We start from the raw sequence: 72,089 nt of genomic DNA, 5'->3' as shown, positions 1-72,089 counted from the left end.
TATAGCACTCAACAGGGTCTGAACTCGGTCTACGAGTGCCTCGGATAATGAGTCAGCCGAGTTGAGCTCTACTGATATAGTGTCTAAGTAACCCATGCTGAGATCTGATAACTGGAGACAATCCTCGAATGCTCCAGCTTCCACGTGGCTCATCGAGGAGCGTTGATTATCGGAAAGAAACTTGTTGAAGAGGTGGGATGTTTTCCTGGCTTGTTTCTTACACTCTTTGACGGAAAATCTGCCGTAATCGTACGGATCAGACGGTGAGGAACGAAACGTTGAGAGGATGGAACGGCAGAGTTTTGGGTAGAGAGTAGATTTGCATGCTTCGGATGGTGAAAGTGACGGAGGTGTAACGGCATTTAACGGAGCTGTTAGGAGGAACAGAAGAGAAACAAAGAAAGATAACGGCATTGTTGTGGGTTGTTTGGTAAGAGATGAGAAGGATAGGTTTTACATTGGAGTGAGTGAATATATGATGAGAGGGTCAGGAAAACAAAAACGCGTGTGTGTCAGATAATTATAATTAAATTACCAAAATGCCCTCTTTTCCAAAATGAAGGTGGGAAGCAAGGTCACATTCTACAAGAAAGTTCAATATTAACTCTTACATTATCCCACTTCGTTTTGTATAAATATTGTGTAGGGAAAGTCTTGCATGTTGCGTGAAAATAAATAAAGAATTTTGTTAATTTGTGCCCTTAGGGCACACCTTAAACTGCAAATAAATACATTTTAAAATTTTGAATGTAAAGGGTATTTTAGTAAAAAATAATTTTTTTAAAATTCATTTTTGTTACAAAATCCTATTTCCATGTATTTATTGCACCTTAGGACATATGGCATCAAAACCCATAAATAAATAAGTAGAGACAAAAATTATATACAAGGATTTACATGTTTTGACAATATGTCCACAAAACAAAACAAAATAAAAATAATCATTATTTTTTTTTTTCTTTGAATTTTACAATCTTAGAGATTTCTATTATTTTTTAAAAAGAAAAATTTAAAAATTATATGATTACCATTTTTGTAATCCTAAAAAATTTGGGTCGGAGCAATGTGTGTAACTGTCATGGTAGCGATAAAACACTATTTTTGTGATGGAGATTTCTTGAAAGTGGAATATGTAAAAGGCATTTCTACTCGAACATATGTAATGTTGCTCGTTAGAGGGATTTGGTTGTTAAGGATACAAATAATAATAATAATTCTATCTATCTAACATTTAATTACCAACACAACTATTTCTACTGCTCTTGGTATTAAGATTAAGGTGGTTGTTGGTGCTGTACTGTCCTGTCGTATTTATTGCTTCTTTAATTAATAATAATAGCTGCAATAATGATGTTGTACTTAATGATTTATAGGAATTTTAAAATTTGACTACAGTTGAATCAAGACTTTTCAATTTATTAGGCTTGGGTTATATTTAGGGAGAATTTTTTTTTGTAATATTTGTCTTATAGGGATAACTTCATTTTTGTAGGACATGTACGTTTGGAAAACTTGTTCTAGGGTTTTTACAAGGGATTAATTTTAATTATAATTTTTTATTTTTTAAGAGAGAGAGAGAGAGAAAGAAAGAAAATGATTGGAACTATAATATTTTAATCGATAAATCTATTTTTAATGAGTTCAATAAGTCGGTGCTGACGAGATTTGAATCCAAGTCTCTAGTATTATCACCCTAAGACTTTTCTAACTAAGTTAGTTGGAACTTGCATTGGAACCCTAATTTTTTATAAAATCAATATTTTTATTGTACATTGAAAATATTAATACAAATATTTTAAACGTTTTAATGTTTATTGATTTTTTATCTTCTAAAGAGAAAAAAATAGATATAACATATGTAACTTGACTGGGTATCCGATTTTACTCAACTGCTTTTGTGAATCTGATTATGAAAATGTTCATCTCTTTCGAGTTTTAGACTGAGTCATCTCGTACTTCTATGGAGTTGAATTGACTTGGAAAGATGACTCATCTGCATTTTATAACTATACGATGGTTGGACTCCTTTTTAGTTTTGTTAGTTAAGATCGACGGTGGCATTAAGATTGCAAGGTGGAAATATGAAGTGATAGTGACATAGGTGCAACGTGCAGCTGAGTCAATCTGAGGCCAAACTGATTCAACTCAATTTTATTTCAAGGTAACTCAAGTCTTGATCATACCAAGCTAACTCATCAACTCTACAGTTCAGCTCAAAAATACATTGAGTCAGATCATAAACTCGTTCTAGTTTCCAATTATATACAATATTTTGTTGAGAACAAAAAAATATACGTTTTCATTTATTTAAAAATTATCAAATATTTTTGAACTTAATATATTTTTTTTTAACTTGTGAGAGTCAACTTGCATCTTTTCGACTTGACACATTTGAGATCCGAGTTGAGTCAAGTCAAGTTTTAAAAGAGAGTTGTTATTGGCAACCCCAACTTTTACTTATTACACCCCAATTAAAAATAGAGAAAGTAAATGAATGGTTAAAAATAAGTAAAAGTTGGGATTCCAAGAGAAGTTCTCTCATTTTATTTATTTTTTTAGATTTCTAATTTTTAGATTTATAATTGTAAACATCTACTCAAATTATTTGAACCGAGTATTATAATGTTGAGATTATAATATAAATCAAACCTAAATAAAGTTGGAAGAGTGTGTTTTAATCTTTAATGAATAATGATTTCTCTGGCACCTCCTTCTAACGTACTCCATCGTAGAATTGTAAATTATTTTTCTCGAAATACATATAATTATAAATATTTTCTTGTGTATCCCGAGACAAATGATCTACAGTTATGTGATGTGATGAGGGTGTATGGCATTAGGGAGGGGGGTTGGTATGGCATTATCAAGAGTCATCTTTAATTGAGGTGTGATAAATAATTTAAGAAATTAGAGTGCCACCATCGACTCTCTTTTAAAATTGTGGTATGGGCGCATGGCTTGCGTTATGGGATTTCCGTTGCATGTTGACGTATAACGTAGAAAAGTCAACTAATAGTTGTCTCAAACCGTGTTAGCAGCTGTCACATTTGACCAAACGTAAAAAGGGCATTTTCGAAATTTTAGAGGGTGGTGGTTATAAGAGAGTCTGAAACTCTAATGGTCAATCTCAATCCAACTAAGGCTCATTTAATAGGAACTCTTGGAGCTAGAGCTTCACTTCGAAGTCAAATTATGGGAAGTGGTGATGGGTTTTTTGAGGATCTAAATGCTAATTATGTTAGAGCATCTCCGATAATACCTTTTGAAGTAAAGAGTATATTTTAGGAAAATGCTGAAATGACAAAAAGTATTTCCTACAATTTTCACGAGTCTTTAACGTGGGATGTGCACATAATCATAATGTATCTCCTCGTGATACGAGTAAAAATCATCTACGGTTATCTATACATGTCCATGTTAGAATTACGAAAATCATAGTAAATCCTGTGTCACCTCAGCACGACTCTATATTTTATCAAAATCTGATAAATTTGAGTCATCTTGGAGTGACTCAAAGTATAGAGTCATGCTGGGGTAACACATGATTTACTGTGATTCTCATAATTTTGATGTGAACATGTATACATAATCGTAGATGGTTTTTACTCATATCGCAAGGAAACACATCTATGATTATGTGCACATCCCACGTCAGACTTGTGAGAATATAATTTGTGTCATTTCAGCATTTTTCATATTATTTTAAGTTAGTCTAAAATTTCTTGTGTATTCCAACATGCTCAATAAATCTTTCAGTTATTGAAAATTGACTCAAATCTTAACCTCACATTTTAGAATTCAAAAACATGATCCGATACCATAAACTTTTAGAGAACAAAATTATAATAACTTTGAAAAAAACAATTATTTTTATTTTTTACCATTGAATTTTAATTTTAAGTTTTGGTAATTCAGTAGCCGTTAATTTCAACAAGTTGGATTGAGTTCAAAATATATTTTCTTTTTAAAATTGTTTTTGTGAATATGAGTTTTTCCATAAAATCTAAAAGAATCTTGTGTTCGATTGTCAATGTGATAATTCATATAGGCCCAACGACCCTTAGCAATTTTTGAAGTCTTACTAAGGTAGTAAGGAAAGGATTTTTATTTATAACAAACCAAAGGACTTCGCTACATGTAATGAGTCTTCTCTTCTCCTCGATTTTAAGCTCGCTACTTTAATTCAGACATCTAGCAAGTCTGTTGGACGTGCTAACGAGTCTCTTGGAGTTGCTCTTAGAGAGTTGTTATTGCCACACCAACGGCTTGCAAATCTTTGGGGGTAAGTCTCCATTTTGTAAGCTAAATATGATGGAATTTCGAGTTTAATACACTGTTCATTTTAATTTTCAAAACATGTTTTTTTGAGTGAATTTGTTACTTTTATTATCAACGAATTCACTGATAAAAAATAAGTGATTTTGTCATATCAACAATGTCATTGGTAATTTATCAACAAATTCGTTGATTATGAAAGTAACAAATTCACTGGAAAAAAATGTTTTGGGAATTAAAATGAACAATGTACCAAAATCGGAATTTTGACATTAGTTGCACACAAATCCCATTCCTTGGTGATGTACACAAGAATTGATGAGGCATTAGAAAAAAAATTGGTGTGGCAATGACTACACTCTTGTATAGGGCTATCAACGGATAGATATCCGATTGGATAGTGCTATATCCAAATTTGAATCCAAAAAAATTTAGTGATATCCAAATTCGAATTCAAATCCGAACGGATATCACTAATCAATATTCGAATTCGTATCCGAATAAATTATCGGATATATATGTGATATTATCCGATTGAAAATAGAATTCGAAAACTATCCAAAATTTATTTGAAACTTATTTACTATTAAAAAATTAATCCGAATTTTATTTAGAGAAATTCTATCGCCACACCAACTTTTTCTAACCCCCCCCCCCCCCCCCCCCCCCCAATTCCATTATGTAATTCTACTTATAAAATTAAATAATATGGCAAGATTCATTTAATAGTTTAAAAAGATATTTGAGATAATATTGGATATTCGATAATTTATTTAGATACAAATACGAGCTCTTATTTGGCTTTATTTTTATACAAATTTATTACATTTAACTTCCACATGTAAGCTTTAACTCCAGAGCATCTTCGCTATCTATGATTAACCTCTTACTTTTGGAACTAATGTTACGGCTTCTTTTCTTTTCTGGAACCAGCAATGGCTGCATTAAGCTCTCGTTTGGCCTTCTTCCAGGCTTCTCAGTTTTACGCCAACCTACATCCCCATAAGAGTGGGCAACGTAGTGTGTCTAAGACACTATTGAGTGTGTACTAGGTCTAGTTCAACGTGAACCGAGTCATTAACCTGCAGAAATCAAAGTAGCAAACGATATAAAACAAGAAGAGGAATTAATTAAAGGTTAATAATCCGATGTGCTTTGGCCATTAGACCTGTGAATTTCTAATTAACTGTAATAATAACAATAATAATGACAATGTGAACATGCAATTTTGGTGTAATACATGTATTTACATTACTTGTAAAAAGGATTGGTGATGTTATGGTGTGGTTATATAATTCCAACAATATAGCACATAATAGTTCTACCACTAAAATTCAATATTTGTAGTTTTACATAAATTCAAATCTTTTGGAAAAAAAATACAAGATGAATCAAACTTTTAAGAAATGGATTAGAAAATGTAGGAAATGCCTCACCCCAAAAACTAAATCAAATCAATGTCTTAACTAAATCACATCAATTTCTGAACTTTGCATTAGTTACACATTATATCTCTCATGTAGCCCAATGTCCCTATTTCAAAGGGCTAACTTCAAGACATAATAAATTATAAACAAATATATAATACTGATTAAGTTAAAATATCAAACATCTATTCAGATCAAGTGCACTACTCACTAGTTCATTTTAAACAGGTATGCCAAGATAAGGCTATGCATTTGCAATAGAGAGAACTACATTTTCACGCTGATTCCTGATATTGTCCTTCTGCAAGCAGAGAAGTTGAATGCATCACTATGTCATTAACCAAGAACCCAGTAAAGAAAATACAAATTACAGAACCACCGTACTGTAAATATATGTACTAATAATTGAATGACCTATTAGAATCCACAACATTATTGAATTTTGCACCTTTTTCGTTGTTTGGAGTGACAAGCATTTTTTTTTTAAATTGAGATGCACTTCAATGGAAAGGCATAGTCAGGCAACACATAAAATAAAATAAGAATAAGTATCATAGCTTTATTCTTTTTCACTCATTATTCTCATACAATTAACAATTCCCACTATTTCTAATAATGCAATATTGAAAATTTTCCATTCAAAAAGGAACAAAATTTCATTTGGATGCATAAAAAAGCTAAATTTCCTAAAATGTAGAGAATCTTCTTTCAACTCGTGTTTCATCCTTGGGAGTGTCCAAGCTAAAGTTGCATTGAATCATGTTTGGGCCCTAGTTACTTCTAAAACCTGTGTTTTGAACTACCCCTGCAAAGCTATAATTTTCCCTTAAAAGTCTCATTGATCAACACAACATATGCAAATAATACACACCATCAATTAGATATGCTATAGCTAAACGGATACACTGTGTCTATGCGCACTTATTTTTATATACAAAAGTTTATGTGTACAAAAGAGTACATATGTTATGCAGGTACAAAATTGTTCTATGTTCTATATCAATATATCATAATAGCATTTTCCACCACATGAAAGACCAATAAGCACCCAATATTTGGAACCTAGGCATGCATGAATTGATAAGCAAAGATCAAAAGGTACAATATACAAATTTACAAACTTGGAAACCAAACTCACACTCCAACATATCAAATATATCCAAATTTCATAGCCTAGGCCCCTCAAAATCAGCAGGCAACCTCAGAAAGTGCTCAGTGTATCTTATGGCAAATGTTGCAGCTCTAACCTACACAGATAAAGAAAGTCAGCAAATTTTTTTTTTTTTTATAAGTCAGAAATATCATATAAAGACTATTGTTATAAAGGAAAAAAAAATACTACTTAAAGCAACAGTATAAATTGTCACAGATAGGAAATGATTTCCAAATAGTTAAGAGAGAACCTCATGCATAGATAAAATTATTGCACCACTTCTTGCAAGCGAATATACTAAGTCATTGAAATTGTGAATAAAGACATCAAATACGTCCTGAATTGATCATATTTAGGACGTCGAGTGAATAATATGTAAACAAGATCTTGGATGAATCCAGCTAAAAGAACACCCTCAAGCCATTAACTACAAATCTTGTATAAAATGAGGTTGACATTGAGCTCTAGGAAAGTTCCAATAGCATTGGTTAAGGATGGTGCATCCAAGGGTATAATGTTGCATGGTATAAGTTCTCTTGTCAATATCCCATCTGATTTCTTGATCTTTCTTAGCTGAAATAAATCATGAAAAGCAAATGTGATTATCAGTCAAGAATAAATTCATAACAGACTCCAGCTAACAACTACAAAAGGAGCCTGGCAATTTGAATAGAGACATGATATAATGATAGCGATAACCTTCAAAATATTTGAATTCCCCTACACACGCATATCGTGCGTGGCACAGGCCCATACCCCCCCCCCCCACACACACACACACATACTATGACATTCAGATTATATGAGCTAATAAGCCGAGAACGGCTCACAACAACCAGGACCAGAAAAAAGCATTTTGAACACATGATTTGGAAATACATCAGCCTGGTAAGAAATAATAAGCTATTTTTAAGGAATCAATGACTACTTCAAACCTAAACAGAAGCATATATATGAAACTCATAAATATTAGCCTATATGCCAAAAATCCTTAAATTGATGATTTAGAATTATAAAAAAAAAAAATTATGATATAGAAAACTAAACAACAATTCGTCAACCACCATCAAAAGTATGTTATTTAAATGTTACAACTATATTGAAACATCCTTAAATAAAAAACACATATAATGTTCAAACTTTAAAAATATTAAAACTAAAAGTTCATATGGATCCATATCGATGTAAACTCAATCAACCAAATTGATAGCACTTGCAAAAAAAAATTAGTAGGAAGGATATGCACAATAAAATATAATAATTGTATTATTTACCCTTAAGGAATGACAACTAATCTTTTATGCAAACCAAAGCATCCATAATTTCAAGACTCAACAAATAACAAGATTCAGTGATTATTCTAGCCTCACTAATAAATGTTGATTCCGATTGCTATAATAGATATTAAAGTTGCCAAAATGTCACGAGCCATCCTTACAAGTGTAGGAAACTTTTGACCATTACTTTTTCACTAAAGTAATATATCAAAGCTCTTTTCATCTTCATCTAGTGGAAACAAGCCTTCATCTAAGTATTTATCCAACTCTGTCTTTTGAACTTGTAGTAAATTTTAAGAACGTTTTTGGATAAATTTCTTGAATTTTTCTTGCATCCTTAAGTTTCTAATATTATAACTTCCATCACCAATTGTACCCAAACTACCTCCAATCGAACCATTAACTAAATCAGTATAAGAAAAATCTAAAATGACATCCTTGGAGTATAATTCATTCATTGATTTCTTAATTTTATTGATATGCATGTCAGCATCTTCCCTATAAATCATAGAAAACACAAACTCAATGAACTCCATTTTACAACATAGATCAAGGACTACACCAATGTGTAGACACCCCATTTTTGCACTCGCCTGATTAATCAACTCGTCAATCCGATTGCAATGATTCCCAATTATGGATGTGTATTTCATTGCTTTATTTTGTTACCAGATGTGTTTTAGAAATCCGGATGAGGTATCTCGAATTGACAAAACCTTAGAAACCACGCTACGCTAGGAAAATATGACCCTAGAAACATATAAATCATCATCTTGCAGACCAAAAAGAAACTTCACGATAAAAATCACTAAAAAATTACCAAATTATCAAAATACCCCTAACCTCAAAACAACCCTAGAGCCTACGTTACGCTTAGGAAAACTCTCTCGAACACATAAAATAACAAATCGGAATCAAATAAATCATTTCACCAATTTTAACAGAATTTGACAAAATTACGAAAATGCCCCTCATAAAGTTCACAATCATTTCACATAAAAATTTTCATAAATGATACAAACCAACATTCTCATTGAATTCCTTACGAAAAACTGATTCTAAAACATCCTAGAACATTAAAAACTGACTTGAAACGTGAAAAGTCCTCTCCGGGGGCAAAACGGTAATTTCACAATTTTCATAATTAAAAAATTCGAAATTAATAAATAAAATATTAAATAATTAAAGTGAAACATTAATGAAATTAATTTAAAATTTTGAACCTAAAAAATCGATTAATCAGACTCTCAGGCAAAATTGTTGAGGGTTCGTGGGATATTTCTTTAAGGACTGAAGTCAAGGTATTAAAGTCAATCAAGTGAAACTGAAGTCAAAATTAGAGTCAATTAAGCAAGACTGAAGTCAAGATATTAAAAGTCAATCAATTAAGACTAAAGTCAAAACATTAAAAGTCAATCAAATAAGACCAAAAGTCATAATAGAGTTCTAATTAAATAATAACTCAATCAAATAGAGTTCTAACTTAAAAACAATTCTACCTAAAACAATTCTAATTAAAACACAATTCTACCTAAAACAAGTCTAACTAAAACAGAACTCTAATTAAAAGAACTCTAATTAAATACTAACTCTATCCAAATCAACCCCTAAAAAAATCTATAAATAGAGGTGCCCACACCCTATTTTCGTATCAAATCATAAACCCTAATAGAAGTAGGTCTAGAACCTCCCCTAGCCCCCCATAAACCCTAGTTTTGGAGCCCCAACTCCTTACCTAACATCCCTCCTTCAATTTTAGTCTGGAAAACACCTAAAATCCCTCCAAAAACACTCCCAAATCCACAACAAACTTGAAGAGTTCAGATCCAAAAATAAGGAGATACATTGATCTAGGAGATTCGAAGTCAAATCCGGAGACAGAAGGAAGCAATGGAGTACAATACAAGGAGTTCTTTTTGTCAGATCTGAGGGAACAAAATCCTTGCTATCGGAAAGGTATGTAATTTTTTTATTTTTATCTAGGTTTTTAGCAATGTGATATATTTGGAAAGTTAGTAGAGACCGGCTTTGGCTGGACGGGGTTGGTGCCTAACACCTTCCAACCCCGTAACATGATCCCCGAATTCAGATTTTTTGTGGTAGATTAGTTCTTTTTATCCATGTTAGAGTCAATTTGGTTCCTAGACCACAATAACTAGGTGGCGACTCCCAAACCTCAAGAGTCAAAAGCGGATCCGCGCACCCCGCGGATCGAGGGCGCTTTCACAATGCTCATCAATAAGTTATTACTCTAATATTTGTAAAAAATTTCAATCATTTTGAAAGTCATTTGACATGCATAATCTTGCTCAGAGACAATGCTCATCAAGGACTACACTAATGTTCATCAATAAGGTATTACTCAAATATTTGTAAAAATTTTCAATCATTTTGAAAGTCATTTGACGCATATAATCATGCTCAGAGAAAAGCCACTGACTGATGTTATCATAAACATCACATACACTTTTAAAATATAAGTTAACCGCTAGATATTTCACTCTTGAGAAGTAAAGAGTAGTATCATAAAATGCTCTCAAACATTCACAAATAACTCTTCCTACTTCTCATTCTTTTGAAGATGACAAATATTTGTAATCAGAAGTCAACTTCGTTAATCATTCATATGCTAACACATACGGCCAAAATATTATCAAGCATCAAATAGGTGAAATTTCGTCTATTTGGCACATCCCTAAACACCTATTTTTCAATCAACCTAGTATGAGCCAATACACTTGTAAATTTTTGACCTCTAGATGCGGAAGATTTTACGAATTTTATACTTTCTCGAATCTTATTCAAAATTTCGTCGATCTCTTTTAGCCCATCTTAAACAATTAAATTTAGAATGTAAACACTACATCTTATATGAAACAAGTCACCATGAAATGCTAACATCCCTTTGGAACATAATTAATCTTTAAAATCTCCTGCCATTACATCATTATTAGATGCATTATCGAATATGATTGAAAATATCTTTTTATCAAGATTGCAATCTAATACTTTTGATTTGATAAATTCATTCAAAATTTTCCCAAAATGTGAACCTTGAATTAATTTAAAAGATATGATTTTCTTATTCAATCTCCAATAATTATCTATATAATGACAAATCAGACAAGAATAATTGAGTTCTTGATAATCAGATGTTTATAAATTTGTTGTGAGACTACATCGAGAATGTAGATAATCAAGCAAATCTTGTAACCTAATTTTCAACTCATTATAAACTTTTATTAAATCAACCCGTCTTATATTTCTAGAATAAAATTTAACCATGGGATTAATGTCATTGACGAATAACTGAAAATACTCGTGCTCATGACCATACTGAAGGAGTAATCATGCTTCGTAAAATACATTCTACTTTTTTTAGGATCATATTTCCAATTTGTCAATTTTGTGGGTTCTTTACTAGATTTTGTAACAGACAATAATTATTATTTGACATTTTTATTTGATCTTCTCATAAATGTCTTTGTATGATTCATTAAACGTATAGCTTCTTTTGAAGTAAAACGGTCAAATGCCTTCTTACAATGTATATAAATTATTTGAATGCTCCAATCCCCCAATTTCTTTTCATCAAATTCTAACCATACTTTTGACCTCCTTTTCTTATTTTTAATTTCTAAAGATACTTCATCAATAGTATCGGTTAATGGAACCATATTATATGTATGTTCATTATCATTACAATCATCACCAATCACAAGAGAAAGGGTATATGCAACACTAGGAGTTGTATTAATTAATGGATCAGATTTTTTTTATAACATATAAAATACCAACAACATGTATATCCTACTTAGCTATTTGGATTACTAATTAAATTATCAAACAAAAGATAATAATATTCAACAAAGTGGACAAAAACTCAAAAATAAAATACTTTCACCCAAAATTGGAATTTACTTAGTCTTGGCATATTATCAAACACCATCTTCAAATTACAACCCCAATATTAATACTTCAAATCATCCATAATTACTCAATTAAAATAGAATTTAAAAAATTATAAAACAACACAAAATTATAGAATCTTAAACCAATAAAATAGTTTCCAAAACTGGTTTTTACACCATTAAAATAATCTGAAAGTTAGAACTTGATTTCTAACAATAATTGGGATATGACATTTTACATAAATGTGGTTGTTAATCATCTTCATAGAAAACTCAATTTTCGAATAAAAAATATAATGTAATATGGATTTAATCGAAACATCTTTAAAACTCACAAACAAATTAGAAAATATGAAATTCAAAGCTTCAATCCTAATAAAAAAAACTATGAAATCCATGAATTTCAGTGAAGAGCAGGTTTTTATGGATCATCAATTAAACGAAAAACGACAGATTTAACAAAAACATAATCAGAAAGTATGAAATTTGAATAAACGAAGCTTCAATCCTCTTTTAACTTGGAATGCAACAAAACACAAAAGATATAAACTATCGATTGTTCATGGCTTATGCCCATTCACAAAAGATTTGGAATTTATTGAAGAAATTGACTTTTCTTACCTTTGGAAATCAAACAGAACTTTGATCGGAGCTTGATCGAATATTTACTAATTTCAGTCGTGCCCTAAATCCCTTTTGGTTTTCCCTATCTATGGTTCAGTCAAATATGAGAATAGTAAAGCTAGAATTTTACTAAAAAAAACAAACAGAAGCAAAGAAATCGATTTGGAGAAAGAAAAGAAAAAAAAATAAGAAGTCTAACCTGGGCGATGTCATTAAGGGTTTTCAGAGAGAAAGAGAGATTACAATGCCGATATCGAAGGTGAGGCCATGATAGCGAGGGGTTGAGATCATGAGGACGAGGTGAGGTCGTGAAGCGATGAGGGACTGAGCTGCTAAAGTCGTTAATAGAGAATAAATCGACTTGGAAAGAAATAAAAAGTCTCTAAGAGCTTTTAGAGAGAGAGAGATTCCGACATCGATGCCGAAAGTGAGGTCGTCACTGCTAGGGGTTGAAGTCATGAGGCAATGCCACAATGAGGAGTTGAGCCGTTGAATTCGTTGAAGACGATAAAGGGCTGAGGTTTGTAATCTGTTCGACAACACTTCCAAGTTCTAACCCTAAAAATAAAAACTTCATTTATTTTAAAATTAAAATAAAATAATATTTATTTATTATCAATTTTGGATTTGATATTATCGAATCGAATTCATCGATATCCGAATTCGTATCTGAAATGCTATTGGATTTTCAAAACTATCTGAATCCGAATTCGAATTCGGATTTCGACTATCCATTGACATGCCTACTCTTGTATTAGGAGATAATGTTGTCACACATTTGGGCCCACTAAAGAGTCAAAAATCTCGCATCTCAATTCTCAACATTCCAATAAGTGTGTGATTAGTGATTGTTAGTTATGAGCTCCAGGACATTCTCTATGGGATTAAGTTAGCAATCTCTAAAGGATGCTCTAAGATTTAGATCCAATCTAATTCCTTGCTCGCTATCCAAGTCTTGAAGGGTAGGTGGAGCCCCCCGTGGAGTGTTCTTCATGTGGTCCTTGCTATAAGGAACTTGCTTGACAGATTCAACAAAGTGTCCTTCTCCCACGTCTTTAGAGAGGCCAACAAGGCTGCCGACATGGTTGCTTCCTATCAGAATAGTATAGATTGTATTGAATTAGACTGTGAGTCTTTCTTTAGCGACCTTGTCTCTGTTATTTATCAGGATGCTTGTGGTGTCCCGGTTCTTTGGTTGTAGTTGACCTGGGTTTGCCTTGACCCTGTTGACCTTTAAAAAAAAAAGGTTAGCTATGAAGTTGGAGTATTTATTTAATGGGCTCAAGCCCATAGTTGTCAAATCCAAAAGAAGTTCATGGATCAAATCCAAAAGAAGTTCATGAGTCGAATATCAACCAATCCGTGGTATAATGCAATCTGGGTTCGTGGAATTCGATGAATCATGAATAGATTTATGAGCCCAATAGTTGCAATTTGCTGATTTTTTTCATTGGATTTGACAATTTCAATATAATAATTTCTTCTTGTACTTGTTCTCCTTTGGTTCTCATAGTGAAGAAGATTGGATCAAGTCCACGGGAAGTAAACTTCAAAGCCAAACCATGTAAATCTTTATATTCTTTTGTATGTTCTTTTAGTAGATATCGCACATCATATTGAATAACACGACGTGAAAACTAAAAATTTTGACAAAAAAATTCGACGGATCAAAGCCTACAAATTTTAGAAATCGAATTTCAACAGCCCATGGCCATTGAAATATTTTATGTTCCCCAATTTGGCAGCTTACAGCCATCAAATTTCTCCCCATCCTCCATTAATTTGAAAGTTTTCAATCTGTTGAAAAAAAAATTGACAATTAAAAATTCAACGGCTTTGGGCCGTCAAATATAGGTTTTTTTCACGTTGTGTAAGTATCTCCAAATCACAATACAAATTATATGAAGAAAAAAAAATGAAGGCTACGAGGCTCCCAATTCCTACAATCCCGATGAGATTGTGGGCTGGATAACCAAGAACGGCCCAAAAAAAGAAGGGTAAGAAACTTGATCTTTATAGCCCACAAAGATCAGGTTAGACAGATAAATTTCAACCCATTAATTCCGGGTTGGGCCAGGACCTAAAATGTCCAACCTACACTTGCCCTATCGCATATTTTATATGTATATAGATTATGTAAAGATTGGTGTTTAATTTTCTAGGAGAGATAACTAAAACATATTCTAATTATGAAAAAGTCATGTCTCATCTGGGCTCGTAAGGATCAGATTTGGGCATAACCAATTTAGATCCGATAGGAATATCGGGTTGGTGTAAGTACAGGTCATCTCCTTAGGGTTGGATTTTGGCTCAAAAAGCCCAAGCCCACCATTGTCAGACCTATGTACAAAGGCTAATTATTAAACCTTAATAACTGATTTCGTATTGAGTTTTTGATTCTCATGTTCTAGAAAGCCCATGCTCTAGTTTCTAGTTAGCTTATCCAAAAGACATCTATTACTGTACATTTAGAATTTATGAGCTTTAATGAGGTTATGGATTGCTATTTTTGTATCAGTTTATTCCTTTGTTGATTAAGAATTATTTGTAATTTATGTAAGTCATCCTTAGAATCTATACTATTGTTTTTACATGAAGAAATCTGAATTATATTGAAAATTCTTGGATTTCTTCATGGTATTAGAGCGGGTCTTTCTCTCCTCCACGTCACTCAGTTCATATCTCCATGTGCTTTGGCCCAGTCCGGCCTACACGTGCGAGACGTGTTGAGTTTAGTCCCACATTAGGCACTCATTGCCAATTGGTTTTTAGGTAGACCCCCAAATTTATCATTACATGTATGTTTTTTATTATCATTCTACATGAACATAACCTTACAAAGAGGTGTCAATGGAATGGGCGACACTTTCTTTAGTTTGAAGTTGGAATAACCTTTTTCTTTAAGAAAAATAAAAGGTACAAAGTCGGAAAATTCATTTTGGTATAAAAATATGTTTTAAACCTGATTGGCATGGTAAATTTCTCTAAAATACATTATTTGGAAGAATTGAAACCTATGGCCATAAAAAGGGAGGAACAAACAACTGAAAATCTTCACCAATTGTATATCCAAATGATTTTATGGGGATGATCGAGTCAAAGATCTTCACCAATTGTAAACCCAGATAGTTAGTTTAATAAGTAAAACAACTCCAAATCCTAACTTTAAAAACAAATTGATCAAAGAACCAGACATTCAAAACATACAACAAGAGACTACTACCAGTACTCCTACTACTGCAACAAATTACTAATAAAATTGATCACAGGCCAAGAGAGAAGGGAAACCCCGTCGATCCTAACCAACTACTAGCTTCAATGAACCTTCCAGCCGTAAACGATTGAACCTCAGTTGCATTTGTAATAATCTTGAATCCCCTCCACTTGACTCTCCCCGAAGTTTCTGCACCAGCCCCAGTGTTCAGATACTCTCGATAAAACAATGTGTTTAGTGCAAAATCACCCGTCCACTCATGCCACCCCGCAGGATTAACCACATTGCTTATTGCGGTTTGCATCACAATTGTCCTCGAATACTCTTTCCACGGTCTCCCAAGATACGTGGGGAAACTACTTTGAACCGGTTGTAAATCAGATGTTGCATCAATCCTACAATTCTGAATTACAATGCCCGTGTTTTGGTTTGGGTCATCTCGACCCTGCGCAGTGATCATGTTCTTTTGTCCTGAATTCGGGCGGCGAGCATGTATGTCACAATCTTGGAATATGACAGCGGCGTTTCCAAAGATGAAGTCGACGGTGCCAGAGATGAGACAATTTGTGTAGAATTGACGAAGGGAGTGTACGTAGAGAGTGTCTTGGTACGCTAACATGTCACAACGATAAAATGCAGCTAGGTCGGCTTTTACTCGGAGTGCAACGGCTTGATGCTTTGAGGGCCCGGCTGTGTTTTGAAAGGTTATGTCCCGAGCTAAGAATCCTTTCCCTGCCACAGCTGCATTAGAGAGGACATATGGTTAGGTATGGACAACCTCATTGGTAGTGATGTATTAATTGATGAATCAAAACTTCTACGTATGTTACCATAGTTTTAAGATTCATGATAATCTTGACTCCCCCACATGGCATACTCAATCGACCCCCTAACGTGGGGGATGCCAGAACCCTAGAATTTTCTTTCATCGGGATTCTCAACTGCACAGATTTACGGAGATGTGCAGTTGTGTATCCCGAGGCTTAAAGTCTATTGTTCTGGCACACCCCACGTCCAAGTACTTTCAGGTTTGAAATCTCCGTGTACCTGTACATATCCTGATTAATGGGGACTGTCCTGGCCTGCTTGAAAGGGAAAGGGTTAGGGCCTTAATCTTAAATCCGCATGGGTAGGGCTGGACTCAAAATACTTCAACCTGTTAGCTCGAGATAGGCCTAACAATATCTAACCTGGCCTGGCCTAATCCACCTAGTATAATTTATGTGTGCATCATGTATAGGTTGATGTATGATTTGTACAAAAGACAAACTAAAACATATTACCAATGATAAGTTCAATTTTATCTCTAATCATTTTTCAATCAGGAGATGAATCCCTATTTTTATGAAAACAATATCAAACAATTTCGAGTGATTTAAAAAATCATTTAATTTTTTTATAGAATCTGATAATCGATTCAAACCCAACCCAAATACACGTGGACCAATAGAAGTGAGGTTTCTGCAAGAACTCTGAATCATTCTCTTGAAGCTCATCCTCTGTTTCGTCTCTTTCATGGACGAGATCCAGTTGTTTCTTACGAATCAACTCGCCTCGAAGGACATGAACCATTTAACTCGTTTACAGCCATTTATTCATATATATAATTTTTTTTTTTTTTAATGTAAAATAAGGTATGCAAGAAGATGTTTAATCATAAAATAATATTTTATTTCGATAATAAATATTTAAATTCTAAAAAATTACTTATTTTAATTATAATATGTAAAATCATAGTTGACTTGGCTGATGAGTTTTATTGACACATCCGACCTTTTCAAAATATCGAGTCATTTCATTTATCTCATAAGATGGCTTGAAGTCTGAGACGCCATGTAATTCCATCTTATTGGGAACAATACTTGAGGAGAGTCACCTCGGTCTCGGACGAGATTTGAAAACATGCAATCAAGCCCAAGCACCCCAAACCGCACATTGAGAGCTCCATTATGGATTGTAATTACGTGTTCAATTTTGCGATTTTGATTCTATTAAAGAATTAAATTAAAATAAAGGTGAGAAAATACTTATCCAACCTTCAAATGCATAAGATTGAAGGGATATTTCTGAAGATTTAATTTCCTAAAGAAATGGATCTTGGGGACATAAACATACACTAATCTAAGAATTTATCATCCTACCCAACTAAATATCAGGGCGTGCTATTAACACCCACTTTTCTATTAGTTCAACCCATTTTCCTATAAATCGTGAAATTATTCGTCACACCCACTTAAAAAAAATTATTTTTTGTTTGGTAGGAGAATTTTGTTCGATAGGAAATTTCTTAGAATTTACATTGCAACTTGTTGAGATCCTACCAAATTCATCTGAAAGGGCTCATTAGGAACTTATCAAATGAAGTTTCATTTGATTTTTTTTTTTTTTTTTCACTTTCGAAATTTCTAATAATTATTACATTAGGAGTTAAGTTTTTCACAATCGTTACTAACTTATTTTGCAAACTCTAAGGGTATTGTTTCTTTTATCATGAATCTACTTGAAATTTATGGAAAAAAAAAAAAAAAGAATGAAAAAGAGGGAGATGCTAATGAGAGAAGGAGGAGCCCAAATCAAATTTGGAAAGGGACGGTGGGGGTGAAAGCAATAAAGTGGGTGGCAATAGCACGCCCCTCAATATCATGTTACGTTATTCGAGGTAAGAGGAATCCTAAAAAGAAAGGTTTGCCCCATCCATGAGCAAATTTGTATTACACTTTCACATGAGAAACATCTACCAAGATAAGATTGGACAATGCGTGCAGGTGTGGACCCACTCAATTTCAGATATGATGGACAATGTGTGCAGGTGTGGACCCACTCAATTTCAAATAAGACGAGCGTACACCCTACTTAGTTGCCTAGCACTCACGATGGGGAAGAAAAAAAAAAAAAACCAGTCATGTTCAGCTGTGATACACCATCTCCATTGTCAAGTTGAGGGAAAAAAACAAAAACCAAAACCGTAACACACCAAATTATACTTATAACACACTAATCTTTTGAAAATTCATGAATGGTCCAGGGTGGCCCCCCCCACCCCCACCCCCACCAAATTATACTTATAACACACTAATCTTTTGGAAATTGACGGATGGTTAGGGGCGGATTCAGAGTAGAGGTTGCACTTGCCCCCACCCCCACAAGAATTTTCAAAATCTATATATTAATGAGCCATTAATATATTTTAACGATAGATAAAAAATGGGCCACCATTGCCTCCATGATTTTTTTTTCTCAATCTTAGTTGCCCTCACAATTATTTATTTTCACTCTTAATTGTCCCCACAAAAAAATTTATATTCTTGATTGTCTTCACATAGGCAAAATCTTAGCTTCGCCCCTGCTGATGGTTTATGATTTAAAATTAATTTTAATGCCTTGTCTCTTCCTTGAACAAGACCGAATTGTTTCGAACGAGTTTTGTAATTCGTTTGGATTGTCTCTTTCAACAATGAGATAAAGAAACCATGATTTTAAATCTCGTCCAATACGTTTGATTTGTCTATCCATCTCGATGGTGGACAATACTAAAATGTAATAACGAATCATCTCTATCTTGGATAAGATTTAAAATACTAGGAAGGTTATATTACATATAGATCATATGTTTTAGATAAAATTTGGTGCACTAATGCTAAGGATGACATTAAATATGCTATGATTCTCACATTTTTGATGTGAAAGTACACGCATAATCGTAAATTTTTTACTCGTATCTCGAGGACATACATCTATGATTATGTATGTGCACACTACCCCCACATTAGAAATGTGAGAATTGCAATAAATCCCAATGTCACCCCCTACACGACTCAATTTGATGTTAATAGAACTGTCTAATTAAAGTACCTAAGTTTGTATTGTAATAGCATATCAATTTAATATCTATTATTATTATTATTATTATAATAAAGAGGTGTGTGAAAAATGAGTGATGAAATAAAACACAATCCCCACCATTAAAAACTAAATCCTTTCCTGCTCGGGATAAAGTTGGCAACATGTACATGCCCTGTGTAAATTATTGTTCTTTGGACCATTGATTGGCCTTTCTCTTTGGATCACTGATTGTCCTTTCTCTCAGTGCTTCAGAAGTCAGAAAGGATCTGATATCTTCTAAATATCTTTTTTTGGGGGGAAGAATAATGATTTTCTAATTAGAATGCCTTCACTCAGTTTACAATTGCGTATCTCGAGGAAAAATCTCTATGATTTCATATTCATATTACGTCAGTCGAGTATTTGACTGAGTAAAAACTTTCTACTTAGGAAATCAGTGCTCATCTTTGAAATAGACTCATCAACAAACGCACAAATGACAAAACTCCAACCAAACGATTTAAAATTTTAAAAAGAAAAAAAAAAAAAAAATCTCTAAAGTTGGCTTCCATTTTTGTTTTTAAGGTATCGTTCAGGAGCGGAGTCAAGATTTTGCCCTTGTGGGGATGGGGGGATCAAGCATAGAAAAATTTTTGTAAGGACAACTAAGAGTAAAAAAAAAAAAGAAATTTGTGGGCAACTAAGAGTGTAAATGTTTTTTTGGAAAGGGTAATGGAGGCAGATTTTTTTTATTTGCCACTAAATCTACAATCCCACTGTAAATCCGCCCCCATATCACTTAAGCTTTTTCAAACATAAATTTTCTCTATGTCACTACATATAAATTTTTTGATCAAATTAAATTATCAAATAATTGAAAATAGTTATCTAGAAAATTTTTATCATTTGTATAAAAAAAATTATAGTAAATTTATTTTATACATTTTTAAAATTACTTAATCAATATTTAAAAGAAGTTATTTTTCAAAATCCTATTTAATTAAATTATTTGACCAAAAGTTTTTTATTTTTCTACATTTTATAGAGTTGTGATAATATGAAGACCCCCCAACACACACACCAATCATAGAATCGTAGATCATTTTCTTCCAGATATGCAAGAAAAAGATTTAAGATTGTACGTATCCAGAGACAAATAATCTATGGGCATGTGATAGGGTCGTTTATAAAAGTTATAGAGATCATGTTGGACTCTTTTCAAAACCGTACTAAATCTACTTTATAACCCACCAATATTAGTTAGATAAAAAAAAAAAAAAAAAAAGAAATAAAAGGGAAGTAAGAATACTCACCAACTGTAGCAGAGTGGAAGGTAGTGCTCCCATCCTTGACATTTCTACTCCCAGTGATGATGGTGTTCTTCCTCCCATCTCCCATAAACATTATATTAATCTTCTTCTTCCCTACCTCCACATTTTCTCTATAAACACCCGCTTTGATCCTTATTACATATCTCCTACTACTCTTCTCCGGTGCCGCCACCACTGCTTCCCCCACCGTCGTATAATTACCACTCCCATCGGCTGCTACCGTCACATCAGACCCCACCGATGGAGCTTGTAACAACCGTCGATCTCCAACTGATAACCATGATGGGAATGACAACCCATGATCATGATCATCCTCCATAAGTCTCCTCTCCTCCTTGTAACTCTCATTAACCATATCAGTATCTGTCATGTTTTTTATCATAGCCAATGCGTTACTACACATATGGTACACGTGCAACTGACTCGCTAACAATACTTTACGTACTTTCTTATCGGCGCCATCTACCGAGAATCCATCAATGCAAGTGTCTTGGTTCGTCATTGCAGCACTAAGTAATGTTTTGAGATCTTCCGCGTATTGTGTTATCGACTTCGATTTCTTGTTTGGGTACTCTTTTACTTCTTCTTCGGTATCGTGGAGTTCATCAAACGTTTCATCGATAACCTCGAGGCAGTCGTGGAGAGCAGTTGTTTGTCTCTCTGTAAGACCCTTGAGTGTTGTTAACTTCTCTATGGTGAAGTAATTGTGTTGTACTGCTGTGAGGGTGAGATTGAGTGACATAAGTATTACATCCTTTTTGGTCAATAAGTTATCGGTGGCGCCCGGGACGGTTGCAATGGCTGAGTAGCACAAGTCTGGGTATCTGGTGATACTACATGAGGATTTAAGTATGGTGTGTTCTGGGGAATTTTTGCGTGAGGAAACACCGGCAACGATGCCAATTATGGCCGCGACGACTAAGAAGGAGGCAAAGAAGATGAAGAAGAGTTTCTTCTTCTTCTTGGAAATGGAAATGTGGTTGCCAGGATCTGACATTCCGGACAAGAATTTCTTAATGTGGGTCATTTTTTTTTTGGTAGGGAGAAGGGGAAGCTAGGAGGGAGTGAGAACATGATGATGATATATTAGTGTGTATATAAAGAAATTATGGATGATATTGTATATGTTTTTCATTTTTAATTAATGGCATGGAATCCTATAGGCCCCATGTGAAATAATGTCTCTGTTCTGCTTTTATTAGTATGTAATTTTCTTGATTTATTTTTGGAAAAATTACTTAAAGGTCCCTGGTAGAGGGACTTTTTTTTTAAATAGTCCCGAACTTTTAGGACTTCTCTTAATTAATGGTTAATTTAGTAAAACTTTCTTTCTAATCGAATCCCATTCTTCACATTTCTCACAATTGAAACACCAAATGTGTCTTAACCATTCTAACTCATCATTTTCATAAAAAAAAAAAATTGGATTTTAGGCTTTTCAATCGAATTTAGGAGATTCTATTCTGACGTTAAGGATTTGAGAAAAAAGAATAAGTCATTTTTCAAGTATTTTAAAGATATATATAGAAAATTAGGATTTTTTCAAATTTTTTTTACTTTTGTTTTTGGATGAAAATCGATTAAAGATGATTCTTTTAATTTGAAATTATCATAAGTCGTTATGTCAAGTTTTTAGTCGAAAATCTCAAAAAACAACAACGAATGGGTTTTTACTATGTCGAACTCGACAATTTAAAAAAAAAAATCGAGTTGAACAATAAAAAATGTTGAGTTCAATAATAAAAATGTTGACCTTAATTGACAATAAATAAATAGTGATGAGCTCGATAATAACAATGGATCATTAAGGAAAAAAAAATTTACTAAATGAATAACCAAACTATCGCCCAGAATTCAAAGACTAATAAGAAAGAAACCCCTTCGCTAGGGACCTTTAAGTAATTTTTTCAATAGTATTCCACATTATCACAAGTTTCATTTCTCTCTCTCTCCCCCCACCGTAAAAACTATTTATTCAATAGAGAAATTTTATTGTGAAATCCTGGATGACCAATGGCACAAAACCTAACGAGGATACTTTTGTAAATTCAGGCTGCCCTTGATACACATAGCTCATGTGTGATTGTTTGATCTGTGATTTGTGAAAAGTGGGATTGACTTTCTCTGAACAATTTTTTTTTCTTCTATTTACTAATAGTAATAGTTTCAAATGAAAATGAATCCCAAGAACTACACTAATCATTCTATGAATTGAAATCAATATTTATATCTTGAAAAATTGTGTTTTTCCTTCATCTAGAGTGCAATGGATTATTATTAGTTTGTTGAGAGTGTCCATTAGGAGATTGGGTGATGTGTTTGTTGTTCTGTTTTTTCTCGTTTTAATGGGAATGCAATCCTATATGCCCATGTGAAGTAATTATATCTACTCTGCTTTAATTTCTGCTTTTAGTTTTATATTTTACTAATAACTTTTAGCCTTTTTTACTAATCAATCAGAACTAAAATTACTTATTAGAGGGTTGCTATTGCCACACCAAATTTTACTAACACCATACCAACTGTGTGCAATTTTTTTTAGATGATTGATATAACAATTGGTGTGAAATTAATAAAAGTTGGTATGACAATAATAACTCTCTTTTATTATCATTTCAGGAGACGACAACATCTAAAAATTGGACAAATTTTCTCACTAACTTGAGCATTTTACGAAGAATGGTGATAATATGACTCCCCCATGTGACACACTCAATCGACTCCTTTGACGTGGGGTGTGTCAGAATCATAAACTTTATGCCTTGGGATACAAAACAGCACATCCCCATAAATCTGTGCAGTTGTGTACCCCGATGAAAGGAAATCTATGATTCTGACACACCTCATGTCAAAGAAGTCGATTGAGTATGTCACATGGGGTTGTATGAATCAATAAAGCACCTAATGACTTTAGTAAATATCCCCAAATTAAAGCTCTAGAAATTCTCTTCTAGGTTCAGCTAACAACTCAACAATTGCATTAAATTATTGAGCTCCTTAGTCAATTATCTAATTATTATTTTAAATTCCTAAGAAAATTTGCATTTTTCTTTCCAGACATATATGGTACTTAACTTTCTTTCTTTTCGTTTTTTTTCAAATGTTAACAAAGTTGTGAGCTGTACAACGGTGAAAGTTGCTTTTTATATTGGTTCCTGTTGTCTCGTCTTTCATGTGTAGTCTCTCTCAGTGAATAAAGATGGGAAAGTGAGGTGAAAGAAGGACCCCACCCCACCCTTCAATTATCAAGTAAAAGAAACACATATTATTGCCTAAATTGAAAAAAAGAACTCAAATTGTTTAATAAACTATATTTAGTGTTGATTCATGTCTTTTAATGTTAAAAACAAGATACCGCTCATCAAAATTTTGAGCAAACAAAAAGGAAACCTTATATGTTAACAAAGATGGGAACAAAATTCGAACCGATGAAAAAATTCACAAAAAACAGTGGTGATCAAGAAATCCAAAAATCAAAAAAGTTATAACGATGTGGTGTTGACGATAAGAAAGGGAAAAGTTTCCAAAACATCATGAGTTAGTCTATGTATCGTGTTTTCCGCCTCGAATTTGGATGATATTATTAAGAAATTTGACTTAAACATTGAAATCTTTTTACTAAACACCACACTGGTAATTTAGAACAAAGAATCCATAACTCATGAGGGCTTGGTGTTGCAATGTATCTTGAGGTGTGGGAAAGGTAGTATACCCTGGCTAAAGTGATTTGGTTTTTGTAAGTCTATTTATAAAAGAATAATGATGAATGTATGCAATTTTTTAGTACGTGGATAGGTACACAGCTGATGTGACAAGGGTATAGTACCGCACATCTTTTTCCTATGTATCCCGAAGAAAAACATCTATGATTCTATGCCCTTGACACATCAACCATGTATCTATCCTTATACCAAAACTGCGTGCAATCATCACGACTCTTTATAAAATCCCATTTGTCAAAAGTGGTCAGTAAATAAGTTTTAGATTGATGCAGAAGAAGATGTCTAGTTAGTAAACTATCACAAAATAGATATAATTAGTTTATGTTTTCAACCCCATAAAACATTTGCAAGAAGTGAAAAATATTTGGTCAAACATTATCAATTTTTATTGGATGGGAACAAATTATTTAACACGTTTTTATTGTTACACAAATTATACAAGGTTGGCTTTTAAACCGTATTATATTTTAACTTAACAGTCTAGAAATTAAAGGGAATTTTTTTCCTCTTCATATGAGTTCTTTTTGCGGCCGGGCATTATGATTTTATTTTATAAAATCTCTGAAAACTACCCCACAAAGATAAGTATTTTGCAAATAACTCAAAAGCAAAAGAATTTTTCTAAGAACGTCTCATCATTTGTTTGTATTTCAAATACTTATAAGTGAACCTGTCCTTGAAAATTTGGAGTGATACCTGCCAAAGAGATCTTTAATGTAGAACTAAGATTACTTATAGGTCCAATACACCTTCCACTTTAGTTATGGGACATGTCCCCTGTTGTATCCATAACATCTTTTCCCATTATTTTCGACATCAATTGTGAACTTCAATCAATTATAAAACTCTATTTAACATGATTCTTTAGATCTCATGATGTCTCTCTTGAATAGATTATGATGTTTTAGAATAAATCATCCCAAACTCCCAACTGGGATAATCAGTTGTGATGAACTCAAATTCCTAGGAATCAAATCTAACAAACCCTTATCTCCCCGAAATAGCTCATACATCATCTAAGGAATATATAACAAGACATTTAATTAATTGAAACTTTTTTTTTTCTTATGTATTTTGAAATTTTTTCTCAATCTTCAAGTATTTTCTTTAAACAAATGCAATTATGTAGTAAATCAGAATTTAAATAAATATTTTGAAGTAGCTTTAGGGACCACACCTCAACAGCTGTTTCTTATAGACTACGGGCCCAACAACCACGTCCTTTTAGAATTGAGAAAGAAAAAAAAGGTCTTGTGGACCATACCACTGACTCTTGCTTCACATGTGCCTCCGTGGGCCCTAACCGACAACTCTATTTTAACTTTGAATTTATACATATAGATATTCACACTAGGTTAAAAAGACCCATTTTTCCTTGACTTTCCCCCACAATTCTACTGGAATCCTCAGCCCTCCCAATCGACCATCCATAAGCCAATATTTACTCATTCATATTGATGTCCTTGCCAAGTAATGGGGGGTCAATGGGAATTTAAAAGCATACAGTCGTGTACTATTGTAATAAATATTTGAAGCTTCCTCATAATATTTAAACTCATCAAATGGATAGCTTCTAATTAACTCCTTGGTCATCAAGACAAAATGAATTACATGAACTTACGTCATGGACATGTGCTCTCTAATTAGGTGTCTTATCTTAGGAGCCATGTCGAGGTCACACTCTCACGAGCAAAATTTATTTAGAATCCCTCACAAGTGGCATCCATGTGAAAAAGAAGTATTGGGCCCACTATGTGAAAAAGGAGTGAATTTGCCGCAATCCTTTCAAACACTACGCTAAAAAATAGAGGGTAAATTCAACAGACGTTGACTTCGAATTTCTCTCTTTTTTCATGTAGTAAGGCATACGAATCTAAAAAAAGGAGTAGAGGAATATTTAAAAAAAAAAAAAAGATAGAAAAGAAAAAAAATTTAGAGAAATATTTTTGAAAATGTGGTAGAAGAGAGAAGGCAATAAAGTTAAAAGAGTCTTGTAGAGATCGATTTGGTGATAAACCGATGTTGATCACAATCATATCATTAAATTAACAAAATAATAGAAAAAGACATGGAAAAATAAAAAATACAAGGATTTTTTACAAGATTCAACAAATATGCCTACGTTCATGGGTTCGGAGAGTCGTTCCACTATAATTAAAATATGTTACATGACCTCTCCTCCTTAATCTCCCTCTTCCTCCTCTCCTTCTCCTCCTTTTACATTGATCTTAAGGCCTTTAAATATAAAAATCCTAAAAAAAATCTTAATCCTAATTAAATTATAATTGACCATTTTAACCCTTATCCAAATTAATAATTATCTAAAAGGAGAAAAATCATCTTAAATTGGAATTCTTTCCATAATTAGATAGAATCATCACCAAATGATGTCATGTGTCACCTCAAGATGTGTGTTGATACTACGAATGAGCAATTCGGATGGAAAATGATTTTATCCCTTCACAAGTATATTGGAAAGGAGGTGAAGAAGAGACAATAAAATTAAAAATTAAGGGTAATCGAGATTGAAAAAGAAGATGAAAGATAATAAAGTTGAAGGAGTATTTTTGAAAAAATGGTAGAAGAAGAAAGTCAATAAAGTTGAAAGAGTATTATTGAAAATGAAGTGAAGAAGAGACAATGAAATTAAAAGTTAAGGGTGATTGATATTGAAATTAAAGTTAACGAGTAGAAGAGGAAAGGTAGATGCAAAAGAGGGAAAGCAATAAAGTTAGAGAGATATTACTGAATAAGGTATAGTAGAGAAAATACAATATAGTTGGAGGAGTATTCTTCAAAAAAGGGGTAGGAAAGAGAAGACAATAAAGCCAAAAATGTATTATTGGAAAGGAAGTGTAGAGAAGACAATTAAATTAAAAAATTTCATCAAGATTTGAAAAACTCTTTGACCCCCAAATTTGGAGTATCCTACTTTCACGTGATTCATAAGATTCAACAAATAATCGATATTTCATGATCACATGTGTAGTACTGCTTGTAGTAGCTCATATGATCAATTAATTTATTCTACCCAATTCTAGCAATGGTGTCTCATATTATTTAACAATGAAGTCCCATCAATGGAGAAAAAAAAGTTGTCTCATTTTTTGTTAAATAATCATATTGTTGGGTTAGTCCAAGAGATCCAATATTAGATCAATTCAAGTAACCGTCCTGTCCAACAGAAAAATGACGATCGTCTTATAGAGCGGAACAAGTCATCACACCTTGAATAAAGAAGAAGAATGCTTAAGGAACTAAAAGAGAAGCCAAGCCCTAGTCGAGCCAGCTCCAACCGTCCCATTATCTTTTTTTTATCGATAAGCTGAGCCTATAAAGGGCTGCATCCTGATTTATTAAAGGAGGCTAATGCCAAAAGAAACAAGATGTTTAATTCTCCCAGAGGACATTAAACAAATCAGCGGGAATATTAGAAGAAATCAAGAAATTGAAATTCTCACTATTTGCAGCTCCCTTTTGGGCGAGCCAATCGATAACTCTATTAAATTCACTCCAAGCAAATTTCATTTCAATTGAATCAAAACTCAGCATAGTTCTTCAAATACTCGAACAAGATTCGTCAACTTCCAAGACAAATTCCACTTATCCAAAATACTTTGAATAGCAACCAAAGAATCTGAATTAACAATGATTTTCAAAAAACCATTTGATATAAGGATATTCAATCCCTTAAGAATAGCTTTCATCTCGATTGTCATGATGTTCGAATGGTTAAAGCAACCCAAACCAGCTACAATGATTTCGCCATTATGGTTCCTAGCGATAAAACCATAACCAACACCCATTTCTGAAAGAGATCCATCAATATTCAACTTTATGAATCTCATAGGAGGAGGCATCAAACAAATAATATGAAGAACTCAAGATTTATAATACCTTTGCATTCCCACCTTTGAATAAGATTCAATTCAAAGTAAGTAGACAATCCGTCAAGAACATTAGACATAATTAAATGACAAAACTGCTAACCATTGAGCTAGTTCTTTTCAAAGATTCTTCGATTATGCTCACGTCAAATATGGTAGATTGTGGAACATAAAGTCGTACTCAGGATACTTGATAAACTAAGATGACTACCAATGAAGGTAACTTCATCCTTTGCATTCCCCACGTTATCATCTCCGCACATCACTGTTGTAATTGCAATTAAATAATAAATGGTCATTTTCCTCAATAGCATTTTGGCAAAGAACACAACGAGATACCAGCAATAACCCTTTATTCCTCAGATTTTTTACAGTTAACAAGCTTATATTTATTGCAATCCAAGCTATAAATGAATGGCGTGGAATTCTTAAATTATTTCAAATCACGTCATGCCAATTAGTTTCCAATTCAACTCTTCTAATTGAGTCCCACGCTGATTTAGACGTAGAATTACCATTCGCTGTACACATGTATGCAATCATGTCTTTCTCATTCGGACAAAAAGGATAATAAGCTTCTACTTAGTTAGCAATCTCCATCAATCTTAGATCATCCATGATAAGGCCTAGCCATCCATTATTCCCTGCAAAATTAGAAACCAAAATTAGGCCTTGCAATCTCCGTCAATCCAAGTTACTATTCATACGAAAAACGGGTCTTCTTTCAAATTAATCAATCAGTGATATGCCTTCTAGCCATGGATCCTTCCAAAAAGATGTAGATAAGACGTCACCAACAATAAATCGAATATGTTTGTTGGTAAAATCCCGCACTTTGAGAATACCTCTCCAAGCCCAAGAGGCATTAGTAGGAAGATTACATCTCCAAATATCGTCATGCTTGACATATCTATTTCTCACCCAAGAGCTCCAAAGATTATTTTTATTGGTTACTTTCTAAAATAATTTCATGAGCCTAATGGTATTCCAATCTTTAAGCCTTCTAATGCCAAGACCCCCTTCTTTAATAGAACGACACACTTTGAACCAACTAACAAAATGAAGAGACTTTCTAAAGGAAGGACCACTCTAAAGGAAATTATTCATGATAGATTCAATTTTAATCATAACTTCCTAGTATCTTTGAAAAACCTCTCTCTCATGTTAATTGCTGGAAATATTAGTCATAAAGTAGAGAATGATAAATGCAATTAATCAATTTAGTGATACAAAGACACAACAGATATATGATGATTTTAGAATTGAAAATGGATCTTTCATTTTATTGTTAAAGTTTTGTAGATGTGCATGAATAAGATGATGTGGAAGTTACCCTCTTGATATTCGATAAAATGATCATATAGGAGACATATAATATGTGTTAATTCTTCACTTTGTATTAGGTTTATCTGTTTTTGCTATTTTTTCTACTATCATAGATATAGATGTGGATTGCAATGAGAGTTTATCAACATAGAGAGCACGAAAAAGAACCCATTGAGATAGAATAATGCGGGGAGTTTAATTTTAGATGATCGAGATGAAACCTCTTTTTCTCATCCCTCTCTTATGTTTTCTACTGTTCATCTTCTTCCTTCCTTTCTTTTAATTCAGTATTCTTACACAAATCTTCTCTTAGGGTGATTATGAGTATATAATTATTGTGGAGAGATAAAAATTAATTTTCATCTTGATAATTCATTCGTGCCATCAACACATATCTTGAGGTAGACATGTGATAGGGTTTGGGTAGAATTCTATGTAATTAGAGAAGAATCCCAATTTGTGACGATTATTCCTTAATAGGTAATTATTATATTTCATAAGGGTAAAAATGACATTTCAAATTTAATTAGAATTAGGATTAGGGTTTTTCTATTTAAAAAGGGCTAAGGCCAATGTTAAAGGGAGAGAAAAAGAAATGAGAAAATTGTGGAGGAAAGGCCTTGTAACAAATTTAAAGTATAGTGGAACGACTCTTCTAGCCCATAGACATAGGTACGTTTGTCGAAGCATGTAAAAAATCTCATGTTCTTTTCTTTTTATGTTCTTTTATGAGTTTAATGATGGGATCGTGATTGAAGTCAATTTATTAAAAAATCGATATCTACAATTGAAGGCTCTGTGGAGGGATAAAAATTGATTTTCATTTATATCATTCATTTGCACCATCAACACATATCTCGAAGCAGACATATGAAAATATTTGAGTAAAATTCTGTGTAACTAGAGAAGAATCCTAATTTGGGAGGATTCTTCCTAATAGGTAATTATTTTATTTGATAAAAATAAAAAACACATTTCTAATTTAATTAGAATTAGGGTTGTGATTTTTCTATTTAAAGAGGGTTAAGGTAATTGTAAAAAGGATTGAGAAAATGAAGAGAAGAGGAAGGGGGAGACTGAGGAGGAGAGATCATATAACAAATTAAGAGTATGGTGAAATGGCTCTCTGAGCCCGTGGACGTAGGCACGTTTGTCGAATCACATGCTCTTATCTTTTTATATCTTTTTTTATTCTTTTATGAGTTTAATGATGAGATAGTGATCGAGGTCGGTTTATTACAAAATTGACCTCTACAATTGGCGCCATCCGTAGGAATGAACAAGAACACTGATGAAAACCACAATGATGAGATTGAATGAACCACGTGTAACTATGATTAACAATTAAGATTTGAATCGAAAGTTGGGGATTTCCTAAGTCAATCATTCACATGTATTGGGTTTAGATATGATTTGGTCAAGAGATTTCAATGGAAGAGAATTTTTTAATTTTTGTTGTATCAATATGCATTTCTTGGAGGTTCCAAAATTGAAATCAACGAACCAGAACTTATTCTTCGATTTTATGAATCGATAAGGTAAGGTTAGATAAAGGCGACAAGGTAAGGTTATGGTAATGTTGGTACAATGAACCGAACCTTACTATTCGATTCAACGAATCGACAAAGTAAGGTTAAGATAAGGTCGATTCAATAAACCAAACCTTTTGTACCAGTTCGATGGGTTCTTCTATTATCTATCAAAGTCTTGGATCATTTTAAGATTTAAATCCAATTGTGGATTTCGATCGATTATTCTATTATTTATCTAAGTTTTTTTATTATTTTGGGATCTTAGCCCAATTTAGGACTTCGATCAATTATCTTATTATTTATCAAAGTCTTAGATCATTTTGAAATCCAAGCCTAATTTGGAATTTCAGTTGGTTTTTTATTATTTATCTAAGTCTTAGATCATTTTAAGATCCAAGCTTGATCAAAAATTTCGATATGTTCTCCTATGATTTATTGAAGTTTTGGATCGTTTTGGGATCAAGCATCATTTATGATTTCAATTGGCTATTTTAGTATTTATCCAAGTGTTGGATCGTTCTAGTATTCAAGCCCACTATTAAATTTTGGTTGATTATTCTATTTTTATCTAAGTCTTGAATCATTCTAGGATCCAAGTTTGATTTGGGATTTCGATCGATTCTTATATTATTTATCCAAGTCTTGGATCATTCTGGGATCCAAGCCTGATTTGGGATTTCAGTCGATTCTTCTATCATTTATCAAAGTCTTGGTTCATATAAGAAATCAAGCCCGACTTGCATAATAGGCGATTATATTATTGAGGCATCGACTTATTATAAGAGCTCGACTAAGTAGAAGATCATAATTGCACTAAACAAAAATAATATAAGTCCCAAAGCTCAATAACCATACTAGTTCAAAAATTAGAGATGATGTTCATTCTAGAAGGATTGTCAAAAGTTATAAAGTTCTTGAAAACAAATTTCAATACATCAATCTCCACCTTCGAGAGGGGACTCTGTAAGAGGATAAAAATTGATTTTCATCTAAATCATTCATTTGCACCATCAACACATCTCGAGACATATACACGACAATGTTTGAATATAATTCTATATAATTAGAGAAGAATATCAATTTAAGATGATTCTTCCCCCAATAAGTAATTATTTTATTTGATAAGGGTAAAAATGACATTTCTGCTTTAATTAGATATAGGGTTAGAGTTTTTCTATTTAAAGAAGGCTAAGGCCATTGTAAAAGGGAGAGAAGAGGAAGGGGGAGACCATGGAAGAAAGGTTATGTAACAAATTCAGACCATAGTGAAGAGCTTGGAAACGTAGGCACGTTTGTTGAACCTCATAAAAAATTTCGTGTTTTTTTCTTTTTATATTATTTTGTGAGTTTAATGATGGATCATGATCAAGGTCGATTTATCATTAAATTGATCTCTACTAAAGGCGCAACTTGGTTCGGTTTGAGGTCAAATTGGAATCGAACCGACATAGATTGGTTCCACTAAATAAGAACCAGAACCGAATCAAATTCCATTGGAATGAAACCGAACTAAAGTCAGTTTGGTTCAATTCGGTTCTACGGATTGCCAATATTCTATAAATTGTATGTAATATTTTTAATGAAAAAATAAACATAAAAATTCATACAATAATCACTAATCCATCCATAAAAAGTCATTAGTTTATCCACAAAAAGTACTAATCTATTTCTTAACTCCTAAAATAATTCATAATAATTATTATTTACATATGTATTTATTAAACTTGATACTAGAACCGAACCAAACTGATTGGTTCTCCATTTTCATAACCCGGAACTGAACCGGAATTTTTTTCGAACCGAACCACAATTTGTTCCAAACCGAACCAAACCACCTAAAGCTATCGGTTTGGTTCGGTTCTTGGTTTGAATCGGACCAAATTGCACCCTTAATCTCTACAATTATATATGATGATGTGGACCGACAAAAGGCCTACACGTGGCCACTAACACATAATAATGTTGAGTAGTTAAGACACATGGTGCAGTATTGAAAGTTGGAGAATTACTCTATGAAATAGTGGTTTTAAGCTGATACATCTACGTGTCAATTCAGTCGAATCTTAGGAAAGACTTGACTTGATTGATATGTGGTAGAATAAAAGCACTCATTTGAGCACAGTTAAGTGAACAATTCATTAAGAAAAGAATTATAAATAATAAGAGAATCTTTGCAATCTTAACAGAAGATATCTTAAGATCTTTAGGATTCTAATTACAATTGTATTCTCATATCAAATTAGTAAGTGAGTTTATTAGAAAGAATTCTTATTCAACACGCAATTAATGAGATAAGATGAGAAAGATCTTGATAAAAGTAGATAATAAAAAAATAGCAAGATTTTTGTGAAGGAACTTACCAATTAAAGGTGGACTCCTTAAGTCAGATTGATCACACTTATTGACTTATTCTCTAACCCGACCCCTATTTATTTTCTTGCTAACTTGATCGCTAGAATGTCTTAATATGAGAAAACCTCCCAAATTTGAGACTTTTTGTAGGAATTAGGGTGGAGATCTTTATTGAGATACGTGTCTAGGAGTGAGGTAATCTTTTTACCTACAAATCATAGATGAATGTAGGAACAACTCCAAATGAAAGGCTCGATGACATTAAGGTTGATCAAAAGCTGGCCCAAGGTTGGGTTGACCTCGTTTCGCCAACCCAAATCATTCGCAAGGGATGTCAATGGATCCGTCCTATCAAGTCTTAAGCAAGCCAGACTTGCCCATTTAATAACCAGCCTAGGCTGGGCCTTTGAATAATTTCATGAGCAAGCCCAAACCCAGCATGGCTGCCTTTGGGTTGGATGGGCCCAATTCGAATTTTTATTAAGCTGACTTCTTGGTGAACCTAGTTACCAAAAATCTGCATCATCGAAGACATGTAGCTGTTATATTCAAACATTATTGGTCATTGACTTTAAGCCAATGTATTTTGACATTTAGCACATAAATGGGTCTGGCAGGCCCCAAAGGGCCAGGATTGAGGCTTGGCCCGTAACAGAAGTTTAAAAGCAATGGCCCGAATGGCTTCCATAGTTGAGCCAAGCTGGGCCCGTTTGAGCTGGATCGGCTATGTGCGGTTCATATTAAAATTATTTTCTCCCTTCGAATCGAACTCGCTCGACTCGAGTCTCAACCCAGTGCCTGGCCACTAACAATGCGACGACTAATTTAGGGTAAAAAAAAGTCTGTAATCAATAACCCTAACTTTCACAACCAACCAGATTGGAGATCTCGAAGGGCTTAATACGAAGATCTCAAAGCGAATTCTTCGTTAATTTTCGTGATATTCGTTCTCGATTTCTCTGACTCTTCGTTTTCTTTGAATCCGTTTGGAAGATCATCGTAGCTGCGAATAAAAAGCGATCGGAGGTAATTTAATAGGTCCATTTGAATCGTTGGTGTTTTTAGGTTTACTGTTCGATGATGAATATTTGTTGATTTGTACATCAGTTTCAATATCTTGTTTTCGTTTTGGATGATGAGAAAATCCTATATTTGTCTTTATTTTTTTTCAATTCTTTGCTCATCTGATTGTTTGATTTCTGATTCGCGGTCTTGATTATTGATCTGCAATACCTTGATATTGTTTTTTGTGGATTCTGAAAACAAAAATCTTTTTTTTTTTTTTTTTTTAAATAATAAAAAAAATCCTCTATGAGGTCAAAATCATACCTGTCTGTAAGTGAATTAGGGAAATTAAATTCTCAGCTTCAAATGATGAGGATTTCGGTTTCGGATTTTAGCTGCAAATGATGCTTATGGCTAAAGCTAGAATTTTGGAATCATTAACCATACTCTTAGTTAACAATCCTTTTAATTAGATGTTTATTCTATTGATGAGATGCATTTGTTTTATTTTATTTTTCTTTGTGGGATATTGTAAATAATAATCCGCCTTATTGTTTGTAGGTAAGGTATTCTATTTACACAAAATCAAGTTGCGACAACATTGGAATTTTAAGTTATACTTTATGGCCTTAGATGTAAATTATAAATTGAAATTCTTTACTAGACCATCCGATGATAGTTTGGGTTTCTTAATTTTAGGCTTGATGGTTAAATATTACTTCATGTTTGGTGTCTGCATCATGATAAGAATCACTACTTTTATTTTGTTAGCTTTGCGTCAATGGGTTTTGATTTGATCATGCCATATAGAATTATAAGACCACAGCATTACTCATTGAAGATTTGATTAGTATTTCCTCTACACGCTCATGCAGAAGAGAGAGAACAATTTGAGATTTCAACATGAAATGGGTGTTGTTTCCAATTATCATTGTTTTTGTAGTTTATCATTCCTTTTGTTGCATCTTCAACTTTACGAATACTTATTTTCTTCTATTGGTGTAATAATAATACTAATCGTCTGAGTATTTTCATTTCATCGTCATCCTTATTTTTTATGTTTCTACATAATTAATTTAATACTGTTCACATTCTACCTTCTTTGTATGTTTTTCAGTTGGCAAGTTGAAGCTTCTGTGGTAGTAGTAAACCTCTTTCTTTCAGTATCTCTTTGAAGCCGTTGTTCAATGGCGGAAAAGTCTTGTGTTAAGCGCCTTCAAAAGGAATATAGAGCTCTTTGTAAAGTATGTCTGATTGCAGCAATGTAGTTATTTATTTTCTGTCATGTTTTTCGAAACCTTCATTTCTAGCATCCATTTGTTTATCTATTAACTTTAATTTCCTTCTTCTTTTATCTTGCCGTCATATGGGTAAATAGTTGTACTGTTTATGTTTGAGTAAATGTGGGTCAGGTAATTATATGCGTACGTCTGGATTTTCAAAAAGCTTAAGCAAGTCCAACTGAGGCTGCATTTTATTGCAAAGATACATGTATTCTTTTCATTAACCATGCCACAGTGACAGTGATCTATAATAATGTACTCCAAATAATACAAAACACATCCTACTTTGGATAACCTTGCTTTTGACTTCATATCAAAGGTCCATTGAGATTGGTTAGAAAACCTATTGAGAAAAGAGGAGCTATATCAAATTATTATTGGTATGAGTGGGGACAAAGCACCTGGTCCTAGTGTTTTCTAGATAGAATTTTTTATAAGGACTGTTGGATATTATAAGTGGTGACCTTGTGAAAGTGATCAAGGACTTTCAAGATGGAGGTTTCCTTGATTGTATTTTGAATGCCACATTTATAGAGTTAATCCCAGGACAGGTAGACCTATATCCAGCCATACATAAGATTATTTGTAAGGTTTTAGCGAAAAGAATGAAAAGGTTATAGGGATAATGATAGAGCAAGAGCAAGGGGCTTTTCTGATGGGATGAAAGATTGTGGATGGTGTATTGATAGCCAATGGGTGCATTGATTTGAAGGTTATGATAAAGGGTGCCATGGGTGGTGTGTAAATTAGATTTGAAAAATGCTTATGATCTTGTTACGAGGAGTGTTGTGCATTCATAGTCTAGTCCAATTCAATCAAACTTACATCACCCAAGATCTGAAATAAATTTTCCAAAATTTTCTCAAATATCATTTAGGTTCTTGAGATGGAGAATACACTATAACTATAGAGGTATATTAAATGTCAAATAATGTTAAGGTCCAAAAAAATTAAAACATCAAAACATGTATTTTCATAATGCATATAATATGTCTATAAGGTTGATCTTGTGGTCGTTCTAGTACAGTTACCTCTGATAAGTCGCTACTTTTTTCAATCTCCCCTTTTGATTTTTTTGCTTAATACCCAAGTTTTATCCTGATGCTTTTTCAATAATTGCAATATGTTTACATTGAGTCTTTGGATTAAGCTTCAATTTACTTTGAATGTGATTGCTTAATATCTTTTTGATGCTAACTGATTGCTTGTGTCTTTCATGAACTTGTAGGAGCCAGTTTCTCATGTTGTGGCCCGCCCTTTACCAAATGATATTCTTGAGTGGCGTGAGTGAACTTATTTCTTATTGCATATGCTTCATCAAACATAATGTGAACTTGGATCCTTTTGTTGATCATCATAAACATCCAGTTGCTTGCATGATTTTTATAACCTTCTAAATGCAAAGTACATTTTGCACATCTAGTATAGAAGTACAAGCTTTGAAAATAATGATAAAAGAGAAATTAATATTTAGAGGGGTTAAAATCACTATCAAAATAGAAATCACTAGTACAATGGACAAGGTTTCAATAACAGAAGACGTGGCTTTGAACAGATTAGAATGGAGGAGCAAGATTCATTTGGCAAACCCCCAACCCAAATCTTTGTAATAAGGCTTTGATGATGATGACGACAACGTTGAAGATTGGTGTAACTGTGAAAGCATGTTTTTTCATCACAGGACTGTGGTATTACCGCAAATGCCTACTAGCTTAGTTGGTAAAGTTTTTGGGTGATGATACCAGAGACCTGTGTTCAAATCCCGCTAGCACCGAATTACTGGACTCATTAAAAATAGGCTTACCAATAAAGAAAAAAGGACTGGTAATACCGCACACTGCCTTTACAAGTTACCACTTCACCAAGGTATCACCTTCAAAAGTGGTCATGTAACCCTTAGTAGAAGTACCCTTTTTAGTCTGCCCCTTTGCTATTCATCTTCTGTTTTATTGCATATTTAACACAGTTCATATAATACGACTGTATTATTCAATATGTGAAGCGAGCACATTTGCACATTTATCATGAAAAGATAATCCTGATTTTTGTTATGTTTGGCACACATGTGCCAAAAGAATGGTAATATCATAAGTTCAAAGAAGAAGAAGAAGTGCCAAACCCCTACGAATGGAGACATGATTGTTATCTTTCTCAGCCCTCACTTCATTGACATCTTTCTTTGTGAGGTCTATAAGACTGAGTGCACCTGACCGCTTTGTCCAGGGTTAAAACAAAGGATGGGTAATACCATCTGGAGGGGCTTCCTGGGTCACGTCCCGCCCTCTTCTAACTAGAGCGGAGGGGGATTATGTTTTTTTCTCTTGTTCTACTATCTGTTTATGTGGGTATGCCATTTGCAAAATTGATCGTCATAAACATTTTTGTTTCAGATTATGTATTGGAGGGAAGTGAAAGCACTCCATATGCAGGTATGTGATGTTTGTCTGGTTTTGTGGATTGGAAATTTAGCAGATGTCTTTCCTTTGGACTTCATTTTAAGTTCTCTCTTACTCATATTTGGTATGGGCAACCCTCTATTCATATTTTTTTTTCTTTTCTTTTTATCTTTTCCTGAATGCTTTTTATCCCATTCAATATGATAAGGTGGATATTACCATGGGAAGATCAAGTTTCCTCCGGAGTATCCATTTAAGCCCCCAAGCATCAGGTAATAAGGTTCTCTACCATTTATTCTTCTGCTGGACTTGTTTTGTGGCTTTCATTTGCACTTTTCTACATCTGAAGGTATTTACCTGATTGTTCTTTCATTGTGATAAATTCCCATTCCATTAATTAGCATGATCACCCCCAATGGTCGGTTTATGACACAAAAGAAGATCTGCTTGTCTATGAGTGATTGTAAGTTTTCCGTTGAAGTCTTTATCTATAGTGCTTAATTTCTAAGTGATCTACACCATAATAGATATAATTGAAATTTGATTTTTTCTTCTTCCAGTTCATCCGGAAAGTTGGAACCCAATGTGGTCTGTATCAAGGTAAGATGAACCAAAGATTTCAACAGTGATCCATGTGTACCTGTGGTCTTTTTCTCTATCAATCAATCTATGACTAAGCAAGTTTCTTTCTGCATTTTATCATTTATACAAAGAATGGTACTGCTAAAGAAGTAGAAAACACATTTTGGGTGGCTTCAAATTATCCTTAATTACCTATTCTTGTACCTGATTACCCAAACTAACTTGTTTGTATATCATGGGTGCAGCATACTTACAGGGCTTCTATCATTCATGGTGAGTTCATTGCATGTTCAATAATATTATTTTTGTCACTATTGTGCTCGCTCTTTCGTTGCTCAAGTTGGAATACCTTGTGCATATTTTTTTAAGGTATGATGCAATTTATTAATAACAAGGGAAAGTCAACAGTCATGATGATTGACCATTACAAGAAGTGAGCCTTATCATTTAAGCTACAAATCCCATCTAAATAAGAAATTATTACAATTGCCTTGGATTGCTTTTCTTTTGGTGCAAAGTGTTCAAGGAGTTCGAAGGCATCTTTTTTGTCGATGAGATCTGCATTGTTTCATTTGTTTTCTTTTCCCTTGTAAGCTTGTAGGTTGATCTATTGACGTCCTTTCCTTTTTTCAAATAAATTCTCTACTGAACAATAAAATTTAATAATGAAAGTTAAACAGTAATACAGACAAGATTGGACATAGTAGTAATACCTACCAAATGCCCAGAGGTTTGTTTGGACATTTGCTTTCTGATACCAAATATCCAATTTCAGCATAAATCCAATTACTAATATTGATGTAAGCATGCCTTTTTTTCATGTAGATGGACAACAGTCCCACCACTGGTAGTGTTTCAACTACAACTGCTGAGAAGCAACGACTAGCAAAGGCTTCTCTTGCTTTCAACTGTAAGAGGTATGCTTTCATTATGCACCAAAGCAGTCCATATTTACGGTTTTTCTACATGCTATTGTGGATCTGGGGCCCACCTTCAAATGCCTCCCCTTTCATATAATCTTTGAACAAATGTATGGTGCCTTCAGTCCTCAACATACAAACCCCACTCAACATTGATCTGCACTGTTGAATACTTGAATCTATAAAGCAACTTGGATGGAACAAAAACTTGGATGATTAGAAAATATTTGATTGAGGTTAGGCTATCCTTTTATTGGTGGCATAGAGTGTCTGATCCGTTTCTTTTGAGAGCTATAGAGAATTGTAAATCATCTGAGACTTGGTCAACTGATCAAACTTTCTGGATTGATGCATAATGTCCTCACACGATTCATTCTTGCAGTCTTTTTTATGGGGCAGACTGGAGCAGACAACACGTTTAAGTTTTATCCTCAGTAGTCCCAAAAAATAAAAGACCATTTAGACTGTGGTTGTCCTCTTATAACATCTGTGTGAGATATCATTTGGTTTTTTGGTTGAATTACAGCCCAGTATTCAGGAAAATGTTCCCGGAATACATAGAGAAGTACAACAAGGAACAGCTTGCAGAGCAGTCTGGTTCGGAAAAATCATCACTTGTGACTCCGCCAAAGGAAGATTCTGCACCGTCGCCCACAGCACTCAGAAATGGAAAAACAATACAAGATGGCGACAACAGAAGGGAAACTGTAAATGAAATAAGAAACAACAACAAGAAGGGATCAAAGAAATTCCCGATCTGGATGCTGCTGTTGCTAGCGTCTGTCTTTAGTATTGTGATGGCGCTGCCTTTGCTCCAACCATGATTATCTGACACTAAACAGAACTTTGTGGTCAGTCTAAAATAGAGGCTAACAAATTTTAAAGACATTATATAAAAAAAAAAGTTTGTCTCTGTTTGTGTACAATGTGGCTTACGAAACTTGTGCAGGAGCTTATGAGAAGGAAAGGGAGTTGGCTCAGTTGATTGTGCTAGCAAGAGCATTTGGCTTTTATATTCTTTGCATTGCTGATTGTTTGGGGGAGTGAAAGTTTTAACATAGCATTAGACCTATGAATATGGCTTATAGATGGCATTGTTGCTCAACATTCACGGCCCACATGCACTAACGTCTCGTGTGCCAAAATTCAAAATGGTTCGATTCTTTCTTTACATAGAATGAAGCTTCCTTGCAATCTATCAAAAACTTGAGAAAAAAAAAAAAAAAAAGGCTTCCTTGCATGGTTTGGATCAGCTCTTTCTGACAAGTTTATTTTTATTAAAATAGTGTATATCGTAGATTAGAGAAGTTAAGCCTGATGGCGGTTTAGGATTGATCAAGTTGGGTTTAATCAAGGCCATTTGGGATCTTGATTGATTGGTTTCCTTAATGAAGGATGTGGAAACAAATCTTGTGAAAGTCATCTTGCGTGCATTGTTTAGAGTCCAGGCCAGGCATGCACACCTCCACCAAGCTATAGATTGAGAGTGTCTATCCATCAAAATCATAAAATAAAGGAAAACGATAGCCTCAACCCACTGTTGAGGCTCTCTATCAAAATTTGATGGGTGTTGGGATGTTAGCTATTCTCAAGAAAAATGTATCCCCTAAGAAAAAAGTGTATTAAATCATCTACGGGTGTACATTTGACACGAAACCCAAACCCAACATTGACTGAAAAATGTGATCGAACCCAAACCTTACCCGAAAATTAAATTGGATCAAATGAAAATCCAAACTCAAATCGATTAAAACCCAAAAAATTCAAAAAAAAAAAAAAAAAAAATATTTCCCCCCACCTTACATTCTATCTTTATAGTTATACAATTGACACGAAAGTATCTATTTTATAGTAGTGTTAATAGTTACCAATCGAAAAAAAGTTTATATATAGGATTTGTACAATAGATAACAAAATAGTTATTTTATATAATAAATGGTTATCAAATAGAAGAAAAAAAAATTCTAACTTTACATTTTATATTTCATACAATAAACAACAGAACAAGTATTTTATAGATAACAAAGTTATTATTTTATGTAATAAATGGTTATCAAATAGAAGAAAAAAAAAATTCTAACTTTACATTTTATATTTCATACAATAAACAACAGAATAAGTATTTTATAGTAGTAATTACCAATCAAAAAATTTATTTCTACCCTTATGTTTTATATTTTATACAATAGGCAACGACCTAATAACCATTTTTCTTTATATATATATTCGCAAAACATTTTTCAAAACATGGGTTAGAAGTTTGGAATGGACTGATTTTTGGTGAGGATGATCTCTACGGTGAGGAGATCATCATCACTAAAAATCAGCCCATTCCAAAACTTTTAACCCCATCAAAAATGGTTTACCAAAAAGGATGGTCCACGATTTTTCAACTTGTAAAACATGGGGTTAGAAATTTTGGAATGGACTGATTTTTGGTGAGGATGATCTCTTAGAAGATCCTCTTCACCAAAAATCAGTCCATTCCAAAATTTCTAACCCATGTAGGACAGAACACGTAGGGTAAAGTGTAGAGTGTCGAACATTTCTCGTATATATATATATATATATATATATATATATATATATATACATTTTATAATGATTATTTTACCATTTTCAAATGTTATATTTTTAATAAACATAATATCTCTGTGAAAAAATTGGTTCACACGTGAGAGTGTGAATGTTTAGACAGGGATATTTTATAATTTTAAATTTTAACTTTTTTTATTAAAAAAGGATAAAATAAGAGAGTAGAATAGTAAAATGACATTGGAGCTTTAACATCGTTTGTGAAAAAGGAGATACGTGCAATTATCAAAAATGTTGGGGGTCGACATAGAATTATACCAAATCACAGGGGATGAAAGTGAAATTTACCCTTATATAGAATAATTCTTTTATAGTAATAAACAATTACCATTTTTTTTTTTTTTTATCTTTATATTTTATACCATTGACAGCAACAAAATAACTATTTCATGGTAATAAATTGTCACCCATCAAGCGGATAAGGTGGGGCAGATGTCAATACTCCATCGTACAGGCCACCACTTGGCCAAACTTTCTTTTTTATCAATCAACCTATCTCTTAAAAAAAAAAAAAAAAGTGTAAATGATTTTGTAGTTCAAGTGATGTATACTTGCAAGAATAGTGGATTTTCCGCTCGAGATACATGACTGCACATCCCCATAAAACATATGACTTTGATCTCTCAATCACAAGAACCGTGGATTTGATCAATCAAAGGAGATTTGACCTCTTCATTGGAGCCAACCCTTTTACCTTCTGACATCGATCTCTCAATCACAAGGTAGTTCAGTCTCCTCTAGGAGCAAATCCCATATTAATTCATCATAAGATAGATCAACCTCCTCAAAGATTGACCTCTCGCTGATTCTCACTTAAAGGTGGTCCGGCCTCTTCAAGAAGTTGACCCCTTTGTTATTTTCATCCAAAGGAGGTTCAACATTCTCAAGGAACCAACCCCACACTATTTCATCCGACCCTTCTCTCAAACAATTATTGTTGCTATTACTTATTCTTTTCTTGCTGATCTTTCTAAGTAGCTAATATTAGTATTGTTGCTAGTATTAGTATTAGTATTACTATTACTACTCTTACTTTTGAGAATTATTCTAAGGAGATTGATATTAAGAAAATTGTTTGAAGCTACCTGACTAGCTACATAGCAAAGTACTGTAAACTAGCCACCATAAAGTTATCCAAGTATCAAAGGTTATTACAATATGCTTTTTACCACCAAAGTAAAATTACAGATACTTAATTCGAGTAAGTCAACCTAAGAAATTGAACAGTCACCTAGTTGAATCGGCAACAGAGTAAAAGTCACTTATCTTATTAGTTATAAATGCCAATAGAGTGGAGCTTCAAGATCATTATGAGCCTAGGTAATAATGCTTTAAAGTCATTACGAGATGAGAAATTAAGTCATTAATTAAGTTCATAATGACATTATGGGTCATCAATGACATATATCATGGTAAAAGATTACCTCTCTAAGTAAATGAACTAACTCTATAAATAGGGGGACTTCTCCTACTACAACTCTTTGTTTAAAAAATTATTTTATTTACTCTATATTTTCTCAAATACTAACTTGATCGTTAAAGGCCCCTTGATCAGTATCACACTGATGTCCTTTCAGGTGAGATCAAAGGAGAAGACGATCGAAAAATTAAAATACAAACGGAGAAGACAACCGAAGACAAAAATAATCAACACAAATATCGAGGATCAAAGCATCATCAATAATACAAAACTCAATGAGTGAGAATCCTCCCATCTTGTATATGAATTTCAAAGTGAAGTGATCATAACGTCCAAGTAATAGATGTTATATATAATTGGTGAGAGTCACTCATCATATATATGAGTCTACCATGTCCTTGAAGAGGGTATTATCTCATTAAATTGTAAGTTCAGAGTAGTATTGTCAAATATTTATTAATCTAAAGTATTTTTAGTTCTTTAGCCATTTCTATCATTGGCATTATCAAACGAATTTACATGGTTGAAAGCACCAAAGTAAAAGTTTTTCTAGTAATAAATTTTACAAAATTTATTGAAAAATTATAATGTAGTATGATAGATATTACTGAAAAGTTACAAAACTAATAAGTTGTACCAAAAATTATTTGATACAATCATCATATATGAGTTGTACATTAAAATTGACATCGTTTCACACATTAGTGTGCGCAAAACCATAGATGCTTCTCACTCATATCTCGATGAAAATCATCTATGATTCTATACACACATTCACATCAACAATGAAACGATGTCAATTTTAATGTTATTGCAGCATTTTCCTAGATATAGATGCGAGTGAAAAGCATCTATGATTTTGTGCACACTACCATGTCACGCCGTATTGTAGGGAGTCTGTCTAGAATGACCCAAACATACACACACACGTGAAACTCATTCAACAGCTATCAATTATTATTCCACAATGGCTGCCCCTTATATTGTAGTTTCTAATAATTGGTTTCAGCTATCTTTCGCAATCAATTATATATCCAACTTGCACCTATCCATAATGCCAATAAATGATAAAATACATAAATCCGACAAAGACCACACCACCAACCAATCATATGTGAGCACTTTTTTATTTATTATTAAGCTATCATTCACAAAAGAGTCGTGATTAATGCACACGTATGCGGCTGATGTGGCGAGGGTGCAAAATCATACCAAGAAAAGATCTATGGTTCTACACCATTGCCGCATCAGCCGTGTACCCAACCATGTATCAAAACCGTGTGCATTCATCATTATTCTTCACAAAACTTGAGATAGGATGGGAAATCAGGTAGGTTCACATTTCATAATATTTTTAAGTTCCTATAATCCGACTCACTCTTTTTTATGCTCCCTTCACAAAACTGTACAAAACCATAAAGATCTATCATTGTATATCCCAAAGCAAAGGATCTACGGTTCTGTGACAAGATCATACAAAAAAGTGAGTCAGATTATCACGACTCTATTTTTTATCACAATTCTTATCTATCATCCCTTATAATGCATTACCTATCAGATTTGCACTATCTATTACATGTAATTAATTAATAGTAGTGGGTTGCATGTGCATTGCACATTAGTTTCAAAACATCTAAAATAGTTGGATTAAGTATGACGGAGTCATCAACATTTTTTTATTTATTATTTTGCTTTGGCATATAGAGACTGGTGTGACCTGGGGAGCAAACTCAGTCGCCCTTACCATTAACATAACATTTGTAGTTTTTGATCTGTAGATTATGATTTCTAGTTTTCTATTAATATGGGAAGGATCTCTAAGATTTCTCCATTGCTTGGAACATTTTGAGTTCAATTTGGGCCCTTTATTAGGTATTGTGTTTATCTAGTTGAGGAGGAATTTATATTGGACCTTGAATATGGTTTGATTAGGTTTAGGAAAAAAATTGTAACCTTGAGTTAATGTGGGGGTCGGGTCTGTTATGACAAATCTTTGAACCCGACATGTAAATGAATAAGCGTTAGGTGGGCTGACTTGGACCATGCACTAAGAGGTTAGTTTTGCCCAGCCGTGTGGCCCAACGCTTGGACGTACGAGTCCACAAGGAGACACAAGCAAGCATGAGGCAGGCATGTGCAAGCACAAGGTGGGCATAAGGTTCCTAAAATTAGAAAAAATTTCCAAAAAAAAAAAAGATTTGGTGCTCTAAATCGATGTTTTCCTTGTCGTGATAGGTTTTCTAAGTATGAAAGAGTCTAGGATGGCTTGAGAATACCTGAAAGTATTAGCAAGTGCTCTAGACACATTGCTCATCATTGAAAGTAGCCTGCATCGAGATGACGAGTTGATAAGTTATTCGGGTGCCGAATAGGTTGTCTAATGCTTGCTATTGCTTTCAACAATGATAATCTCTTGCATAATAACCAACTAATCCATTCACGTATAAATAATTTTATTTTTATCCTTGTTATGATTGTTCTTGTAATCAAATTTTTTATGCTTAAACCGATGTTTCTTCTTATTAGGCTTTATACTCTTATGCTACTACTCAAATATTGCAGATTCAAAATCCCAAATGCAGAATGTCAAAATGTATAATGAAGTAATAAATCTCGGGAGTCCACGGTCAATCTACAGGTATTGGCTAATGTAACAAAAAATATCGAATACGAAAAAAATTCCTTAATTTGTAAATCAAAAATTAAATTTAGCTTAATAAAAAAATTAAAATTTAATTTTGAAAAACTGTTACGGAGTCAAAGATCCACCACAAAATTGCAACTGATAATTTTTATCATTCAATTAAATCTGAATAACAATTCAATTTAATTAAAAATCTAGAATTAAAATTTGAACAAAATATATTTTTCATAAAAAATTAAATTTATTAAATATTATTTTTCTGAAATTTTTGCACCTTAATTTATTACATAAAATCTCAAGCATCAAATGTAATCGGAATATACATCTGAACCAAAATTCTATAAATAAATTAAATTATCAATAATTAAATTAAATAATAAAAAAATAAATTCAATGAAGTTAATATACAATCTTGTGGCTTGCCTTCTCACCTTAACAATGATTTTAGTTGATCATCGTAAAATATATCATTATTTTCATCGACTAAAATAAATAAAAAAAGAAAATTGGAGAGGATGTGAACACAACCCGATTTCTTTTTCACGATGAGTCATTCTTCGATCATTCACCTTTCCTTCTTGATAGTTGAATTCTTAACAAGTTGGAGAAAAATTGAAAAGTTTTAAGAGAAAAACTAATGAACAAGAAAATTAGGGATATAGCCACGAGATATGATTATTAAGTGGGCGAATTTTGAAGATACTAATTGTCATATGATTCACAATTAGGATTCGGAGTAGAGGAGATTAAATAAAAAAAATAAAAATAGAAACAATGAAAGATTGGAAATTCGTGGATGAGTAGGAAGAGATCGAATGAGAATAGGAAAAAAAAAAATAGAGGAGCGAAGAGAAATTGTGGAAGATGTGGGACGTGTGGTAGAAAGAAAAAATTGAGAGACAAATCGTTGGAAATAGATAGGGAGAGAGAAAATTATAGGCAAATATGGTACGTGGGCAATATAGAGAGAATCTCTCTCAAAATTTCTACTTTTTTCTTTGACCCTTGTTTTCTCTAAAAATTTTCCTTCACCTTTTTTATATTGTATTAGATCACAAATTCTATTTTTAACATATTTCTTTCACTTTAAACCTTCCAAACATACAACCAAAAAAATTAGCAAATTAATCTTAAATAATCAAATTAATATTAAGTAATAGTTATAAGTTAAGAGAATTATTCATCATTATATGCAATTATCATCTTATTTGATATGGAAAACTTAAATTTAATAATCCAATTAGATTATTCTTAGCATCAGCTTATCTATTAACTTTAGAATCTCAAGGTGTTGAAGTTGACATTTTCTTTAAAAATTATCCTCATTCCCCGATTATGAACTGTAAAATATATTCCTAGGATACAATAGATCCCAATCCCTTTATTACCTCTTATGTTTTTTTCATCACAGAAAGAGATTCCAACACTATATTTTTAGTCCAATCAGATAGAGAATAGGTATATTATTTTAGTTGAAAATATCAATTGAAATTTGATTTATTTATAGTGGCCATTGTCACTATCCAAATTGACACTCAAATTTTCCCTCGACATTCTTTATTTGGACGATTTAGATCACTTTGATGGCATTTATCTAAAAAGCGGTTTATAAAATTTTTATAAAAATTCCAAGGGGGTGGCTAAATGATAATAACTTGGGGTCAAGGAATCTACTGGTCTCAAGTTCAAATCCCACTACCCATAAAAAAATTTGGTGACCAAGCACCGCTCCACGTAGTGGGGTACAGCCTGAGTGCAAGGCGTAGGGACTAGTCTGGTGCGCGCAAGCTAGCTCGGATACCCTTCGTTATCAAAAGATAAATATATATAATGGGTGGCGATCAAGGGCCAACTTTTTGGCAAAACATGAGTTAGAAGTTTTGGAACGGGCTAATTTTTGGTGAGGATGATCTCTACGGTGAGGAGATCATCCTCACCAAAAATCAGCCCATTCCAAAACTTCTAACCCCATCAAAAATAGTTTACATAAAATGAACGGTCACGATTTTTCAACTTGTAAACATGGGTTAGAAGTTTTGGAATGAGCTGATTTTTGGTGAGGATGATCTCCTCACCGTAGAGATCATCCTCACCAAAAATCAGCCCATTCCAAAACCTCTGACCCATGTTTTGAAAAATGTTTTGCCAAAAAATTGGCCCTTTGAACGTGACCCATATATAATCACTATGAAAAGTACCAATATTCACCTCGTATTGGTATTAGTGTTAGACGTCACTTTCAGAATTTATAAGTGGATCAACTTTTCCAATAACTTAATCAACATATGTGATGATTAGATAAGATGCCACGTGTCCCATTGATAGATCCCTTTACATTTTACTGGCCTCTCTAACTAACACTAGGGCCCACTTTTTTGGATTTTCTGCCAGATATCCACGTGTATGATGATCAGAATCAGATATATATTAATTAAGTAAACCAGAACTACCACGGCACCATCTTCTCTCTCCGTCTCTCCGTCTCGTTATTGTATAAAAACTAACGCAATTGCTGCAGAGATTATTGGTGTAAAAAGTGTATTTTTTTTGTTGGATAAGTTTTACAGGTATTCGTTTTAATGTTAAAATTGATTTTTTTGATCTTCTACTCTTTTCTTTTACATCTATGCATGTGGCTTTGCTTTGTTTAGAGTTTCCCTTTTTATTTATTTTAGATTTTCTAATTTGAGATTGAGTGTAAGAAAAAAGGTATCATTTTTTAGTAATTTACAGATAAATTTGTCCAATATATTAAATGTTATTTGGTGTAAAACTATACAAATTTATGTGAATATCAGTGTTCATTCATTCTTTAATTTTCAAATTTGTTTCATCCAAGATTATAGGAAGAAATATTACAAGAAAGCAATTTAAGGGTTCTGCAATTTTGTTGTTGTTGTTGTTGTTGAATCTTTGAACATAAAGGCAGGCATCCTTTTTATAAGCCTGAAAATTTACAGAATTAAGTTTTGATTTGATTTCCAACAAAACATCTTCTTTTCAAGTGGAGAAATAATTTGATTGAGGTTTTCAAAGTCTGCAAGTGCTTTTGATTATAACTATCATTCTATATTGGATTAAGTTAGATTTTTGCTCTCAAGGAATTTGTTGGGTTTTATTTAAATAATATTAGTTCTAATATGTTTCTTAATAAAACAAAGTAGGTGAAGAACACACCATGCTTGGAAATGGAATTGTTGGAATCCTTTCTGAGTCTACAAACAAGTGGGAAAGAAGAGCTCCTCTAACCCCATCACACTGTGCTCGCCTTTTACACAACGGTAGGAATAAAACCGGTGTGACCCGTATAATTGTGCAACCATCCACAAAGCGCATCCATCACGATGCACTGTACGAGGAGGTTGGTTGTGAGATTTCGGAAGATCTCTCAGAATGTGGTCTTATCTTGGGCATTAAACAACCAAAGGTGGTAAGACCATTTGTTCTTTAATTTTGGTATCCTTTAGTTCTAGCAGCTAATGAAGTTTGAGATTGTTATTTGGCTTTTGTTTCAGTTGGAGATGATTCTTCCTGAACGGGTTTATAGTTTTTTCTCTCATACACATAAGGCACAGAAAGAAAACATGCCTCTGTTAGATAAGGTATCTCTTTATTTTGCAATAGATACATTAGATATAATGTTTTGGTTTGAGGATTTTTATTTGTAAATTGTAGATTATAGCTGAAAGGGCGTCTTTGTTTGATTACGAGCTTATTGTTGGAGACCATGGGAAGAGGTTACTTGCATTCGGAAAGTATGCCGGTAGAGCTGGACTAATTGATTTCTTACATGGCTTAGGAAAACGTAGGAACCAATGCTTTCATCCCTTTGAATTTTCTCATTTTATTTTATTAGTTTATTTGCTTAATTCAACCATACTTGTCTGTTGATATAAGGTCGAGTGTTGATCCTTGTTTTTTTTTTAAACTGGAGAATGGCCTGACGTACAAGTTTGAGTATAGGTTTGATTTTATTGGAGAGTGATTTATGGTTGAGTGTATATTTTCCTCCACTCTCGGGTGTGTAATACCCCAATTAAGCCCCGTGACCCTCTTATATTCATAGTTCTCCACCTCTCCAACTGATTGGTCTTTTGAAGTAGTTGGTTGGTTAACATGGTATCAAAGCGCTAGGTTCTTCTAGGTCACGGGTTCGATTCTTTCCACCCTTTTGGGTGTGTCATACCCCAATTAAGCCCGTGACCCTCTTATTTTCATAGTTCTCCTCCACTCCAACAGATTGGTCTTTTGGAGTAGTTGGTTGGTTAACAATATGATGTTTAATAACCTGTAAAATTCCATCCAGATAATCTTCTCTTCGCTTTTAGCAGTCTTACAGGATATAACATTGTTAAAAACTTTAGGGATGACTGGATTTGAATCCGTGATATTTTGTACCCAAAACAAACGTGCTACCAAGCTGTGTTACATCCCTTTCAATTGGCCTACAGTGTCATTATAGAGAATCCCCATTTTGTCGATGGTTAGAAGAATGTTAGTCCTTGAAATTGTTGTGTGATTTTAAATCAATTTTATGGCTTTGACTCTGTTTTTTCTCTTCAATTTCAGGGTATCTTAGTCTAGGATATTCAACGCCATTCCTCTCTCTAGGGGCATCTTACATGTATCCTTCTCTGGTTGCTGCCAAGGCTGCATTGATTTCTGTGGGTGAAGAGATAGCTACACTAGGACTGCCATCTGGAATCTGTCCTCTTGTCTTTGTTTTCACTGGATCGGGAAATGGTATCACAATAACGCTGAAACTCTAAATGTTTTCTTGTTTATGCTTATGCCAAGCCACATTGGATAATTAAACATTCTGTCTCTCTATGTTGAGTCAGTAACAAAGATAGATTATAATATTTTCTTTTGTAAGTTATGGATCACTTGATAAGTGTCGATTCTATTATTTTCACCTGTTAAAAGTGTGTGAAGTGTTGATCCCACTATCTGGGTTTAAAACCTGTTGAACCCACATTCACACTAACACCGAACTCTTGCTTGTCTATCGAAAAAAAAAAATGAACTTGTCTACTACTCTCCTTGCTTGTAGATATTTATTACTTTTTGTTTTTGTTATAGTTTCTCAAGGTGCGCAAGAGATATTTAAGCTCCTTCCTCATACTTATGTGGATCCAGGCAGACTTCCAGAACTCTTTGGGAAGGTAATTAGGAGTTCCATTTCCTTTTCCTTTGTATTCTAATGAGTCCTATATATCCTTGTGTGATTTTATGGTTCATAGATTGTAAGTTTTAGAACTCAAATCCCGTCTTTTCTTCCTTTTCACGTTTTTTCTTCTACCTTGGACTGGGAGGATAAAAGTATGCAGGCCTTGTTCTTAGAAACAGGATTGAGTTAGAGGAGTCACTATATCAATGGTAAGTTTGACCCTCATTCCTTGGTACAATTAATTGAATAGAGGTGACTTCAGGGCAAGGCAATCAATGAAGGTGAAGCAGCATAGGAATATTATTTAGTTCAATAGTTCACTAAGGATCTCAGAGAATTTAATTTGAGATTTCATGTGACTTATAGTCTGATATAACCCTTTACTTGTTTCTATACTTTTAATCTTTTATTAGTGTATCCGAACCTTGAAGACTACATAATATAATGTAACTGTAAAGGGTAGAATCTTAATTTTGTTGAAGGCACGACACAAAAATCGATTGTAGGAAATAGAAAGTTTATCCATTTAATAATCCTTGTTTGTAATATGTTTTTCCTAAAACAGTTAATGGTCCAAACATGATAAAATGTTAGTCAGTTCGAAAGCTGGCTAAACTATTGCAAAGAACCCTGTAAATGCACACGGTCAGAAAATATACATATGAGCTGAAAATTTGATGGGTGCCACCTAAGTTTTCTTCTAGACCAAGAAACCATTCTGATGATTCTAAATGTTGAATCAGTCCCATTCTTGTCAATTATTGAAATGTGGGATTTTATATTCCAAAGGTTGATTCTGATCAATTCGGACAGAGAATATGTTGATTACAACTTGTTTAATAGTTTATCCAAACTTCCTGAGTGCCCCTTTCCTGTTATTGATTTTCATTGATTGGAGATACATGATCTTCCTTCCGATTTTATGCTATTTTGGTTTCTTTTAAAACCCTATTTCTTTTACTGTGTATTATACTAAATACTAATCTCATCCAAGGATTTATGTTCATTGCAGAGTGGGGATCTTGCTCAACATACACATACATCAAAGAGAGTCTTTCAAGTTTATGGCTGTGTCGTAACTTGTCAAGACATGGTTGAACCCAAGGATCCTACAAATAAATTTGATAAAGTATGTCACTTCCTTGTCTTTCTTTCCTTTTGTAAGTGTTGGATTTATGCAAAATGATTTAATAGATATCCATTGTGTTTATTGGTATTTCAATTTTCTTAGGTAGTATATGAATATGCGATAAAATTTACAAGCCACATCCATGTCGTTATTTAATTCTTAGATTAGCTTTTGAAACCAATTTAATGGAATTGAAAGAGGGGTCACTTCTAATTTACGGGTGTTGCAACATGAAGAAAAGTGCTTGCATTAGCTTTTTCTCTCTCATGACCTCCCAAATGAATCTGCAAGCTTCTGTACATATGAATATATTCACAGTCAAGATGTGACAGGTGTTCCAGGAAAAGTAAATTCCTCATTGTAGTATTGCCAAAGCCAATGATTAAGTATCTTCTTTGTGCACCACCTTAAAGGAGTGCAACTTCTTTTTGTGAAAATTTGATATTCACATAGAGAGAAAAACTTTATGTTTGAAAAAAAGAGAGGCTCAAAGCCAGTAGAAACTCGATATGCACAAAGATCTAATCTATGCATTCTATTGGTACGAACTAAAATAGAGGGCCTAAATTTTTCCCTCCCATGTTTGTTGACTTCAGTGAAGAACATTGGCATCAGAATGGGGACTACTTAACAAATTTGACCCATGCAACGTATGTTTATTCTTTATTTACTTATAATAGACAAGGGGAAGTGGCATGTCCAATGAATGTAATGCTCTAGTAATGGCATTACAGAAATTGTTTTTGGTAAATGCCAAAGTAATATAATGTTTTTTCAAGAAATGCTAAATGGGTAACTTAAACCATGTAGAATACTTTTTCTTCAACGTTGGTAGTAATAATATTTTAAATTATTTAGGATACTAAAGGAATTTTTATTTAAAATAAATATTAGCTCTATAGTTAGATAGATAATGTTAGTAATGGATATCATTTGAAAAATTCTCAGTGGGAGATTCCCAATGGATCCATTTTTAACTCTCTAAATGTATTATATACTACATTACAGGCATACCTGCTTATGAGATAACTACCTAGAACACCACTTTGTTTTATAGTGTGGATTAGGATGGATGATCCTTTCGCCAATTTATTGCTCTAGCGATTAAAGACAGCTTATGTCTTCAGTTGTAGTTTTGTGTTGATATTTTTTATTTTCTGGTTTATGTTACCACAATGTTGTAAATAACATATCAGTCAGAATTGTTTGTATCCCCAAGCACATTAAATTTTCAATTTTTATTCTTGTGCAGGCTGACTATTATGCGCATCCAGAACACTACAACCCCATCTTCCATGAAAGAATAGCTCCTTATGCTTCTGTAATTGGTAAGTGAGAATGTTATGTTTAGTGTGTAAAACTCCATTTTATAAATAAGCTGATGTTTGCTTACTGTAATTTTTTTATTTATTAAAATGACTTAAACAATTAATTAAAGTAACTTAAACTTAGTTGATATTTTATATTATACTTTCCTTTATATCTGTCATTGCAACTTACAATAATTCACCTGCTTTATCCTTGGTCTACTTGTTTTCATATGATGCATCAACCTATTTCGTGATACCTCTTATTTTTATCTTATTGGAATAGTGTTTGTTAATTTTGAAAAAAAAATAAAAAATTAAATATAGTATCCAAAAAGTGGTTTAACATGGTAAAATCATGGTTAAAAGTTATTGTATTACCCATTCCAGGATCCTCTGTTTGTGATGGTGTTGTTGATTAGGTTGCAAAGAGAGTAGAGGGAAGATTAGGAGGTTCATGTTTCTGAATTCTATTATTTTTATTTCTATTAATCTGACAAGGATCCCGGTTAGAGCGATTGTGTAAGTTGAAGGTTCTAAAAGAGTGAGAGGAAGCCCAAGAATAATATGTATTGAGGTAGTGAGAGAGGATATCGACACATATAAATTGAAGAAAGACATGGCTTTAGACATAATTGAATGGAGGAACAGAACTCATTCGTCTGGCCAAATTTTTGGGATAATGATTTGATGATGATGGCAAGGTGCAGCAGGCAGCTGGCTTTTTCTTGAATGTGAATCATATCGTTCCTGCATTGCTTTTCAATTGGATTTGTGTGAAATCGTCTTTTTTCTGTTTAACTTTCATGGATGATAAGTAGATCTTAAGCTACTCTACATTGTGAGGGATTTGTTACTGGTTATAGGATGCAGTTGGTTTACATATGTTGCTAGTTTATGTCTCAATGTGTTTCCATTCATTTAATATTGTTCATTGTCCTTAGAATTCTACGTTGAGAAATGTTACTGCAGCCAATTGCAACCTCAAATGTATGATTATTTCCCTTCCCAAGCATGATTTTCTGGAACTTTTAACAACGCCCAATGCTTTTCGTTTAATTGGTGGCAGTTAATTGCATGTATTGGGAGAAAAGATTTCCACGGTTACTTAGTACCGAGCAGCTTCGAGAACTAATGAAAAACAGAAGCCAGCTAGTGGGGGTTTCTGATATAACTTGTGATATTGGAGGCTCACTTGAGTTTGTTAATCAATCAACATCGATAGAGAGCCCTTTCTTCAGGTATTATTTTGGCATTTTTAGTTGATAAAGTGCATCTTGTTAAACCATACCCTGTTTTGTGGAAGATATTTTTGTTATATATAAATTTTCTTATATGTATGTAATACTCATAGTCTTGATTAGCCAATTTGACAAAGATGTGGCATTGGTATGAAATGTCCGACGCACAGCTGACATGTCTGTATTCGAGAAATGCATTTTTTTATTACTTTAGTTTTTATTGGTAATATAAGATATAAAGAATGCATTTAAAATATCTGATATAATTTAAAAATTATATAACCAGATATAAATTATAGCCTGGAACAAAATGTTAATAAACTAAAATTTGTTTGAAAAAGTGTGTAGCCAACTCTTCGATACAATAAAACACAGTGTTCAACATAAAAAATGGAATGTCCTTGTTACATAGTGCCTAGCCATGAACTTGTGGTTTTAAGTGATATTACTGTTAGAGGTACCTCTGTAGTTACGCATTGTAGAAATATCTGTACATGGAAACCTCTGTTTTCTTTAATTTTATTTTGTCGGGGGTGGGGTAACTGCTGTACTTTGGAAGTCTTAATTACTGGAAATAGCATTTTATTATGTTTTTTTTTCTCTAATTTACCAAATGTGGTCATCTATATATCATGTCACTTTTTATTGGCATGAAACATCCCTTGACTTGTTACTCTTTCCCAGCTGACAAAGATGTTGAAGGAATTAGCTATTCATTTGTTTGGCTGTAATTATTTGACACAATCTCTCAATGGAAATCCTACTATGGTGCTTGCTGATATTTCTAGAGACAACTTTCCCCTCTCTTCATTTTTTGTATTGATATCAGTATGGAGAAGCTAATATGTTGATCTGCATGCATGATCATTGTGGGATCATCCTTATAACGTAATGTTGATAAGTCTGAAATCTTTTAAACTCATTTGTAGAATCTAAATAAACCTACCTCTAGTTGACAATGATTTTAGATATTACATGCCTCATTTGTTTGCATTAGAAACTTCTAAAAGTTATTTCACTGGCAGGTAAAGAGCAATGAATCTATCTGTAGGACATATCTGTGTCCATTTCCTGTTTGTGGATAGATGTTTGCTATATTTTTCTTTATAGTTTGTTTTATTTGATCTACATCTCATTGGGTGCAATTTTATTTTCAGCTGGCCTTTGTTTTCCTTGTCTTGGTAAAAAAATAAAATAAAATAAAAAAACTGCCCAACTACTATTAAATCATTTATCTTGATAATATGGCTGATCATGGTTTTTAGGTATGACTCCTTTACTGATTCATACCATCTTGACATGGAGGGCAATGGTGTGATATGTCTAGCTGTTGACATTCTTCCAACAGAGTTTGCAAAAGAGGTAAAAGATTCTCATTAATAAATCCTTTATTCCAACGGTTAAGTTTTCTGTTCTATCTACGTGCAAGATATGAAGATTATTTTGGGGACCGCTGAATATCTTCTTAACTCTCGAGTTCTGGTTCTAAAATATTTTTCATTGTGTAAAGGCCTCCCAACATTTTGGCGATATCCTGTCACAATTTATTGGTAACTTGGCTTCCTTCAAAGATATTTCAGAATTGCCTTCCCATTTACGAAGAGCTTGCATAGCCCATGAAGGAGCACTTACTTCCTTGTATGAATACATCCCTCGTATGCAAAACTCTGATTCAGAGTAAGTTTCTAATCCTGTCCCAGTCTTCTTCGTTCTTTTTCTTCAACTATAAGTTATATTTGTATGCTTGATGAACTACTCCAGTTTTTTATTTTATTTTTTCACTTTTGAAATTGTCATTGTGAACTAGTTACACATGGTTGTTTCATATTATACTTGTATGTTTTGTCTTTTCTTGTTTTTTTTTTCTCTCCCTTTTGGTTGTTTTTTTATCCTACAAATTTACTTCCGGATGATACATTTAATCTTCAACTGTACGATGTCATTAACTAGAACAATTCATATAAGAATGAAGTAGAATGTTCCAACTCAAACTAGTCACTTCTCTAAAAGGTTATAATTCATACGAGAATTTTATTAAAATATTTTCTTCTTTTCTTTTTTTGATGGGTAAGCTGGACTTGTACCCACGACCTCAAAGTTGGTTTGGAACGTGTCAAGCCAACTGAGTTATGGGTCTAAGCCCTTAGTAGAATGTTATCAACTCAAAGTAGTCACTTCAGTAAAAGGTTATATCATTAGCTTCTTTTAAATCGTAAACTGTGAAGTATATCTGTATGGTTTATGATGTTTTTGTTTTATATATTTTCTTTTCTTAACAGTTAATATCTCTTCTTGATTTGCAGTGATTCATCCGAAACTATTCCAAATGGAAACTCTAGAAAGAAGAAATACAATATATCGGTGGGTGTTAGAATTTTTGCAGCCATCTAAATGGTTTCTGTCATCTTCCTCATACCAAATTTATGAAAATTTTCCTTTTCATTCATGAATTAAATAATGTTAGTTCCCTAATTAGTTTCTGGATTTTATGGATTATCCTATCATTTCTGATAGTTGTTAGGTTAGGTTCTATTCGACATTAATAATCTTATATTCTTATTTAAATTTGACAGGTTTCTTTAAGTGGTCATTTGTTCGATCGATTTCTAATAAATGATGCGTTGGATATTATCGAAGCTGGTGGTGGTTCGTTTCACTTGGTTAGTTGTGAAGTGGGTCAAAGTGTGTTAACCATGTCACATTCGGAGCTTGAAGTAAGTTTACCTTTTGCTCAACACTGATTTTTCAGAAAGGACTATAGCCATTTCTGTGGATTGAGGCATCTTTTCTAACTATGGAAATTCATAAACTTTGTGAAATAGCCATCTCTATATTGCATTTGATCTATACTACAACAATCAATTTTACAACTTGGGATCTCCATTAGAACTGCAGCAATTTTATCTTATTTATACACAGAATTTTGCATGTGCGTGCACATACATGAATGTATTTTTTGTGTGTGTGTACTTATTGGACTAGTAACCTATATGTGGATTTAATCTCTTGATGTATCAATTAATTCCATAGATGTGCCCACATGTTTGGTTGTTGGTGGGTATGTTCTGCATCTCTGGCACAGATATAAGTTGCTCTTATTTTAACCAAGGTGCCATTTTTTTCTAAGCATGGTACCATTGATGGTAATGCCTCTACTCTACCTCCAAAGAGTCAGTCACTTAAATTATAATTGAAAATCAATGTCAGATCAACAGTTTTTGCCTTGAATTTTTCAAATGTATCAGACATAACAAATATGAATTGTTCAATTAAACATACAAATGAAGGTTTCTTTTGGAAATAATACTAGTTCAGAATAAAATTGATTTATATTGGAACTAAGAACAAAAGCAGAATAGTAGGTATTTATCAAATGGGACCATCTGTAAACCTCACTTATGCGACTAGCTAAGTTGATAGGCATTGCTCATCTAATGCAAAGTATAGGAGAAACATCAAATACTCTCAAGAAACCTTAATGAGCACTTTGCCATGTGTTTTCATGAAATTCTTATACTTGGGGAGATTTTCTTTTCCTCCCTGCTAGTCATTAAACTCTATTTTTGATCCGATATAATGTATGGTAACCAGAACAAAAGAGTGATTGAATGCAGAATTAACAGGTACTTGTGCATCATGTGGTAATCTTTGGGACTTGTTTCTACGAAACATATTTGTCTGGTTTTATATTCTGATCTGTTAGTCAACAGGGGTCTTCTGGCTGTTTGACAGGTTGGTGCTGATGATAGGGCAGTTCTTGATCAAATCATTGATTCCCTAACTTCCATTGCTAATCATAGTGAAAATTCAGGAGTTTTCAATAAAGAAACAAATAAATTATCTCTGAAGATTGGTGAGGTAAGTAAGAGTGCGGCATGCAACATGGAGAAAAGACCCGCAGTCCTAATTCTAGGTGCAGGCCGGGTCTGCCAACCAGCTGCTGAATTCTTAGCATCAATTGGGAACATTGCGTCTCGCCAATTGTTTAAAACATGTTTTGGGGATGGTGTTGAAGTTCCTAGAGATTTACAAGTTATTGTGGCTTCTCTCTACCTAAAGGACGCAGAAGAGGTATGCTTGTGAATTTGCTCTCAATATTCTTAATCTAGTTTTCTGGTTAGAAGTTTAGGACTTTGTACACCAATTCTTCTACAAGTATCGTTACTTTGGTATTCATCAAAAGTAGTGCTTGTTGAGCCTACTTATTTAGAGATGCTGTTGGAAGTCAATCTTTCTTTCTTATAATATGCACACGAGGGCAAGTGTGTATGTGTGTGTTATGCATGCTCTCTATGTATATGTGCATCTTGGCATTTATGAGTGACCGAGTGTGTGCATGACTCTGAATCATTAAAAGTGATCCAACATAATTTACAGGTTCCCTTAAATGTAGGTGGAATGATCTGGGGGGAGATTTAGTTGGTCCTTTTAGGAGTTTTGTTTTAGTTAGCTCTCATAGGAGAGGATTGGGATACAATAAATCTAATAGATTACCAACCTTGTATGCCCTCTAATGATTGTGTATCCTGAAAGATTTGAAAGAGGCATCTTACACATAATGCTGAAAGATTTACCCAAAAATTGAATTCTGTACTGTTGGGTTTGGTGATATAAAATCATCATTCTTTGTTTCTTAAGGTTAATGGGCTTTGTCCAAGGGTATTTTGGGTAATGTTATTTCATTAGCTTATGAGAAACAAAAGGGGTTCCTAGATGATAGTTGTTGTCCATAAAAGTGGTTTCTCTAAAAGGGGGTTTCTCTTTTGTTAGAGGGTGAGGAAACATTGCGTCTCTATGTATGTATTTTTCTTCTCTTGTAAAACTTAAATGCTCAAGGTTTTTGAGAGAGATCTTCACTTTGTAGTCGCGGGCTTATGACAATGGGACTAGGATCGATTTCTTGTTTGAGTTCTTACTAGAGTTGGATGTAGAGATTTGGTAGGTTTCACTGGAGAGTTGGAGGTAAGTATATTGTAATTTCTTCCTTGAGTAGTGGATGTAGCCCCATTATGGGTGAACCATGTATCTCTTGTGTTGTGGTTGTGTTCATTTCTCTACTTTCTTTATTATTACTTGCATTTTCTTTGCAACATGTTCTTGGGGTTTGATTGTTGGAATTGATTGCTTTGGTATTAGAAGGGATTAATTACAATTATCGGGTTCCGAGTGTTGTTTGGGATCTAGCCACAACATGTACAACTATCTAAAAAAAAAAGTAAGTGAGATGCATTAAAAGAACATAAAAAATGACACGATACCTTTTATAATGGTTCTTTACAAGGTCTACATAATGATTTATTATTTTTAAGAGGAAAATTTTGCAAGACAAAGTAAGACCAGCTATGCTGTATGGAGCTGAATATTGGGCAGTCGAAAAGTGTCATGTTAATATAGATTGAGCAAAGCGTAGATGAGGATGTTGAAATGAATGAGTGGAAAGACTACGAAAGATAAAATTAGAAATGAGCGCATTTGGGAAAGTGTAGTAGGTCTAATACGCAATTAGCTAAGAGAAAGTTGATTGAGATTGTTTGGGCACATTCAATAAAGGCCGATTATAGCCCCAATTAGATGGAATATGTACAGAGAAGGTGCTAAAATAGTGAGAGAAAGACCCAGAAGAATGTCAATGAGACTGCGAAAGTGTGTTCATAGCGGATATGAACACACTTTCAATAATATAGGACATGGCTTTGGACATAATTGAATGGAGGCCAGGGGCATGATTTTTTTTATCTAACCACACACACACACACACACACACACACATATATGTATATATTTATCATTTCATTAATTTTTCTTTTAAATATGACTTATTCATATTGTACATGTTATGTAATATAACTTCCTACTAGTTGCTTTTTTATATATTTTAAATGTGTGTGTGTGTGTGTGTGTGTGTTTGTGTGTTTGTGTTTATGTTTGTGTGCATATATGTGTGCCTATATACACACATGTATGTGTCCTATATGTCTTATATTTACTAATTTATGTTTCTGCATATTGACGTTCAATTCTGGGATAATGTATCTAATGTAGATTATTGAAGGTATTCCAAATGCAAGAGCAATTCAGCTTGATATAATGGACCATGCAAGCCTTCATGAGCATATCTCACAGGTAAAGCCTTCCCCGGGATACATTTTAAATCAAACAGATATTTCTGCAACCACTCAATTCTAGTTTGTATCATCATAATGGGTGTATCATTTCCAAAAACAAAAAACAACTTGTTCCTTCTAATTTACAAATTTACAAGGAGGCACTTTTATACCTTGAAGTGCAGTAATCTTTTTTTCTTTTTTTTGTGCCAAGTTATAAGTGCAGTAATCTGAATTGTACTCCAAGTTTTATAACATGATTTCAAATCTCAGGGGCCCTTTATGATTGACAAAGAACTGGTTTTCTTGCTAGATATATTTTTATTTTATTTGTAGTTGTAAATTCAAGTGATAAATTTATTTTCTAATTTATGTTCATGTTGATTAATTTAAGAAGCCATGATGATGATCTATCGTCATCCGTATATTTTCTTTGTAATATGCAGGTTGAAGTTGTTATTAGTTTATTGCCACCAAGTTGTCACATTGTCATAGCGGATGCATGTATCAAGGTAATTTCCTCTAGTTCAATATGCTGAATGACTGCTTCCTTAACCATTCATCTACCATAAAAAGTAGGTATTTGGTTTTAAATGTTTTCTAAATAAGAAAAAGTTGGTGAATATATTTCTCACTGCAGCTTAAGAAGAATCTCGTTACGGCCAGCTATGTTGATGACTCCATATCAAAGTTAGATGATAAAGCCAAAAATGCCGGTATTACAATTCTTGGTGAAATGGGTTTGGATCCTGGCATAGGTGATTTACCTCAATCATTTTTGCAATTTAATTACATAATTAAAAATCATGTTTTGCAGCATAAAATATCTAGTAGAAAGATGACTGAAAACTGTGAAAAACTTATTGCTAGTTATCATTTATTTGTAATTTCTTAATGTTTGTTAAATGATTGAGAAACCATAGTGAAGATCTACCCCCCAATAAAATCTACTGGTGAAATATTATAATCTGCTAGAATGGGCTCCTGGACATCATCGTGATTGAGGAAGAAAACACTAAGTGAGACCCTATTTGCTGACGATGTTCTTTCTTAAGGTTTTGATTTTCCAAGTTACTCTAAGTTCATTCCTAGTCTAGCTTGAAGTTTTTTTCTGGAGAATGAGAAACATTTGTCTGTGTGTGCTTTTTTTAGAGGAAAACACATGGTAGGTAAATGTTGATCAAGGTAGTGTAAGACAACAAATTTTGGTGCTAGCACCAACCATTTAATTAATCCCACATAGATATCCTACAATGGAAACATATCTTCTCAGATGATCATACCACCCAATAGAATGGATGACTATGATCATCTGTAACCAATATAGCTTTTGTTGACAGTTCTACGGGTCGTTGCAAAGAGTAGCTTGGATATCCTCTCTTTAGTATTATTGGTAAGTTTTAAGTGAATAGTGTATATGAAGCACACAATGAAGGATACTTAGTTTTTGAGTGCATGGTTTCATCATCATCATCAAAGCCTTATCCCAAATATTTGGGATCGGCCGAGCAATATTTGTCCTCAATTCAATCTTGTCTAAATCCTTGTCTTCTTTTAATTCCAGTGTGTGCACAAGAATTCATGTTGTAAATTAACATTGAAAATATTTGTTTTTTAACTATATTTTCCCTGTTGTATTTTCATTTTCTTGATATCATCCTAATGTAACATAAAATTAGACTTAGAGCTTTATATCAAATTTCTTATGGAAAAAAAAAAATCCCCAATGTGAGATCTTTGACCGTTATCAACTGTCGTTTTGCATTCTTCAGATCACATGATGGCAATGAAGATGATTGACCAGGCACATATGAGAAGAGGGACAATTAGGTCTTTCACTTCCTACTGTGGGGGACTTCCATCTCCATCCTCTGCAAACAATCCACTAGCATATAAATTCAGGTATACGTTTTTTTAGTTTTTAGGTAAGGAGGTGAAGGTGGTGTGCAAATTTTGGTGGGTTGATCATATTTTATTTGACAACTGGTACCACATAATTTTATATGAAGGCAACAAATTTAACCCTTAAAATGGGCACAACTGAGCATCATACAATCATAGTATATCGTGGACCTTTAGATTAAAAAAATATATATAGTATGGTTAATTTTTGGTGCTTCGTACTTCTACACTATAAATTTCTTTGTGGGGGTTAAATTTTCAAATCACACTTACCTCGTCACTATGTAAAACACAATAGAATTATATAAACCTTATTTCCTTATCTCCCTCATCTGTTGTTGAGTATGGACTCCTTAACTCCCTATAATGGACAAGCTCCTTAACCTCTATTCTATCGAGACTAATTAAAAAAGGAGAATTTGTTGTAGAAGCAGTCGTAGAACTGATTCTAATTTATTTGGAAACAGTGGCCATTTATGTATTATCTGAGGGCACCAAACTTAACCTCAATGGGGCACAACATGAAAAATCATAGTTTAGTTTAGAAATCTAGACATAAAAAACTGGTTATTTTTTGTAATTGTTAGCTAAATTATATTTCTTTATGGAGATTGAGATCCTACAATCAAAGTATAAAACTCAATGTTCCAACTATAATGTTATGATGAATTCCATAACTTCTTCATCGGTTTTCATGCTCGCTACTAACATGAGAAGTGAAAGACAATAAAATGGAGTCATAGATAAGCCAGTATAAGGAAATACAATCAATTTCTACAGAAGAAATCTTAGTTGATGGCACATGCTGTATAACCAGTTATGCATTGTTTTCTCTGGAAAAAAAAATTGTTTAGCAAATGATTTTCACTGTCAAATGATTGCCTTCTATTTAAAAATTAAAAAATTAAAAAGGCAATGGTCCAAAGAATGCCTATTGGTTGGTTTTTCATGGTCATGTGAATTAGTTGTTTGTTGACCTATAGGAGGGAGATCATGTATTTATAAAATTCTAAGGGTGCCCTTTGACTTCTATGAATCAATATTGAAGTATACTTTTGATTGTTCAACTTCCATCCAGTTATTGTAATTCTTATTTATAATTGATAGATTTATGGAAGTTACGGTATCATCACTAATTTGGGTATTTCAGTTGGAACCCTGCAGGGGCTATTCGAGCTGGGTCCAATCCATCCACTTACAAGTCTCTTGGAGAAATTGTGCATGTTGATGGTAAGTTCTCTAGTCATTGACTCAAGGGGTACCAAGTGTGAGGATATGTGTGTGCGAGTCTGCGTTTGTATTCTTTTTTATCCTTTAATGCTGATATATAAAGATCTCTGTTTGTAGAAAATTTAACTCAGTTTTTATGATTTTCTTTGTAGTTGTTTAATTATGCAATGTAAACTTTCAGGGAACAAACTTTATGATTCGGCTACAAGATTCCGAATACCTGATCTACCGGCTTTTGCTTTAGAGTGTCTCCCAAATCGTAATTCTTTGGTCTATGGGGACTTGTATGGAATTGAACATGAAGCATCAACCATCTTCCGGGGAACTCTCCGCTATGAAGGCAAGATTTTTGTTTGGCTTTAATTATCAGAACACCAAGGTTTAAAAACTCAGTTTAGTACTCAAGTAGCTTATCCAGTTAACTTTATGCAATCAAAGACAAAGACCAAGTAAGAGGTTAACTTCATTTTAATTAAAACGGAGAGAACCCAACCAGATATTCAAATAACTCGATTGGGTTCTTGAAAATTCCTAAATTTTTGACAACCTTTTAAATGTGGAAGAACTTCTTGTAGTGCTTCACTGTTGAGTTTACTTGGTTGGACAACCTTTCAAATGTGGAAGAATTTCTTGTAGTGCTTCACTGTTGAGTTTACTTGGGGACGAACCAGAGTCAAGTCTTGTAATGTTAAACCTTCAGTTCATCTGGAACTCATTTTGAAATTTACTTCTCTGTAGGATTTGGTGAAATAATGGGAAGTCTAGCAAGAATTGGATTATTTGACACTGAACCCCATCCTATGTTGAAAGAAGAGAAGAGACCTACATTTGGCATCTTCATGGAGGAACTTCTAAAAATTAAGAGGAAAAGTGACAGTTTGGAGGGAACTTTGACAGATGAGAAGGAAATGGCCGAAAGGTTTGTTAAACTCGGCATTTGTGAAGAAAAATCAGCTGCAGAGAAGACGGTAAAAACCATCAAGTAAGTTGGAGATAATTTTTGGCAAATTTTAATAGTCTGGAAAAATTTATAGATCAGACTGTTAAGAGTGTCAAGTCCATCCGATCCAAACTATCCGCATCTAAGATTGATTAGTTTGTGAAATGTGCATGTGTCATGAATGTTATGAGTCCAAGGGGGGACCATGGACCTCAATCTATCAAGTAGTTTGGATCCATGTTTCAGATTTGACTCCGATTTTACATAGCAATATAAACATTAACATTTCTCTCTTTGGTGAAATTTTAATCACTATGACTGTTCTTTCATGCTGGATTAGATTTTTGGGACTTCACGAGCACACGGACATTCCTGCATCCTGCCAAAGTGCATTTGATGTGACCTGCCTATGTATGCAAGAGAAATTAGCCTACTCCGACACAGAGCAAGTATATATGTTTCTCTTACCAAAAACTATTCTTAGACTTTAATCTGTTGTCCTCCTTAAGCTTTTTTGATCCCTGTATTTCCACAAAATCATATTCCGACACCACCATTTTATGTACTAAAGTGTTTTTTTTATTTTATAAAATGTTGTGGTGCACCTCCTATGGGTCAATATATTCGGAACACACTAAAATTGCTTTTCATTGGAAATTGAAATATCAAGAAAAAGTACACAGGAACGGTTTTTTTTAATATTAAACTCATTTACTTGAGTGCTTCATGGATCAGGATATGGTTCTTTTGCATCATGAAGTGGAGGTAGATTTTCCAGATGGCCGACCTACAGAAAACCATCGAGCCACTCTTTTGGAGTTCGGAAGGACTAAAAGCGGTACAACAACAACTGCCATGGCTCTCACTGTGGGGATTCCTGCAGCCATAGGAGCTCTAGTACGACTATGCATCTTAATGTTTTTCCACATCATGACTTGTGCTACTCAGAGACTTATTTATTCATTTTATTTGTTCAGCTCTTACTTGAGAACAAGATCAAGACAAAAGGTGTCATAAGGCCTCTTGAACCTGAAGTCTATGAACCAGGTGAGTCTAACTTACTCATAGGTTTAAAAGAAAAATGTTTCATGGAATTATAAGGTGCCCATCAGCTTGATATTTAAGAGAAGTTGCCCTTGAATTTCCCCTTATATAACAATTCCTGATTAATACCATATTTTTTTATGGTTTGGCAGCACTGAATATTTTAGAAGCTTATGGTATCGAGTTGTTGGAGAAGATCGAGTGACCTGGACCATGCACGAAGCTCTCTGTTTGCAATCTAGAGCTTGTGACGTTCAAAAAATAGATTTGTATATTCTGTTATTTCTATATTGTAAGAATAAGAATAATATTAAGTTATGAATGGGATTTAGTGAGATCCCAATGGATTCACCAAATCATGGTTGTGTATACCACTGATAGCAGAAAAGACCGAACAGAACAGTTTCTTGTTTATAAGATCTATTTGTAGAAAGATTGTAGTTTTGTGTTTCTTGACCATACAGAAGGAAGGGCTTCCAACTATCTACATGGGATGGCAGTAATCATAATTCTAGCTCATGTATGCAAACTAAAGTGATACTATTATTATTGTATGAACATAACCGCCCCACTTGAATCCGTTGTTTTCCAACTAATTTATCACCCACTTTGATTTCACGTTTCTGTGAAATATATACACGAATAGTTTCTGGATTATAACTAGAACCCCCCTTTTTCTGGATCCATCTCACATCAATAACTCGACCTTTGCCACCTATAGGTAGTTTGAGACAAGTTTCCTTTGCAGTGGATACCTGAATGCCAAGTATGGCTCGTAATAATCTATCTTCCGGGGCATACGACGATTCTTTCGCCATCTGAGGCGTTAATTTACCTACTAAAATATCACCTGTTTCGACCCAAAATCCTATAATCATAATCACAATTCCATTTTTGTCTAAATTGAGGAGTAAACCCCACCGATTTAGAAAGAACTTTCAAGGGAAAAAAAAAAAACCAACCAGATATCTAAAACAAGAAAAATAATTATAGCCAATGGTATGATGGCTAGGGAAGTCTTGGGGATATAATAAAATAACACCAAAATGAGGATATGCAAAAGAAACCAGGAATTGGTTTCTTTCTAGTCAATCAGATGTGATCAAATGCAGGCTTGCCAAGTTCATGCAATATTTTTATCGAGGCGATCCACAGAAAAAGTGGAGTTGGAACAAATACACAAGTCAACAAAGATTGTAGGGGTTTTTGGCAGAAGTTTAAACTGAAAGTTGGATTGGTTTTCATGGCTGAAACTGAGATTATTTATTAGCCATAGTGCCATTAGTGATAATCAAGTTGGATTGGTTTTCTTTTTTATGTTGCTTTTCTAAGAATTGCTCAAACAAGGTTACACATCTCTTTGTATTCAAGGTCATTAGGAGAGGTCTCTAATTTTCTGTTGGGGAAGAAAATCACTGTACCATGTCGAAGGTAGACTGCTTTTATCACCAAAACTATTTATTAATAATAAATCTTTCAGATAATTTTGACTCCTGAAGCAGATAATCAATGTCAACTGCTAATCGTCTCAATTTTCAACCATTTGTGAACAGTTTATGCACTCATCCCGTCATCCGCAAAATGAGTCCGACTTTGAAGCGGCCAGCCCGATTTCAAGCCCTCATTTTTTCATAAATATTTGGGATACCTCCCTGGAAACACCACGTGTCATGATGCAAGGAGGATTCCTTCAAAGTTTTTTCCCGCGAAACAGTGTCATGTTGTCAACCCCAATAATTGGAAGAAGTTGTAGACGACGACTAGGTGATGCACTCATCTGCTAATATTTGTTCAACTGCTTTTAAGATGGGAAATAAACAAATTAAATAAGACTAAACTGTCCCAACCATCTGATATGGTCAATATTTGATTTTGGAGATCTCATTAAAGTAAATAATCCATTTCTAATGTAGGAGTTGGTTCTATAATTAGTGTGTCAGATTTTTATCTTTTTGCCTTCTCAAGAACAATGAAATACTTATTTTAATAATATAATATAATCAGTTTTTTTATTAGCATTAGTATTAAAAATAACTTTTTTAATATAATTTAGATAAATATAAAATGTTTCATGTGTGCCATGTTTTTGGGGGATAGGTGTTACTCCCATGTTTTCTTGACTTTTGTCTTCTATATTCCTGCTAGAATGACCCACCTGACAAAATGAGGACTGACAGACCAAGGGACCCCCAATTTTGAAATTTCAAGGATACTTGGCTAAATTCATAATAAAAGGTTTTCAAAAAGATAATGTAGTTGTTATGATTTTCCTTGGATTTAGGAAAGTTTCAATCAACTTTCATGAAATTCAACCTTTCCATTGCCTTGAGTGCCTGACACAATCCATCATATTTTTATCAGCTAATTAGTTTGTGAGATCTATGTAAATGATGTCCCTTTTGTTTCGAATAGATCCGAGCAAATTGGACAAGCTTTTATGTATTTGATTTCGTTCTAAACTTAATGGGCAGATAAAAAGCAAATCCCTTCTGCTTTTTAACCAAAACCACGGCTTCCCAATGATTTTTTGTTTCAATTTTCGAACTAAGACCATTGTTTACAGAGATCAAGGTGACGACTAGTTCCAAGTTGGTCTGAAACTTAGTTTGAGTAGAGTTTCTTAAAACGAATTCCCTCAAATTTTATAATCGTAGTTATCTCTATTAACACAAATCAAGTAGTGACATAGTTGAACCTACTAGAGAAGTTTTCAAGAATTAAGAAACTACACAGATCAATTGAAGTACAATCAACACAAGCATAAATAGGAACAAAACAACAATATCAACAGCCATTCCACATGCATTTGAGAGAATGAAAATCAAAGAGTTTCATACTAAACATCATTTGTAGAAGAAACACATTGCTCCACTCTCTCAAACAGAGAGGCCAACTTTCTTTCTGTACAATTCATATAGATATTTGGAATAAAAAACAACAATACAAATACAAACTTCCTTATATAAACACAAACCGATCGGCGAGCTCCACTGCTGATCTTTCTTCTCCATCTGTAAAGAATGAAAGAACATTGGGAGGAATAAATTCTTATCTATTGACCCGAGAAACCCATCCATCACCAAATAAACCACTTCATCAAATTCTTCTGATCATCGTCTCCTCCAACCCAATATCGATATTAAATACATAACAATTTCACGAATCTGAACTTGTCTTTGAACTCTGAGCTCTCCCCCCTTCCCCGAGTTCAACATCAACAGAACTAGGACTACCAGGAATAACCCTTTTCTCTCTACTCAAAAGCCTCCTCAATGACCTCAACCGTGTCGTCATTGGGGACTTCAATTCCTCCTCGGCATACCTACTCGCCGAAGGAGACAATGATGAGACCCCTTCGCTCAAATGCCGGGGTATATCAACCACTAATGTTCCTTCTGGCATAGTTGCAATTTGTGAAGAAGATGAAGAAGGCCCTTCTTCTTGACCAGGGCCCCTAGTACTAACCTGAGTCTCATTGCCCCAAAACAACACATTCGTCGGGAAATTCGGATATTCTCTCGAATACCCAACCGTCGGATTTTCCTCAAGTGGCTGAATTTGTGGTGATTCCACACTAGAGTTTGTGGATTCAAGGGAAACTGTGTCTCTACAAAGCGGACATGTCGAATGAGATTGGAACCACATGTCGATACAATCAACATGGAATCCGTGATTACATTTCGGGAGCAACCGAGCTTTCTCCCCATGGGAGAGCTCACAAAGGCACACTGCACATTCTAGCCCATCCTTGAACTCATCAGGATGAAAGACTATGACTGGGAGAGACCGAATGACAGACGGTTCGAGCCCTCGATGCATAGAGATAACGGGATCTTGGTTTGGGGCGAAGTCTAGGCGACGCCTCGGCCGAGAGGGATACGTGCCATCGGGTCTTCGGCTCCAAAACCATCTGGCATAGAGATGGAGAAAGAGGACGAAAATCAAGACTAAGCAGAGAACAATGATGGCTGCCACCATGATATTGCCACTTACTTGGACAGCTTTGGAGTTATCAAATGTATGATCTCCCATTTTTTATCTCTCTAGGTTTTAGCTTCTCTTCTCTTTTTTCTCCCTCAAATGCAGCAAAACCCAGGTAGGATTCTCAAAATTCAGTTGAATCCAGGAAAGATTTGGTCTCACCCACCAAAGATTCTTCACCTCTAGTAAAACCCCAGCAAGGATTTTGTTACATAGATTGGATATTTCCTTAAATCTCTAATAATTCACCAAAACCCACTCTGGATTTGAAAATTGGGAATTGGGATTTACTCTATAATCTGACAAAATTTCAAAAACCCAGACAGGAATTCTTTCTAAATTTTCAAAATGGAGAAAAACCCACTTGAGATCTCTGACAAAATTCCAAAACCCAGACAGGAATTCTTTGTAAATTCTCAAAATTGAGGAAAACCCAATTAAGATCTCTCTCTTATAGCTCAAAAATTGTCAAAATCAAAGGAAACCTTAAGGTGGGTAATTGGGTTTTTATGCAGAAGAACAGAGAAATGGAGAAGGTCGGAGAGAAGAGAAAGTGGAGTTAGTTCTTTATAGTGGTAAAGAGACATAAATAAAACGAAACAGAAATCAAAAGGAGAAGTTTAGAGTTAAGAGAGGTAAGACATGACGATGAAGTGAACCAATGTGTTGTGAGACTACAAAGTTGAAACTAGTACCCAATTTCACACCGTTCCGACTCTTCTTTGTTAATTGTTGCTTCACTTTTGGCTTCTTCTTTGAGTCTTTGACTTTGACTCGTGTTATGGAGGTAATGTTTAATTACTTAACTACCCCTAATTTATGAAGAACTTTCCTTCTCTTTTTTTTTTTCTTTTTTTAATGAATCGTGATAATCGGACTCACCCACGTGACATATTCAATCGACACCCCTAATGTGACACTAAGATCTACTCAAATATTCCTCAAAATATAGAGATGTATGCTTAAATCACCCTTAATAATCTTGTAAAGGGGCACTCCTTTTAATCCAATGGAATTAATAATCAATGTTTTGGCCACCTTTGATTTGATGTACCATAATTAGCTTTGTTTGATTACTTGAAGTCTTTAAACGTTAAGTAGTTTGAATTTGACCAAAACACTTAATTCAATTTTTGAGGTCGGTAACATAATCTTATTTTGGCATTTAAGACATAAATTTAGCTTTGACAAACTTATCCAAACAGGAATCTAATCCAAATTGGAGAAACATTTCCTAAATGAAATATGCATTTTTTTTTTTTTCATATTAAATATAAATTTTATATTTGTGCACGTATGAGGATAGATATGGTTAATCAAACAATTGTTGTACGAGTTAGTTG

General features: G+C 33.6%; 5 protein-coding genes across 9 annotated transcripts in view; 2 read left to right on the top strand and 3 right to left on the bottom strand.

Annotated features, from left to right (window-relative positions):
• LOC147410235 (pectinesterase-like) overlaps positions 1-612 on the bottom strand; it is a 5,838-nt gene extending 5,226 nt beyond the window's left edge. Inside the window, exon 1 of the mRNA XM_086432996.1 lies at positions 1-612. This exon is cut by the window's left edge and continues 229 nt beyond it. Coding sequence (XP_086289122.1) covers positions 1-414 — 414 coding nt within the window. The 5' untranslated portion in view covers positions 415-612.
• Positions 613-15,822: 15,210 nt separating this feature from the next.
• Positions 15,823-22,122, bottom strand: LOC147410234 (pectinesterase-like). Its single transcript, XM_086432995.1, has 2 exons — positions 21,017-22,122; positions 15,823-16,622 (listed from the first exon to the last, which is right to left on the bottom strand). Exons 1-2 carry the CDS (start codon positions 22,059-22,061, stop codon positions 15,931-15,933), a joined length of 1,737 nt encoding a protein of 578 aa, XP_086289121.1. The 5' UTR covers positions 22,062-22,122; the 3' UTR covers positions 15,823-15,930.
• Positions 22,123-34,616: 12,494 nt separating this feature from the next.
• Positions 34,617-41,019, top strand: LOC147410233 (ubiquitin-conjugating enzyme E2 34-like). Its single transcript, XM_086432991.1, has 10 exons — positions 34,617-34,879; positions 35,976-36,102; positions 37,370-37,424; positions 38,532-38,570; positions 38,746-38,809; positions 38,939-39,000; positions 39,098-39,137; positions 39,365-39,392; positions 39,945-40,036; positions 40,566-41,019. The coding sequence occupies exons 2-10, from the start codon at positions 36,046-36,048 to the stop codon at positions 40,861-40,863; spliced, it is 735 nt and encodes a 244-aa protein (XP_086289117.1). The 5' UTR covers positions 34,617-34,879; positions 35,976-36,045; the 3' UTR covers positions 40,864-41,019.
• An 8,128-nt stretch (positions 41,020-49,147) lies between these two features.
• On the top strand, positions 49,148-67,216 carry LOC147410232 (lysine-ketoglutarate reductase/saccharopine dehydrogenase bifunctional enzyme). Of its 5 annotated transcripts, none has more exons than XM_086432956.1 (25): positions 49,148-49,265; positions 49,863-50,128; positions 50,214-50,300; positions 50,374-50,503; positions 51,268-51,441; positions 51,781-51,863; positions 52,881-52,997; positions 54,250-54,325; positions 55,374-55,545; positions 56,811-56,907; positions 57,056-57,222; positions 57,849-57,906; positions 58,119-58,259; positions 59,278-59,616; positions 61,588-61,668; positions 62,096-62,161; positions 62,290-62,407; positions 63,422-63,551; positions 64,702-64,781; positions 64,963-65,121; positions 65,520-65,763; positions 66,062-66,170; positions 66,457-66,618; positions 66,699-66,768; positions 66,918-67,216. In XM_086432956.1, the coding sequence occupies exons 2-25, from the start codon at positions 49,877-49,879 to the stop codon at positions 66,968-66,970; spliced, it is 3,165 nt and encodes a 1,054-aa protein (XP_086289082.1). In that variant the 5' UTR covers positions 49,148-49,265; positions 49,863-49,876; the 3' UTR covers positions 66,971-67,216. The 5 variants fall into 5 exon arrangements, with proteins under 5 accessions (XP_086289082.1, XP_086289091.1, XP_086289100.1 ...); XM_086432965.1 differs by having other exon boundaries at positions 49,179-49,265; positions 49,860-50,128; XM_086432974.1 differs by lacking the exon at positions 49,148-49,265 and having other exon boundaries at positions 49,660-50,125.
• A 2,305-nt stretch (positions 67,217-69,521) lies between these two features.
• On the bottom strand, positions 69,522-71,451 carry LOC147410231 (RING-H2 finger protein ATL3-like). Its single transcript, XM_086432938.1, has one exon. The coding sequence runs from the start codon at positions 70,795-70,797 to the stop codon at positions 69,922-69,924; it is 876 nt and encodes a 291-aa protein (XP_086289064.1). The 5' UTR covers positions 70,798-71,451; the 3' UTR covers positions 69,522-69,921.
• Positions 71,452-72,089: the final 638 nt, after the last annotated feature.

Source organism: Akebia trifoliata, chromosome 1 (genome assembly GCF_017979445.1).
Source record: "Akebia trifoliata isolate Shusen 1 chromosome 1, ASM1797944v1, whole genome shotgun sequence".
Taxonomy (NCBI): domain Eukaryota; kingdom Viridiplantae; phylum Streptophyta; class Magnoliopsida; order Ranunculales; family Lardizabalaceae; genus Akebia; species Akebia trifoliata.
Note: the sequence above shows the minus strand (reverse complement) of the source record. Positions and strands in the feature narration are given on the sequence as shown.

What these genes read in the sequence shown, in the direction of transcription:
- LOC147410232 (XM_086432956.1), top strand. Translation starts at nt 49,877, where the DNA reads ATGCTTGGAAATGGAATTGTTGGAATCCTTTCTGAGTCTACAAACAAG. An exon ending in CCACTAGCATATAAATTCAG is followed by an intron (nt 63,552 to 64,701) that starts GTATACGTTTTT and finishes TGGGTATTTCAG; the next exon opens with TTGGAACCCTGCAGGGGCTA. An exon ending in ACCTGAAGTCTATGAACCAG is followed by an intron (nt 66,769 to 66,917) that starts GTGAGTCTAACT and finishes ATGGTTTGGCAG; the next exon opens with CACTGAATATTTTAGAAGCT.
- LOC147410234 (XM_086432995.1), bottom strand. Translation starts at nt 22,061, where the DNA reads ATGACCCACATTAAGAAATTCTTGTCCGGAATGTCAGATCCTGGCAAC. An exon ending in CTTCCACTCTGCTACAGTTG is followed by an intron (nt 16,623 to 21,016) that starts GTGAGTATTCTT and finishes TCTCTAATGCAG; the next exon opens with CTGTGGCAGGGAAAGGATTC.
- LOC147410231 (XM_086432938.1), bottom strand. Translation starts at nt 70,797, where the DNA reads ATGGGAGATCATACATTTGATAACTCCAAAGCTGTCCAAGTAAGTGGC.
- LOC147410233 (XM_086432991.1), top strand. Translation starts at nt 36,046, where the DNA reads ATGGCGGAAAAGTCTTGTGTTAAGCGCCTTCAAAAGGAATATAGAGCT. An exon ending in CTGCTTGTCTATGAGTGATT is followed by an intron (nt 39,001 to 39,097) that starts GTAAGTTTTCCG and finishes TTCTTCTTCCAG; the next exon opens with TTCATCCGGAAAGTTGGAAC. An exon ending in CCAATGTGGTCTGTATCAAG is followed by an intron (nt 39,138 to 39,364) that starts GTAAGATGAACC and finishes TCATGGGTGCAG; the next exon opens with CATACTTACAGGGCTTCTAT.